Source organism: Talpa europaea (genome assembly GCF_964194135.1).
Source record: "Talpa europaea genome assembly, chromosome: 6".
Taxonomy (NCBI): domain Eukaryota; kingdom Metazoa; phylum Chordata; class Mammalia; order Eulipotyphla; family Talpidae; genus Talpa; species Talpa europaea.
The window spans coordinates 138,689,316-138,748,995 of NC_140072.1; the positions used below are offsets into that span (position 1 = coordinate 138,689,316).

General features: G+C 60.4%; 2 protein-coding genes across 4 annotated transcripts; both read left to right on the forward strand.

Moving 5' to 3' along the window:
- Positions 1-23,655: 23,655 nt before the first annotated feature.
- On the forward strand, positions 23,656-39,691 carry CDC16 (cell division cycle 16; the record flags this gene model as incomplete). Of its 3 annotated transcripts, none has more annotated exons than XM_084235505.1 (18): positions 23,656-23,703; positions 24,213-24,267; positions 24,359-24,456; positions 25,249-25,287; positions 25,563-25,703; positions 27,310-27,469; positions 28,230-28,321; positions 29,085-29,218; positions 29,965-30,044; positions 30,967-31,016; positions 31,750-31,823; positions 32,966-33,091; positions 33,759-33,911; positions 34,927-34,990; positions 36,149-36,210; positions 36,985-37,120; positions 37,196-37,286; positions 39,304-39,691. In XM_084235505.1, 18 exons carry the CDS (start codon positions 23,656-23,658, stop codon positions 39,561-39,563), a joined length of 1,863 nt encoding a protein of 620 aa, XP_084091631.1. In that variant the 3' UTR covers positions 39,564-39,691. The 3 variants fall into 3 exon arrangements, with proteins under 3 accessions (XP_084091631.1, XP_084091632.1, XP_084091633.1); XM_084235506.1 differs by having other exon boundaries at positions 24,213-24,264; XM_084235507.1 differs by lacking the exon at positions 33,759-33,911 and having other exon boundaries at positions 24,213-24,264.
- A 3,923-nt stretch (positions 39,692-43,614) lies between these two features.
- Positions 43,615-54,905, forward strand: UPF3A (UPF3A regulator of nonsense mediated mRNA decay; the record flags this gene model as incomplete). The annotated part of the gene is made up of 10 exons (XM_084235508.1): positions 43,615-43,821; positions 44,328-44,434; positions 46,067-46,173; positions 48,327-48,425; positions 48,506-48,616; positions 50,442-50,497; positions 50,568-50,726; positions 52,097-52,248; positions 53,129-53,405; positions 54,520-54,905. 10 exons carry the CDS (start codon positions 43,615-43,617, stop codon positions 54,604-54,606), a joined length of 1,362 nt encoding a protein of 453 aa, XP_084091634.1. The 3' UTR covers positions 54,607-54,905.
- Positions 54,906-59,680: the final 4,775 nt, after the last annotated feature.

Below are 59,680 nucleotides of genomic sequence, written 5' to 3' on the forward strand. Positions count from 1 at the left end.
CCGGACACCGTTCCCGGCCCCGCACCCCGGGACCGGCGGCAGGAGACGCCGGAGAAGCCGCCTGGAGGGACGGGGACGGCAAGGCCCAGCTCTGCCGCCCACCGGCCCGCGGCCCCGGGTCGCTCGCGGCCCCGCACCTGCAGGGCCTCCTGACCGGACGGCCCTGTCCGGGGCCCGGCACGCCGGCCCGCGCAGGACGCTCCACCCGACACGAGCCCAGGCCCCCGCGCCCGGCTCCGCAGGGACCTCGCTCCACGCAGGCGGCCGGGCCAGCCCAGGGCAGCGCCGGGGAGGCCAGTGGTGCGGGGGCGGCCAGGAGGCCCTGCGGGCCGGGCCGCAGTGCTGGGGAGGGTGGGAGAAGCAGGAAAGCCCGGGACTGGGGAGTCAGGAGGCCGGTGCTGAGGGCAAAGCAACGAGAAGAACCGGATTCAAGAGGAGTGCTCCCGGGGCGGCTTCTCCTCCGCAGCCAGAGCCGGAGAGGAGGGCGCGCGGCCGGCTCCTGAGACTCGCCTCCAGGAAAGCGCCGTCCCAGCCCCCAGGCCCGGTCCAGCCTTGCCCCACGGGACTAAGGACAGCCCCACCTTCCGTGTGTCCCCCACAGCTCCCCATTCCCAGGGCGAGATGCCCCTTTGTCGCTGCTGGGAGCTGGGAGCCAGGAACTGTGCGTGGGACAGAGAGGAGACAGCTTGCCCCATGACCAGCCACAGTTCTTGCCGATCCCAAACCACAACACCCAACAGTCTCTGGGGTATTAGTTGTTGGGCGCCATGGAGGGCAGGCGCAGCCTGCTCTGAGCCCCTCTCCGAGGCTAAGACCCGTGTCCATCCTGCTGGGAAAGAGACGGAGCTCTGGCGCAAGGGCGGCCGCCTGCACCCCCAAGATGCAGCCTGGGCTCCCCCAGAGCTCGGGTGCCCTCCTGGGCTGGCTCATCCGGGAGCAGGGTGCCTGGGTGTCAAGGGCTCCCGCTGGACGCTGAGAAAGCTTCCTCCTGCCGCAGCAACTGCGAGTCCTGTGCCACGTGGGGCAGCTGCCCGCGGCCATTGGCGCACCAGGGAGAAGCAATTCCATGTCAAGCCGTGAGGCAGGACCCTGAGGGCAAGCCCTGGACTCACACCTCACCCCTGCGACAGAGTGAAGGGAGGGCCCGAATGCCCAGCGGGCCTGCTGGTGGCCCTGCGCCCGTCTGACCTGCTCGCATGACGGTCATTTCCACCTGGGTCAGCCAGGTGCTTCCTGAAGACGTCCCTGAGATGGGCACTGAACGGACTCTGCAGCAGGAGGAAGGTGTGTCCCCAGACCCTGTCAGGTCACTCCAGGCCAATGCGGGGAGAAGGCCAACCCTCCGCATCCAGCTGGGACGGGCTGCCCAGACCCCCAGGTGCCCCCTGGTCCTCTCAGGGACACAACGAGCCACCCCCAGCAAAGGCCCCTGGCCGGACCACACACAGGCCGAGGCTGGGCCCAGACCCCGGGCGGGATAAGTGCCACTGTCCAGGAGCTTCGGAGGTGGCGTGTCCTCGTCTGTCCACCTCGTCTGTCCACCACTGGCCCCTCGGTCTCACCTCTGCCATCCCCTCTGTGGTGTGGGCCGTGGAGGCTGCAGCCTTAGGCAGGCCATCCATGGGCCACATGCCAGAGTGCGTGCCAGGCTCCTGACCACGGGCACCTCCCTGGCTTCATGCCTGGTCCCCCCATCCCCCAGGAGCCCCCATCTGTGAGTGGGGTGAGGCTTACTCAGCATCCCCGGGGCCTCCCTCGCCCCCAGGAAGAGCCGCAGTGGGGCCCAGCGAGGGCTGCAGCCCCCCTCCCCCCCGCCTCCTCTCAGGGGGAGGCTAAAGTCCCTGGGGGATGTGCCTGTACGCAGGGGGCAGGGCCTGTGGACCAACGTGGCACACCTCTGGCCGCACACGCACACGCATGTGCACATACACGGACACACACGCGGGGCTGGCGGGTGCTCGCCCTGGGCCGTGCCCGTCCTCCGGGACAGGGAATGGGCACTGTGGGTCTCATGCACCCTGCCCAGGCCCGTGGGCCACAGACACTGCCGGGAAGAGCCGGGCCTCTGCTGCCCACGGTCTCTGCCTGGCTCTGCTCTGCGCCTGTGCCCCTGGGACACCTGCCATGGGCCTGTTACAGTGGGGCCCCCCGCTGCCTCCCCCAAATGTGACAAACACATGCCTGTGTGCAGCCACACTTTGGTTTTTGTTTTTGTTTTTTTTTCAAAGATGTATTTATTTATGCACACAAGAACTGGGGGGTAAACCAGAGGTGCAGGGGGTGAGAGGATTCATCAGAGACAGAGTGGGGAGCAGAACAGGCAGATGTACTGAAACACGCTGCTGAGGGAGCAGCGGGGAGACAGGAGGGGTCTGCTGCACCGTGTGGGCTGCTCCTGGCGGGGCAGGGATAGAACCCGTGCCACGGAGGCTGGCGATGGCTTGAGAGCACTGCCTTTAACCCCCGCCCCGCCAGCACAATGTGCCCCCGTTCGTGGGCAGCGAGGCTGACCCTCCACCTGCCCACAGGCGCCCCAGCGGCCGCCAGCCCCACCCAGTGCAGAGCGCAGGCCCTGCTACGCCGCCGAGACCCGGAGGAAGCAGCAGCTGCGTGGGCGTTTCCACCACTGGGAGCCACGTCAGGCGCATGAGTGCGTTCTGCTTGCCTCACACGGGCTCCTCCAAACCGTGCTGGGCCCTCCGCGGACAGGAAGGACGAGGCGCGGGGATGCCTGGGTGTGGTCCCCACTGGCTGCCAAGGACTGGCCGTTTCTGCTGTGGTCCCTGAAGGGACTCCCTGAGCCCGGCTTCCCACCCCGCCCGTGGCCACTTCCTCTGCCCTTGGCCAGGCTTCCTGCCAGGGGATTGACACTCCAGCCCTCGGCGCTTCCTGCAGCCTGGCATCTCCGCAGCGGGCGCCCAGCCCCCCCAGCCTTCAGGTCTACCAGACAAGCAGTTGAGAAAGAGACGAAAAGGAAACTTGTCAGACTCAAGGGAGCGTCCCCAGCCGCCCAGGCCGGCCCCCAGCTGCCCTCTGCCGCTCGCAGGGAGGAAAAGGGAAGCGAGAGGCCGCCAGGAAGCGCCTGTTTCCTCACTGGGCCTGAGAGGAGCTGCCGCAGGCCTCCAGGCCCTCCGGAGACCAGCAGGAACCTGCCCCATGGCTGCTGGTTCCGAGGCGCACTGGGGTGCAGCAGCTGGCAGCTCTGCCTGAGGGCCTGGTCCTGTGTGCCCCGCTGGGCCGGCCTCTGGGACACAGCATAGAGGCCGGCCCAGAGGCCAGCCCAGCGGGGCTCTCGCGTACTCCTATGGTCAAGGGCTTCCATGCCTGGACTTTAAGCTCCAGGCCACGTTCCCGCCTCGCAGGCCCAGCCCTGCACGTGCCCCAGCTTGAAGCCCGGCCTCCACCGTACTGGCCGGCTCCGGGCTCTGCAAGGCCGCGTAGCAGTGGGAGGGAGGGCGGCCCGGGGCCACGGGCTCACTATGGTGGTGAGGCGGGAGGAGACAGAGGCCCGTGCAGACAGAGGCCCACGGGCGCCCGGGTCAGACCAGGCGGGGGTGGTTGAGACTGTGTGGCCAGCAGGGCTGCTTCTCCAGCGGAGTTCCCAGCAGGGAGCCCCCTGCCAGAGGTGCTGTGCCCCGCCCCCGAGGGCTCCCCACTCGGAGCCTACTGCCCAGCCCCACAGGGGGAGGGCATGGGAGCCATGGAAGCCCAGGCCGTCCCGGCACTGCACTGGTCGTGCGGCCTGGTGGAGGGGGTGGGCCCGGCACCCAAGCTGCAGGAGGCTTCTGTCTATCCACAGGGCCCCGGGGTCACGGATGCACCCTGCGCCAGGCCCAGGGGACCGAGGCCCTCCCCAGATAGTCCCCGACCCCTGGCAGCTGCCTCCTCCCCAAAAAGCCAGCCAAGCCAAGACGCCAACCCCTGCCAGCAGGCGCAGGGCGTCTCTGCAGCCCCAGTGAGCTGCCCAGGGCCAGCGGCCAGGGGTGTCAGAACTCTCCCGAGTCTCAGACCAGAGCAGCCCTCGGCTGGCCCTGCAGGTGACTGACCTCAAGGAGGCACCGCACCAGGGGCATGGACTAGCAGGGCGGGCACTGACCCAACCCTGACAAGGGGTCTTTTCTGACTGGGCATTCGAGAGGGGGCCAGTCACATGGACACTGAACCTTTTGAGAGCATCACCTGTGCAGGCCCCGGGGTGAGGTCGGGCACTTAGAATCTTGACTCATTGCTCTGAAGCTGATAAACTATCTTCGTGTCTAACATCCTTAGAGAGTGGATCCTGCCTCCGGGGTGTATGCACTAGACAGTTTTGGTTTCAACCATTAGCACTTTAACAGGGTCTCTCCATAGACCCTGTAACAAGCAACTTGACTCGGGGTGTACGAGGACGCGCCCCTGGTTCTGGGGCCGGCGACTCCCCCAGCAGCTTGCGGGGGACATGGACGGCGTGGGGTGGTCAGCCATGCCCCGGCCTCTGCTGGCTCATCCCAGGACAGTGGGGCTTGTCCAGCCATGGCCATAGGGTTCCCTACAGCAAGAACAGCAGACCCCAAAATTCACACTCTCTCAGTCTGTGCCGTCAAACCAACTTGCCGCTCTTGGTGAGCCTGAGCGGCTGCGAGGGCCCTGCCACGTGGCCTGGCTGCCCGCCCGTCTCTTCCGGCAAAGCCTTCTTGTTTCTGAGCTGATGGCACTGGCTTTGGGTCACTTGCTGCTGTAGCAGCCCCGGTGGCTACGGGGAGGGCAGGGCAGGCCCGGGGCTGGCCTGGCTGGGGCGTGGATGTGTGGGCGTCTGTCCCTGGCAGCCTCCGACCCTAAACCCCCCGCACGTGGTGCTCGGCGGCCGGCCTCCTCCCCACTGGCTTCCTCAGGGGCTGTGTCCTCCCCGTGGGCTTTGGTTACTTTCATCTGCGGGAGGAGAGGGCAGGGGATGCCTTCCCTACCACTGCCGTTCCCGTGGGAGTCCGGGGGCTCCGGCTTGCTCAGGACCAGCTCCTTGCTGAGACCCCTTCACTCCCTGGGGTGGGCAAACACCCTGGCTCCCTCCTGCCCGGGACACCCCTCTTCCGCCAGCCTGGCCTGGCTCATGAGTCACAGCTTCCCTCTGCCCGGGGAGTCGCCGCTGCTTTCTCTCGACATTACTCACCCTCCTTTTTTCTCTGAAGCTCAGACATGTGGCTCTCGGCTGCTGTCCACGCCTCTTATCTCTCCTGCGGACCCCCCCCTCGCTGCCATTCCAGACACCGGTCTGCCTGGCCTGTCTGCTCTGAGGACGTTGCACTCTGCCCACACGAGTTGCCCGCCCGCTGAGGGCCGTGTCTGTTCTCAGCAGGCAGGCGGCTGGAACCGTGCACCCGGGGTGTGGGCTGTGCCATGCAGGCCAACAATCTGGCCAGAGCCTGGCACCCCCTGCGCCCAAACCTACACCCCACCCAAGCTGAACAAGGAGGCTCAGACTCCAGGGCAGAGGCGCAGCTGCCCGCCCAGGCCTTTGAGGAAGAGTCCTGTGGGGCCTACGTGGGGCCTGCTGCTGCAGGAGGGCCGGAGCCGCGGCGTCCAGCCTGGGCTCCAGAACTGCCCCACCCACGGGCCCACCTGTGAGGCAGAGCAGTGGCCAGTAGGTGCCAGACCTTACTTGCAGCCGTAACTCCCTGCAGGAAGTGGAGTAGCCCCAACCTGCTCCAGGCCATGGACAAGACTCGCTCCTCAGCGTTCCTGACATCGAGACTCCTTCTTGTCCTGGGAGAAACAGGCGCTAAAACCTCATCACCTGGGCAGCTGCGGCTGGAGTCTGTGGGCGAGCGCGGGGGGCGGGGGTCAGATGGTGGTGGCCGCCACATGGGCTGGTAAGCAGCAGGAAGAACCCCAAAGGGACAGTTCAGCTCCTCACCGAATGCACCGAATGCACTTAATGCAGCTTGGAAAAGCTGAACAAGATCCAGAGTAGTAGAAGGAAGAAAATAATGTAAGCAAAAGCAAAAATAAACGAAATAAGTCTAAAAAAGACCATACAAAGGATCAATGAAACTAAGAGTTATTTTTGTGAGAAGATAAACAAAATCAATACACGTTTAGTTAGACTAACAAAGAAAAACAGAGGATGTTAATAAACTTTATTAGAAAAGATAAACATCATATGCTGATACCAGCAGACACAGAAAGAGCATCTGAAATGCTGCGTCACTCTTCAGTGACAAGCCCTGTGGCCAGACGGGACAGGGCCCAGGCCACAGCGCAGGGCGCAGGCGGACAGGCGGGGCCTCCTCCGCGGGTGGGGCAAGGGCCAGGGCCCGTGCCCTCCTGGTAGCGCGGTGCTCGCTCCAGGTCTCAGCCTAGAGCAACAGCGGCTGCAGGGAGGAGGAGTCCAGGCCGGGAGAGGGGAGACCGCTGCTCGCAAACGCTGGTGCCATGCGCGGCTGGGCGGCTGCAGAGACACTGCCCAAGGAGCTCTGGAAACAGGATCCCTGTAGACGGCAGTTCACACCATCAGCCTCCAAACCCCGCTGCACTTTTTTGTGCACACCACACCACACCCAGCCCCAGATCGTCTGCCCAAATGTCTGCTGTGCTGAGGGAGGCCGCCTCGGCCACCTCACCTGACCTCCTGGCCAGGAGCTGCCCAGCAGACAGGAGAGCCTCCCCTGGGCCCCCAGGGGAAGCCTGTGCTGGAGCAATGGGGGTTCTGGGGGCCCGGGTGGTGAGAGCAGGAGACCAGGGACAGGCCCAGCCCACAGCTGCTGTGGCCCAGGGACGCCTCGGGCTGTGGGCCTGCCAGGAGGCCGGCCTGGCCCGTCCCCCAGGAGCTGCCGGCTGCCCAAGGCCAGCCCGGCCCCAAGCATCACTCTCCTCCAGTTTCGTTTTCCTTCTGAGTTGGAGGAGAGGCTATAACTTGTTTTTCAATTGCATTTTCTCTCCTTGGAGGGAAGGATATGTTGCCAAAAATACTCATGAACTGCTTCCTTGTTTTTGTGATGAAGAAAGGGGTTTATTTATTTCCCAGTTGCATCGCATTCAAATGCAGTGAGGAACAGCGGGTCGAGAGCGGGCAGCTCCCCAGCTCTTGGAGCCCCCGCAGCACAGGCCCAGCCCACTGGTGGGGGCCCGGGAGGCCCAGACTTCCGGGCTCTGATGGCCGCAGCCACCCCAGTCTGACCACAGCCAGACCATCATAGTGGGCTCGCGCCTCCCGAGGGCAGGCCTTGCTCAGCCCAGGGACTGGCCTGCCACCTGCACCGCCCCAGACAGGGGCTGCCCTCTGGCAGAGCTCTCCAGCAGAGGCAGTGGAGCCTGGGGCGCAGCAGGACAAGCCCCGCTCTGGCCCTTCCTACGTTGCGCTGGGCCTGCCCTGGAGTGGGGAGTTCCTGGCACGCTGGCCGGCCCTGGGTCACTGCACTCAGGCTTCTCTGGAAAACCAGGCTGGAGATGCCAGTCTGCGCCCATATGCCAGCGAGGAAGGGGGCAGCACCCCAAATCCCCCACACCCTGCCTCCTGCCCAGAATTCTCTGGGGCAGGTCAGGGGTGCTAAGGGGCCTGCTGGCTGCATATGCGGGGGTCAGGCCCCAGGAGGACTGCCTGGGCCCACCCAGCAGACAACTCAGCCCGCATGACCGAAAATGCCAGCCCCAGCACTGCCTGCCCAGGGTGACGGAGAGTGTCTGCGCACTGAGGAGGTGCTACTGGGGCTTCCTGCTTGGATGGGTGCAGAAGTGGCTGGGGGCTTCTCTGCATCGGCCACACTTGCATGATGAAGTCCACATCCTTCCCACCTGTACCTGTGCTCAGACAGCTGGGGAGGTGTCAGCTCCACTGACCTCATGCGCCCCAGGGCCTTGCTGAGCTGTAGGTGACCTCATAACACAGCAGGAGGCTGGGCCCCAAGCTGCTGCGGGTATGCCCCAGGGCTGGGCAGAGGGGCTGGGGGGCAGATGTGGAGGCGGGGGCAAGTGTTGAAAAAAAGGTTTTTTTTTTTGTTTTTTTAAAGGTTTATTTATGGATACAAGAGCTGGGGCACAGGCCAGAGATGCGGTGGGTGAGAGGACCCACCGGAGACAGAGCGGAGAACAGAACAGGCAGACTGACCGAAAGACACTGCTGAGGGGAGCAGCGGGCGAGGCAGGAGAGGTCTGCTGCACCATGTGGGATGCTCCCTGGCCGGCCAGGGATTGAACCCGTGCTGCAGAGGCTGCATATAGCTTCATAATGCGGTGCTTAACCCCTTGCACCTCCAGGGGAGGCCCGAAAAAAAGTTTTTTTAAAAAGATTTATTTATTTATGCACACAAGAACTGGGGTGCAGGCCAGAGGTGCGGGGGTGGGAGGACTCCCCAGAGACAGAGCAGGGAGCAGAACAGGCAGATCCACTGAGATCCACTGCTGAGGGGAGCAGCGGGGAGACAGGAGGGGTCTGCCGCGCCCTGTGGGCATCGAACCCGCGCTGCAGAGGCCGCGGACAGCGCCACAGCGCTGCGCCCACGCGCCTGCGCCGCCGGGGCGGCCCCGCCCCAATCGTTTGAACTGCGCAAGGGCGGGCGAGGAGAGCCGTCTGCAAGGAGCAGGAGGCGGGTCTGAGGAGACCCGCCCGGGGCAGCCCCCACCAGGCCCGCCGCGGGGCAGCGCCCGCCCCCAGGAGGACCCGCCCCCGGGCCGGCGGCGCCCGCGCCATGGCGACCGTCGCGGGAGCCGCAAACACGCCGCAGCGGCCAGCGCCGGAGATGCGGGGAGCCCCCCGGCCGACGCCCCCCCGGGCCCCCGCGGGCCTGCGGCGCGCCTGGGAGGACGCCTACCGCGCGCACCGGCGGAGGGTAGGCCGCGCCCGCGCCCCTCCCGCCCACCCAGAGGCCCCCGGCGCGGAGACGGGGCGGCCTTCCTGCTCCCCGCCGCCCGTGGGGAGGCCCCTCCGTCCATCCAGGCCGCGGCTGCGGTACCAGCCCGGCCAGCCCCACCAGGGCCCTGCCCGCCGCTCCGCCCCCCACCTGGACCAGGGCCTTTGCTCCCTGCACCCCACCCTGCTGGGGGCTCACTCTCACCCCTGGACCTCGGCCCCAGGTGGCCCCTCCAACCCTCTGGGCGGCGCATCCCTCGCCCTCTGGCCGGAGTTCCCTCCCTTGTCAGGGCGCAGCGCACTGCCCCCCCTTCTCAGGCCACGGTGCCCGGGGCCTGCGCCAGCGGCCATAGGCAGGCAGGTGTGGCCGACTGGACCAGGGCCCGCTGCCCCTTTGAGGGACAGGCAGGCGCAGGCAGGCCCCACAGGGTGTGGGGTCACTTGTGGCCTGGGGCCAAGGCTGCCCTGCCTGGGCAGGCGCACACACCAGGCTCCATCTCCGAGGCCTCCAGGTGCAGCCCCATCATGGAGTCGAGGGCGGCTGCGGGCTCTGGCGTCCTTGGCCAGGGCCGTGTGTCTCTGCGGCCTGCTGGGACCCCACAGGCTGGTCTCGCCCCCAACCCAGAGAGGCATCTCGCCTGGCAGCGGGTGAGGGAGGCGGCTGGGGCCTGCGGGGCTTGGGTGGCGTGGGCTGGGGAGCAGCCTCCCAGGCGAGGACACTGGGATGATGCCTGGAGTCCCGCAGGGTTTGTGGGGAGGGGCGGGGCGGGAGGGGCGGCGAGGCCAGCAGAGAATGGAGCCCGACCTGGTGACAACTCAGAGGTAAAAGTGCAGTCGGCACCACCTGCTGTTCCTTCCTGTGCCTGCGCCCCTGCAGTGGGCGGGAGAAGGGGTGAGGCTGGAGGGAGACCCGGGAGGGGTGAGGCTGGAGGGAGACCCGGGAGCATCGTCTTGCGGGCCGCCCCTCTGCCCCGCGAGCCTTCAGAGATCGCGGTTTGGACGCATGTATTTAAGAACGAGCTCTCCAGGTGACGGGTTTGTCACACGTACTAGCTCTTGGTCCCCGATTCCTGCCCGCAGCCCCCCAGCCCGGAGGGCCCTCGCGTCCCTGGCGGCAGCAGTGGGCGCGTCTTCCTTCAGGATGCGTCTCCCTCAGGGGCCTCAAAAGGCTGCAGATCCAGGGGCGTGAAGTGGGTGACTGAGCCCCGCGAGCCCCTTTCCAGCAGGACGGCTGGCGCTGAGGCGGGGACTTGGGGCGCCTGCGTGAGGGCTGGCTGGGGGGGGGGGCGGGCGAGCCGCTCGCCTGGCTGCCGGCCGGCCCCTCGCCGCCCTCTGCCGTGGGCTGGCTGCCCAGTGAGACCGAGAGCGGCTCTCTTCGCCCCATTCCCGGGTGACCTCGAGCCCCGCGGCACGGGCCACCCCGATGCAGAGCCCGAGCAGGAGGGCGCTGCGGGGAGCCCCCGCGCTGTCCCGGGCCCGGGCGGTGCCGCGTCGTGCTGTCCCGTCCTGAGGCAGGTAGCGGCCCGCGGGCGACTTTCCCGCGCCTGCTGCCTCCGCTTTCCTGGCCGCGCGCTTCGCTGCACGCTCGTGGCCAGGTGGACGCCTCGGGACGCCATGGGACGCCACGGGACGCCTCGGGACGCCTCGGGATGCCACGGGACGCCTCGGGACGCCACGGGACGCCTCGGGACGCCACGGGACGCCTCGGGACGCCACGGGACGCCTCGGGACGCCTCGGGACGCCACGGGACGCCTCGGGACGCCACGGGACGCCTCGGGATGCCACGGGACGCCTCGGGACGCCTCGGGACGCCACGGGACGCCTCGGGACGCCTCGGGACGCCACGGGACGCCTCGGGACGCCACGGGACGCCTCGGGACGCCACGGGACGCCTCGGGACGCCTCGGGACGCCACGGGACGCCACGGGACGCCTCGGGACGCCTCGGGACGCCACGGGACGCCTCGGGACGCCACGGGACGCCTCGGGACGCCACGGGACGCCTCGGGACGCCTCGGGATGCCACGGGACGCCACGGGACGCCTCGGGACGCCACAGACTGACCCGCGCGGGTCGGCGGGTGGCCGAGCCCGAGAGCGCGGAGCCGCTTATATAACCACGGGGGGCGGGGCGAGGCCCGTGCATGCAAATGAGGGCTGCAGACGTGAGTTCTGATTGGCGGGAAGGTCGTCAGGCGCGTGGTCCCGCTGCGGCTCTGGCCTCTCTGCAGTGGACCCGCTGCGGCGCCCCCACCTGCCGGCACCTGGACCCGCTGCGGCGCCCCACCTGCCTGGACCCGCTGCGGCGCCCCACCTGCCTGGACCCGCTGCGGCGCCCCCACCTGCCGGCACCTGGACCCGCTGCGGCGCCCCACCTGCCGGCACCGGGACCCGCTGCGGCGCCCCCACCTGCCGGCACCTGGACCCGCTGCGGCGCCCCCACCTGCCGGCACCGGGACCCGCTGCAGCACAGCCTTCTGGCTCCGCTGTCACCTGGCTCAAGCCAGTGTGTTCAGAGACCTTGGTCAGAGTCAGAATCAGCCGCGTGACTCCAGCCCTGGCGTCTCCAGCTTTTACCTGCGGCAGAGCCAACTCCTAGTCAGCTGCGCTGGCGCCTCAAATCAAACATGCCCAGGGCAGAGTCCCCGCCGTCCCATGCCCTGGCACCTGCCTGCTCCCTGGTGTCACGGGCAGCAGAAGTCCACCGCCCGTGGCCGCTCCCACCCTGCAACAGACCGGCAGCCCAGGGAGACAAGACCCGGCAGAACCCTCTGGCAGGCTGCCCCTCGGGCCTCCTGTGCGTGGCACACCCCTGCCGGTGGCCAGGCCCCGCTGGGACAGCCAGCGTGTCTTGTCTCTTCCTCACCTGTGGCTGGGGTCCCCACAACTGCCCTTCTGTCCAGTCTCTGTCCTCCAGGGTTCCTCTGCCGCAGGACCGAGTGCCATTCCTGGGGGCGTCACCTGAACCCCCTCTCTGTCGCTGTCTCGGCCCACGGGCTCGCTGCTTCGGCTAGTGGTGCCCAGCCTGCAGGCCTGGCCCCAAATGAGGGGCTCCCAGGCCACCGCACAGGGGCTCTGCCGCGGGGCTTCCCGAAGCCGTCACTTCGGCTGATCAGCCTAACAGGCCTGCAAGCGGGGCTGCCGGCCGCGGAGCCTTCCTGCCGAAACAGGCCTGGGCCAGCCTCACCACCACCTGCAATGCCGGCATGTGGATGTGTCCCTATAGGCACACGATTAAATGCAAACATGCTCCCTTGCTTCTGAGAGGACACTGCTGCAGCCCCTGTCCAAGGGGCTCTGTCCTGGAAGCATGGCTGTGGCCTGCACGTCAGCTGCCCACAGCAACCCTGGGGCCTGGCATCGGTCACCCGCTGAGCCCACCGGGGTCACACTGCCTCTCTGTGATGCAGGTCCAGGACGCCCAGCCACTGGTGGACACCTGTGCCCCATGGACGCCCAGCCATCTCCATCTGAAACTCAAGAAACTGAAGGTGACCGCCCACCCAACCCCCGGTTTTGTCACAGTGAGTGGGAAAATGGCAGCTGAAAAACAGGAGGAGGGAGGCGGGCTCAGAGGGAAGGACGTGCTGGGGGTTCCCGGCCTGCAGGACTCACGGGGAGTGGGAGGGCAGCCCCAGGCTGCACCCCTCCAGGCAGACTGGGGCATGGTGCTTCAGAATACTTGTTTCTGGAAGCTGAAGCTGCCTCTGCTGTTGGCGGGGGCCGGTGCCTGCTCACTTGGAGCTCAGTCTCTGGTCTTGAGAGCGGCCGCCGGCCAGCCCACTGACTGCCTAGCACAAGAGGAGTTTCCTCTGGCTTAAACTTTCTTCCTCTGAACAGCGTCGAAAGCCTTTCTTAAACTGTGGCGAGTTCCTCATTCTCATCACAGCTGAAGGCGCGTCCCCAGAGGCTGCCATGTCGACCCCAGTGCTGGGGCGCCCCCCACCGCACCCACTGCAGACCAGGAGCTGCTCTGGGTGCCCGGGTGGTCAGGGCAGGAGCTGCCCTGGGTGGCGGTGCCGGGACTGGCCACAGCCACTCAGGAGCTTTTGTCTGCCCACAGCTGGAGCAGGACCGGCTCTCAGCCATCGACAGGGACAACCGCCTGCTGCTGCAGAGGGTGTCCAGCATCATGAGGCACAGGGGACAGGCCACAGCAGGACCCACAGCATGCCCCACGGTGGCAGGCCCGCAGTCCCCGGCCCGAGCAGCCGTCTCTTTTCTCTCCCGCCAGAGAGCCAGGTGCCAAAGAAATGCCCTTTCCTCTGTGACGCAGGGACCAAGGTTTTAGTGGAGACTCGTCTCCAGCAAACCAGCCCTGAAGCCCATGGCCATGAGCCCACCGTGTGCCCGCTGCTGCAGCCTTCCTTGTTTGCCCTCCAAGCAGCCCTGTGAGGGAGGGTGCTGAGCTCAGCTTGCAGAGAGAAGCAGAGGCACGGGTGGCTGCAGGCCTGGGCGTGATCTCAGCTGGAAAGCCAGGGGCCAGGCGCCGAGGCAGAGAAGGCATTTGTTTCTCCACCTGCCGACCCTGGCCCAGCCCAGAGGGACGCCAGGTGGCCATGCAGTTGCTGTTCCTGCCACCTGGAGCCTGGGCCCAGGCGAGCGGCCACCCTGCGGCTGAGACCGCACCCTCCCACCACTGCCAGAAACTGCCCCTCTATGTCACTGTCCCTCCCTTTTAAGCACAAAGGTCAGTGGTGACTTTGGTGGACAGTGAGTGAGGTTCCTGTCTTTGCAGAAGTTCTCAGTTCTTTGAAACGTTCACCTTGTACCTGTCTCCAAGGTGCTGGGAGAGGGTCCGGATCTCACAACAAAGCCCCCAGCCATCCGCAGCGCATGGGGTACGCAGGGGTGGCACAGGCCCTGGGAGAAGCCGCAGCCAGAGGTGCATCCTCCTCAGAGAGGCTCCAGGCTGGGGCCACCGGTGCCCAGCTGCCATTGAAACCGGGAGCCACTGGCCAATCTCCACTCTCCCGGGCTCGTTCGCGTTGGATCTGGACTCACTTTCTGCATACAGGCCTCGCTCTCACCCACAATGACCCCTCCCATGCCACCTGCCCCGGCCCTGGGGGCCAGAAGACCAGCTGGGAGGCCTGGAGTCTCTGGAAAGGAAAACCCCACGTGCTCCAGGAGGAGAATTCCTGCATCCCTCTCCCTCCATCCCTGCCGGTGCACGCCCTGGGCGTCAGCGAGGAAGGGAGAAGAGACGGTGGCACTGGAGACACTGGTGTGGCCCAGAGGTGCCCACAGAGGGACAGGGGACCCCCCCCCACGGAGGGTGCGGGCTGGAGGCGCGGCGCTGCCCGCCGGTCTTGCTACTGGCCTGTCCCCCAGCCGGCGGTGGGTCCTGTGCACCTGAGCGAGTATGGACTCAGGACAACACACTGGACTTGGGCCAGACCTGCAGACTGGAGCTGCCCCTGCCCGGCGCCGTCCCAGGGGAGTGGCCGGGCGGCCCCTCCCACCAGCGCCTGGATCCGGGCAGAGCCGCTGAGAAGCTACGACCCCAGAGCAGTGCTGGACACTGGGAGTCAGGCAGAGAAGACTGCGTCGGGCCCTCACAAAGACCATGTCCTTCGGAGAAGGCCGCCTTGGCCTCACTCCCAAGTCCAAACCCCGAGACTTCGGTGGGCGGAGTGGGCGCCCTGAGTCCCCCTGGGCGCAAGGGGACGGTGTCCAACCAACCTGTCCGCGTGCTCAGAGGAGTGACCTTGCTTCTGAAAAATCATGAGAGAGCCAGAAAAAAACCCCGAACTATTAGAATTGATACACGAACTCAACAAATTAATCTGGGGGTACCAGATTAATATGTGAAAGTCAATTGTATTTCTGTGTCCTTGAGATGAAGTGCATGAAATGTACTGAAACCATCTGAAAATGAAATTGAGAAAATGATCCTGTTCGCAGTATCACCAAAAAGATGAAATAATTGGAAATAAAGTTAATAAAATAAGTACAAATCTTATCTTCAGAAAACTACAAAAATTATTGAAAGAAATTAAAGATCTAAATAAATGGAAAACCCCGTGTGTGTGGACCAGAAGGCGACACTAAGCGGTCACGAGAGCCACCTGTGTGCTCGGTGCGTTCCCATCAGATCCCAGCTGCATCTTCGTAAAAATTAACATATTGATTCTAAAAGTCACCTGGAATTGCAAGGAGCATCAAGGAGTCAAAACAATCCTGAAAAGAGCAAAGGAGGCCCATGTGCTGTTTCAGAACGACTGCCCGCGTGGTGACGAGGCCGCCTGATGAAGACGGGGAGGCGACGTGTGTGGGAGCTGCGAGACACGCTGTGTGGCTGCTCTGCCTCAGCGAGGAGGCGGCCGGTCACGGGGGAGAACAGCGAGTCACAGGAGAGGCTGGAGCAGGGGTCCCGACAGCGGCTCCGACACACTCTATACTCACATGCTAAAGTGCCAAGTTGGCTCTTATCCACACCAGATACGGAAATTAACTCAAAATGTATCAAAGCTCTAAATACAAGAACTGAAATTGTAGAACTCGTAGAAAACATAGAGACGAGTCTCCTTGACTTCATATTTGGGGTCACACATGACACCAGAGCATGAACAGCAAGAGAGAAATAAACGAGTCGGACTTGACCAAAAGTAAAGACTTTTTGGTTCAAAGAACAAGTCAAAGAAGAAAAAGATCCCACAAACTAGGAGGAAATATCTGCAATCTTGTATCTGAGGAGAGACTGAATCTAGGCCATCTGAAGAACCATACAGCCCAATGATAAACGCACCAATACCGTAACCTAAAGGTGGGCAAAGGATCAGAGTAAATATTTCTCCAGGGAAGATGTAAAAAAGGGCGATGAACACGTGGGGAAGAGAGCTCAACATTAGTCATCAGGGGATGCAGGCAAAACCGCAGCGGGAGCCCCCGCCGACCCCACAGGGATGATATTTGTGGGGCCACCGGGGGCCAGCGCCAACAGTTCCTGAAATAGAGTGGCCCCATGATTCAGCGATCCCACGCGGAGATGTGGCACCAGCAACTGAAGCACGTCCACAGGGACAGGAGCAGGCGTGTTCACAACAGCCTCCGGTGACACCACAGATGCCCGTCAGCTGGAGAGACAGACGTGAGCGTTGCGGGTGGAGCGCAGGGGCTGACTCCGGCTGGGGCCTGGCTGCGCCCACGGGAGGCCGCACTGTGCGGGTCGGGCACAGGAGAGGCTCAGCAGGGGTGCCGGAGCTGGGCGGGCGTCAGAGGTCACTCAGGCTGGGTGTGCAGGGTGACGAGTTGACGGTTCAAGGGTAGGCGGTGGTTTGTGTTTTTGTTTTTTTGAGGGAAGTGAAAATGTCCTCAAGTGGCCCATGCCGACGGCTGCACATGTTCTCGACACCCGCGCAGCGGGTCAGGAGGGGAGGGGCGCTCCAGCCTAGAATAACAGACTTGACAATGCTAAATAGGGCTGCGTGCTGGGAAGGTGGTGGAGGAGGAAGCACCAAGAATCTGTCTTCCCATCTGGACAACAGTAACGCCAGAAGCAGCTGTAGCAAGTAACTGTTGGGGACTCTGGAGTCTATTAAATTCTTACAATTGCAGGGAAAGGCTCCGACAGCAGACGGCGGCTAATTTTGGTCAATCTCAGCTCTTCAGGCGCTGGCGGCTGCCCATCGGCCACCCGGCCCAGAGCAGGCAGCTGTGCTCCTGGGGCCTCTCTGGGAACGTGGGGAAACCAAACCAGGGATTGGGGGAAAAGACAGAATTTACAGGCAAACTATAAATCAGAGACATCCATGGGGCGGGGGGGGGGATTGAAACGGGGTGGGAAGAGCACTCGGCCCACTCGTGGCTGACTGGACTGGGCGGTGGGGATTTTACGGGGCTACATGTGAGGGGAGGAGTCAAACATTGTACAAAAATGAACAGCGATGTGTAACATAGATACGTATAAATAAATACATTAAATAAAAAAAGAATTCTTATCGGTGTATAATGCATAAGAATGTGCTTTTGTGACAGCAAAGGCAGAGCTTTAAAGGAGCAGTTTTTGTTTGAGATTCAAGTTGTGCCGGTATCAATTCAATGTGGAGTGCTATAAATTTAGGGTGTTAAATGCAGTGTCCATGGTGACTACAAAGAATATAGCTATAGAATATACACAAAAAGAAACAAAGTAATTTAAATGTTTCACTACAAAAAATTGAGTAAACACAAAAGAAGGAAGTAATGCAGGAAGGGAGAGACCAAAAATATAAACATGGAAGGAAAATAAATAGTGAAAGGACAGAGGCCTAATCAAGTGCTGGAAATGGGCAGAATGGATAAAAACGGGTGCACAGCTCTGTAGAGACGCACTCTCGAGCCCAACGTACAGAGAGCTGGAAAGTTAAAGGCAGAAGATGCTGCTCCTGCTAACAGCAGCCGCACAACAGCAGGGGGGGACTATTGTGATGACAAGTAAAGTGTGTTTTATTTTTATTTTTAAAGATTTTTTTTTTATTTATACACACAAGAACTGGGGTGCAGGCTGGGGGGGGTTTGAGAGGACTCCCCGGAGACAGAGTGGGGAGCAGAACAGGTGGATTCACTGAAACACTGCTGAGGGGAGCAGCGGGCGAGTCAGGAGAGGTCTGCTGCGCCATGTGTGTCACTCCCTGGCCGGGGATCGCACTCAGGACGCAGTGGCTGGCCATAGCCTGACAGTGCTGAGACTTAACCCCTGCACCACTAGGGAGGCCCAGTAAGGGTATTTTATTTTAATTTTTAAATTTTTTTTTAAAGATTTATTTATTTATATGCACTGGGTACAGTCAGAAGTGCGGGAGGGCGAGAGGAGCCAGAGCGGAGAGTAAAACAGGCAAAGTGATGAAGGACACTGCTGAGGGGAGCAGCGGGTGGCAGGAGAGGTCTGCGCGCCATGCGGGACCCTCCTCCGGTGGCCGGGGATCAAACTGGTGCTGCAGAGGCTGTGGGCAGCTTCGCAACCCAGCGCTTAACTGCCACGCCACCAGAGAGGCCCCCAGTAAGGGTATTTTAAATCAAAAAGTCTATAACAGAAAAAGAACCTTGTATATAAATAAAAGGCTTAATACAGCAAGAAGTTATAAAAATTATAAACATTTGTAACCTAATGACAGGATCAAAATATATGAAGCAAAAACCAGTGGGACTGACGGGAGACGTAGTTCTGTAATTATATTTGGAGACTTTAGTGCTTTGCTCTATAATGAATAGATCAGACAAAAAACAAGTAAGGAAGTGGGGCACTTACCAATGTTTACCTTTTTCTACTATGGCTGTCACAGGTGTCTTGCACTAATAATTTCATCCAGGGTTACTGTTTTGAGTAGGTACATTGGGGATGCTTTCCTTCACGATGTCTGGTTCTGTGCCATACATAGGAAGGACTGGAGCTAACACTGTCAAAATATTCTCCCATACTTTCTCCTAATCTTTTATAATTTTCTCAATTAACTCTAAGTCTTCAAATTTAATTTGATAAAGAATTTAATTATAATATAGAATTTAATAAATATGGAATTTTTGTGCTGTGCCTAAAGGCAGAGGCCAAAATTCTTTTTTTAACAAATTTATTGTAAGTTAAATAATTGATTTGTAATATCAGGATTCTTCATATTCTTCATAGCTCACCCAACATGCTCTCAGCAGCCTCTCCCTCGTAGGGCACAGCCGCTTCCCAGACCCTACCTGCAGCACTAGCTGGGCAGGGCTGGGAGGGGAGGTGGGAGGGGTCCTGTCCTGTCTGGGGAGGCGGCCTGAGCCCCAGGAGCCTGCGACCGTCCCCCGCATTCGCCTCTGCTGCCTCGCTCCAGCTACACCTGTCGGACTTGCTTCTGCATGTCATTCCATTTTTAATATTTTTATGTCTGTTTTTATTTCAGGTTTGTGTAATTCTGTTTTTTGATCTCATCCACGATCTTCCCCCAAGGCTTTCCGTCTGTGCTCATCCACTTTGCTGTTCTGTCTGCTCGTTTCTGTTCTGTTTTTGAATAATTTGTTTTGTTTGCTTCTCCCCACATATGTTATTTTCTTTAGCAAATGTCAAGAAAATGCTTGGACCCACATTTCACATCCACCAGTCACTTGTTTCCTTGACTCTTGCAAGCGCCAGCACATGACAGGAAACAGATAAGCCCAATGTGAAGGGAGCTCGCAGAGCCAACCAAAGGCAGGGACAGAGCCTGGGGCCCCGGCTGGTGCTGTTTGGAGAGGCCCCGGCCTCACCAGCTCATTCTCAGGGTGGACCTTAGTCCTGCCGCCCAGAAAGTACTTTGGTGCGTTCTAGAAAGAGTTCAACAGCAAAGTTGAAGTGATAAAAGATTACCTAATTATTAGGGCCTCCCCGGTGGCGCAGCGGTTGAGCGCTGGGTTGCGAAGCTGTCCGCGGCCTCTGCGGCACCGGTTCGATCCCCGGCTGCTCCCCGGCTGCTCCCCGGCCACCGGAGGAGGGTCCCACATGGCGCGCAGACCTCTCCTGCCGCCCGCTGCTCCCCTCAGCAGTGTACTTCGGTCCTTCTGCCTGCTCTGCTCCCCGCTCTGGCTCTGGTGAATCCTCTCACCCTCCCGCGCTTCTGACTGTACCCAGTGCATGTATAAACAAAACAAACAAACAAATAAATAAATAAAACATGCCTCTATAAAAAAAAAGTTAAAAAAAAATTACCTAATTATTAGAAGACCTGCAAGGACAATAAGCCCATTCAAAGGTGAACAATATCACTGGGCAAACGGAAGGCAAAACCTCCCCCAGAGGCCACCCCCTGCCCGCTGACCCCAGAACAGGGGAGTGTGGAGGGACACAGGCCGGAGTGTCAGATGGTAGATGCACAGAGGTGGGCTGCTCCCAGGAACGTAACCATTTGACTCCCCCCAAATTGAAATTGTAGCCCCCAGAAACCACTGACTTCCTGGCAGCGTGATGCAGAACAACCAAATGCCACTGCAGAGGAGGAGGATGTGGCCGCGGCCGGTCTTTGGCCTCACGAGCTGTGCTGTGGTGAGCCTTGAGCTGCAGCCACAGACAAGGCAGAGGGCGCGTGCGTGTGGTTCAGTGGTCGGGAGTGTCCCCTGGCTGCCATGGTCTGGGGGTGCTGGGGATTGGGGGTGTTGGGGCTGGTCTGGCTGGGGGCTGGGGTGCTGGAAGGTCCTGGGAGCTGGGGGGGGTGCATCAAAGCTGTAACAAGGGTGCTACTTTGGGGGCCAGGATGATGAAAGTCGTCCAAAATTGGATTTGATGGTGGCTGAGCAACTTGGGATATACTGAGAACCGCTGAAATATACTGTATTTATTTATTAAAGATTTATTTATTTATGTATATAAGAGCTGGCTGCAGGCCAGAGGTGGGGGTGGTGGTGAGAGGACTCACCAGAGACAAGAGTGGGGAGCAGAATAGGCAGATTGACAGAAATCCACTGCTGAGGGGAGCAGCAGGCGAGACAGGAGAGGTCTGCTGTGCCATGTGGGTAGCTCCCTGGCCGGGGATGGAACCCGTGCATCAGTAGCTGCGGACAGCCTCATAGAGCAGATGCTTAACTCCTTGTGCCACCAGGGAGGCCCTGAAATGTACACTTTAAACGCATAAATTTTAGGAAAAACTTGCATCAATAAAGCTATTGTTTTTGGTGGACTGTATGACTAATTCTAAGTTGAATTATCAGTGAGTTGCGATACCTGCTCTCCATGCGTGCTGGCCCACTGACAGCTGCCCGCGCTGGCCCGAGGGAAGCGCTTCCAATATGTATTTTTAATGCGGCAGGAACTGAACCCGAAATGCAGCCAGGGCAAGTCCGAGCCTGCCCCCGGAAATGGAGCAAGTGGGAAAGGTGGGAGGCCTTGGGACACAAACCATCGACAGGACAAGTCTGGTGGAAGCCGGCAGGGGCGCCGGAGGGCCGTGGGCAGGGGCCTGGGGCCCACTCTGCTCCCTGCGGGCTGTTTTGGCGCATCTGCGGCAGAAGCTGACCACGAGTAGTGCGCTAGGTGGAGAACTTCCTTCTCTGGCTGTCCTCCGTCGCCCTATTGTGGGCCGCGGTGGATGGTCGCTAACTCCCAGGGGCTTTGTGTAACTCACCCTAAAAATCTGTGATTGGTACTTGACAAATACTAAGCAAATCCGATGAAAACTCCTCAGTGTGATGAACCTGCAGCCTGACTGCACAAGGCAGACCCAAGTCCTGAGTGGATGCAGGGGTCCGGGAGGAGGAGCCCAGGCGGGAGGGAGCAGCTGTGCCCTGGGGCGCGCACAGGACCCTGCATCAGCCCCCACGACCTGGGCCCTAGGGGAGGCTGGACAGGATGGGGTGACCCCATTCGGGCGCTGGACCCCCTGGCTCTGGGAGCCACCCCGTGGTCATAAGCACTGCCCGGGCCCCTTAGAACCGCTCCCCTGGCCGCCCACACCCCCTTCTGAGCAAGCCCCACCACGTGCATGGGGATGATGTCATGAAGGATGACGTCAGAAGGATGACGAAGACCCCAGAGCCACTGGGCCCTCTTCACCAGGAACAGTGGCTGCGGTGAGACAGCAGGGGCCAGGCCGGGCTGGAGGCTGCTGGGGTGCCGCGGACCAGGGGGAGGTGCAGCACTGGGGCGTGGCTGTAGCCTGATAGGCCACGGGGCAAGTCCCACAAACCACAGGTCATAGCCCCGCAGAAGCCTTGGTTTTAGCAACAGACTTTTATTACCAAATGTTATTTATTGGAAGAGATCAGTTGCTGAACAAGAGCATTTTGGTCTTGTCCTTAAGGAGCCCCCGTCCTTGGGTCTCCAAACAGCCTTCCATGGTGCTGGTGTCCACAGGTGGGGGCTGTGCCCTCATGCCCACTCCCTGACCCTGCACGGACATGGCAGTTCAGGAGGCGCAGAGGGACGCGCTATGCTGGCTGCTGAGCAGGTGTTTGGTGCAGTCCTTGGGAGCATGGGCGGGAGCTGCCCGAGGAGCGAGGGGGCACATGAGGGCACATGGGGGCACAGCGTATCAGCCCTGAAATGTGGATAGAGGTTAACTCCAAATTTATGGGGTTGTCTTTGCAAAATAACAACAAAAGTGTTTGCACATCGTTGGCTTCTTCACAGCTGGTTTTGTCCCTTTTTTTTTAAAAAAAGTTTGATTTTTAAAAGATTTATTTTGTTTATACAAGAGCCGGGGTACAGGCCAGATGCGCGGGAGGGTGAAGGGATTCACCAGAGACAGAGCAGGAAGCAGAACAGGCAGACTGACGAAATCCACTGCTGAGGGGAGTAGTGGACAAGTCAGGAGAGGTCTGCTGCGCCATGTGGGTAGTTCCCTGGCCAGGGATTGAACTTGTGCTGCAGAGGCTGCAGATTGTTTCATAGTGAAGTGCTTAACCCCTTGCGCCACCAGGGAGGCCCAGTTCCATATAGTTTGTTCTTTTTTAAGAGTTACTTATTTTTATGCAAGAGCTGGGGCACAGGCCAGAGGTGCGGGGGTGAGAGGACTCCCCAGAGACGGAGCCGGATCATCCACTGCTGAGGGGGCAGCGGGGAGACAGGAGCGGTCTGCCGCGCCCTGTGGGACTCTCCCTGGCGGGCCGGGACCGAACCCGCGCTGCGGAGGCTGCGGACAGCTCCTCTGCGCTGCGCTCAACCCGCTGCGCCACCGGGGAGGCCCGATTCCATGTAGTTTTGAAGAAAAATACTGAGTGACATTTGCCAAAGCAGGTAAGGGAGCTTCCATTCTGGGGTGGAGCCGTCGCTATGGAAACCGGGGTCACTGTGACAGGCACTGGCGGGGGGCGGGGACCGGGGTCCCGCAGCCAGGGAACCGACGGGCCGGGGGTGGAGCGTCCCGGTAAGGCGGGCTCTGCCCGGCGCCCTCTCCCCGCGCGGGCTGAGGGCGGCCGGCCGGGCGCTGCTGCCCGTGGGGGGCCAGGCCGGCGGCCGCCCGGGGTCGGGTTCCGGGACCGCGGGAGGCGCCGGGGCGGCCGCCGGGCCTGGGCACGGCCGCAGCGGGGCCCGGCCGGTCCCCCCGCCCCCCACGCGCCCGCCCCGGGCGCCCCCTCCCTCTCCCCGGCCCCCCGCGCCGCTGGCCGCGACGGCAGCTGCCTCCCCGCGGGGGGACGAGCTTCCCGCGTGTTGCCAGAGGAGAACCCGTGTCCCGGCAGGTGGGGGGCTGCGGCCCCCGCCCCCCGCGGGCCCCGGCCCCCCGCCCCCCCCGCGGGCCCCGCCCCCCCGCCCCCCCCGCGGGCCCCCGCCCCCCCCGACCACCCGCGGGCCCCGGCCCCCCCCGCCCCCCCCGCGGGCCCCCGCCCCCCCCGCCCCCCCGCGGGCCCCGGCCCCCCGACCCCCCGCGGGCCCCGGCCCCCCCGCCCCCCCCGCGGGCCCCGGCCCCCCCGCCCCCCCCGCGGGCCCCGGCCCCCCGACCACACGCGGGCCCCGGCCCCCCGCCCCCCCCGCGGGCCCCGGCCCCCCGCCCCCCCCGCGGGCCCCGGCCCCCCCGCCCCCCCCGCGGGCCCCGGCCCCCCGCCCCCCCCGCGGGCCCCGGGCCCCCCGCCCCCCGCGGGCCCCGGCCCCCTCCCCGCGTGATTTAAAGGGGCGTCTGAACGGCCACCGCCCGAGCGTCCTCCCCCCGCAGGAGAGAAGCCCGGGCTCGCTCGGAACCCCGAGGCGCGCGAACCCCGAGCGGCGGCCCCGGGCTGTGCGGGCGGCGGGGACGCGCACGCGCGGGCGCCTCGTCACGCGAGTCCGGCAGAAAGGGCCTCCGGGCCCGCGCCCCGCCCGCCCGGAGGCGGAACCAACGGCGCGCCCCGCGTGCGGGGCCGGGGACGACGCGGCGGACTTCCGGGGCGGGGCCGCGGGGCGGAAGCGCGCGGGGCGGCGGGAGCGGAGCGGCCATGAACCTGGAGCGGCTGCGGAGGCGCGTCCGCCAGTACCTGGACCAGGTGGGCGCGGGGCGCGGCCCGGGCCGGGGGGCGCGGCGGCCGGAACCGTCCGGCGCGTTTCGTGCGACTGCCTGGCCGCCGAGGTGGCCGCGGGGACGGACGGGCCTGTGGGCCCCGGCGGTGCCGGGGGGCGGCGGCGGCGCTGGCTCGGGCGGGCGGGGTCCGGCGGGGCGGCCCGGGGGCGCGTGGGCCCGCGCTGGGCGCCGCCGGGTGCCGCCTGCCCCGGCCCTGGGATGCGGCGGGGCCGAGGCCGCCCGGCCCTCCCGGCGCTTGCACAGCGCCTCCGGCCGCCCGCAGGCTTCCTGCCGCCGCGGCGGGGACCGGGAAGGCCCGAGAGCCGCTGCTGGCGAGCAGAGGTGCCGCCATCGCGAGGAGCAGACTCGGGCGGGGTGTGACAGGTGCAGCGGGAGAGGGGGGCCGCGTGCCTCCCTCGGCAGCTGTGGGCGTCTGTCTGAATCTGCTCGAGCAACGCGCAGTAACCGCTTTTGCGTTTTGTTCTTTGATTGCAGCAGCAGTATCACAGCGCTCTGTTCTGGGCAGATAAAGTGGCTTCGCTCTCTCATGGCAAGTGACAAGTTCTCCCTTTTTCATGATTTCTCTGTCGTTAAATTCTGTGTCCCACCCCGGGCTCTGACACGGCTGTTGCTCCCCGCAGAGGAACCCCAGGACATCTACTGGCTGGCCCAGTGCCTGTACCTGACAGCGCAGTACCACAGAGCCGCGCACGCACTCCGCTCACGAAAACTGGACAAAGTAAGTGATTTTGGGAACTTTAAAGAGTTTTCACAGCTTTTTAAAACATTGTTAGAGTAGTATTTATGTGTATGTTTTTTATGTCAAAACTATTTAAAAGAACTCAGCTGCTTTTATGGGATGGAAAGAAAATGCTTGCTCTAATCTGAATCATTTTGTGTCTCCTGCCCCCAAGAGGCAGTTGCTAAGTTTTGGTAGTTCTGTTTTCCTAGCTGCCCTGCGGTGCTGCGCGCTCCCCTCCCTCTCATCACCGCTCCTATGCACCAGGCCTTCGCTGTTTGGTTGCTGGAACAGCTGCTCTTCTTCCGCATTCTCTCTCCCACCCACACCTGCCCAGCTGAACTTTCCCATGACCCAAGTGGTCCTCCCGGACCCAGGTCCACGTCCATCACTCGCACTTGGGCAGCACCTCTCCTCTCCCAAGGGCCAGGCCAGATGGCGAGCGGGCTCCCAGAGTCCCCAGTGGCTTCCCTCTGGTCCAGCCCCTCCTGCACCCCCACCCCCCACCCCGGGCGCTGCTGCACATCCTCTGGTCCTCAGTATGCCCGCCCCTCCTCTTGCTCACGAGAGACCTTGTGCTGGGCATGTCTCCTCCTCTACCCTCTTGCGGGCATGTCTTTACTCCTCCCGCAGTAGGTTCGTGAGGAACATGGGTTAATAAAGTGAATTTTTTTCCTATACTAGAGTCAGAGGGATTACAAGAATAGCTTTCTTTGTTATATGTTTATAGTTGTCTTCCAGAGTAAAAATGTGTTTTTTCTTGACCGCTTTTTTCATTAATTTCTCTCCTAGTTGTATGAAGCCTGCCGCTACCTCGCAGCTAGATGCCACGTAAGTGCACACCCGGCCCCCTGTTATCTGCTGAGCTGTTAACAGATCCCTCGTGTTTGTGAGGGTCTGATGCTGAAGCTCACAGACTAGCAGTGTGTGTTGTGGGGGCGTGCTTATCTCTGCTGTGCTGTGGGGTAGTGGCCCCATGCATAACCCTGGCATGTGTGGAGGGCCCTGCCTTGGCGGCCTGAGAGGAGAGTGGTGCTTGTTGCCCTCTGAGTCGCTCCAGCGCCTCGAGCTGGAAGCCTTGCTCATGGGCCTCTGCTTCTGTGCAGTACGCCGCCAAGGAGCACCAGCAGGCCCTCGACATCCTGGACATGGAGGAACCAATCAACAAGAGGCTGTTTGAAAAATACTTGAAGGATGACAGTGGTTTGAAAGACCCCTGCACCGACTGGGAGATGTCGCCGTCCTCAGTGAGTCGCGTGGCCAGGAGCCGCACGAGCCTTGGGGGTCGGAGGGGCGGGCAGCTGGGAGCCGGCCTGTGTGTTCCGCCATGAAATCCAAAAGGCAGTGATGGCCGCCCTCGGAGACGAGCTGCTGGGATCTCCCACTTGGCTTGTGCCAATCCACTTGTCCCTGTCCCCGTTCTTATTGTTTGGGGCTGTTCCCTGGCAGGGAGGGCCAGGTGCTCCCTGTGGACTCCCATAGTCGGGGTCCCAGTCGGGGCAGTTTTTTTTTTTTTCTCAAAGATTTATTTATTTATGCAACAAGAGTTGGAGTACAGGCCAGAGATTGGGGGGGCGGTGGGTGAGAGTATTCACCAGAGACAGAGTGGGGAACAGAACAGGCAGATCTGCAGAAATGCACTGCTGAGGGGAGCAGCGGGCGGCAGGAGAGGTCTGCGTGCCATGTGGGACCCTCCTGCGGTGGCCGGGGAGCAGCCGGGAATCGAACCGGCTCTGCAGAGGCTGCCGGCAGCTTCGCAACCCAGCGCTCAACTGCTGCGCCACCGTGGAGGCCCTCTTGTTGCTTCGTGAAGAAACCCTACCTTTTAGCTGCCACCGCCAGTCCCCCATCGTCCCAGTTGTTCCCTGGAGCATGTTGATGAAGGCACGCGATCACTCTACATTTTGTCTCCTAAAGAGGGAATGTGATGCATTAGGTTCCTTCTATCTCTGTTTTTGGCTCGTCTGTTAATTTACATGTTAAATTAACCTCTCACCTCTCACTTTCCCCTGAGAAGTGAGTCTGTGAGGAGCTTGGTCTCACTCTTGAGTTTGGGCCTCTGTCTACTTACCTATCCGCTGAGAGATGCGTGTCTTATAATGCTCTATAATCCATGCAGGTGCTTTTTTTAATAGTTCTTAGGGTACGGCGTAGGTCTAAGATTCTCTCATAATGTCCTTTGATATTTAAAAGATTGCAGTTTTGCCATGAATGCCCTTCATTTGATTTACCAGCTGTTGCTGTCTCTGTATCATCTGTTAATTGGGCTCAGAGTCCAACTGGAACCTCTCCCCTCCTGTCAGAGCTAGCAGTGCCCCCAGGGAGGCTCACCTCAGTGGGCTGCACTGGCTGAGGGCGGGCACTGAAGGCAGGAGAGGTCAAATCACTTGTCCAGTGTCACCCCGTATGTCAGAACTGGGGTTTGAATTTAGGTTTGTCCAGTTCTAGAAAGCCCTGCCACTAAGTACTGTGCTGCATTGTCACCAGTTTTCTGACATTTATTGAGATCCTCTTTGTTGGGATTTTTTGACTAGATCTACCTGTCAAAAGTGTAAAGTCCAATTTGATATACGTATGTTCTGAGTCTCAAAGTCATGACCCTACTCGGGGCAGAGCCAGGACAAAGGCAGTGCACATACTGGAGACAGATTTGCTGCAGCAATGAGAGCCCAGGGGAGGGACCTCGGTGCTCTCCTACTTTTTGCTCATGCTCAATTTACTCTGTGTCACGTGGTGTGGACGGACAGCAGCACAGAGAGACAGAGCCTTCAGCCTTTGGCGTTAGGTGAATTTTGATTAGACGCTAAGTTGAAATGTTGAGTTAGTGTGTGACTCATTGTATTTTTCCAACAGATAAAGAGTTCTATTTGTCTTTTACGAGGGAAAATCTACGATGCCCTGGATAACCGAGCCCTCGCTGCCTGCAGCTATAAGGAGGCTCTGAAGCTTGATGTGTGCTGTTTTGAGGCATTTGATCTTTTGACGTCACACCACATGTTGACAGCCCAAGAAGGTTTGGAATCTCAGGTGTTTTTGTGTCTAGCACAATTAATTTTGTCTCATCTGCAAAATCATGAGCAGGCTTGTACAGATGATTGGCTTCCTCAATGCCTCAAGCCTGGCTCTTGGCGCAGACACGGCCTTGTGTCTCGGGCTTCCTGCACCAGAAGAACCTTGGGGCTTGTGGTGTGGTGAGGCCATCTTGGTGAAAAGTGATCTGAGGTCATATAAGCGAGAACATCACTGATTCCGTGATTCTCAACCCGGCTGTACTTCTAACCCTGAGGAGCGTGGACCATGCCCTCGCGCAGCCCCAGTGCCTCTGCCTGGGCCTCCCGATAGTGACATGGAGGTGGCAGGGGAGAAAGAGGGAGTGGGGATGCTGGGTTGGGGTTGGGGTCAGCCCAGTGCAGCAGTTCTCACCAGGGCGAGTTGGCCCCTGGGAGCCATTTTCAGTAGTCACTGCCTGGGGATGAGAGGGCGTTGCTATTGGCATCGAGTGGCCAGAGGTCCTGCTGGGTAGCCTGTGGACACGGCACCTCAGGATGGGTCAGTGGTGGGATGCGGCCCGAGTCGGGGGGTCCAGGAGGCATCCCAGCACAGCCTGCGCTGGGTCTCGTGCTGGGCCTGGTGTCTCCTCCGGTACACGCAGCTCATGTTTTCTCTTCTGAGTTGGTTTACTTAGAACTGAGACCTGTAGAACAATGTTTCTTATTGCTGACTTTCTCCTTTTAAATATCGTGAGGACATTCTTTTTTCCTCAACATTTTAAGAAAAAGAACTGCTGGATTCGCTACCTCTTAGCAAGCTCTGTACTGAAGAACAGGAATTGCTACGTTTCCTTTTTGAGAACAAATTAAAAAAGGTAAGTAAAGACACAATGTTAGTATTTGCTTCCTATAAGTAAATCTGTCAGTTCTTTCCTTAAATTTGGCCTCTATTCCTTTTTTTTAAACATTTATTTATGCATACAAGAACTGGGTTGTAGGCCAGACTTATGGCGGGGGTGAGAGGATTCACCAGAGACAGAGTGGGGAGTGGAACAGGTAGACACTGCTGAGGGGAGCAGCGGGCGAGACAGGAGAGGTCTGCTGCGCCCTGTGGGTCACCTCCCTGGCTGGGGCGCGAACTTGTGCTGCAGTGGCTGCGGATTGCTTCATAGTGTTGTGCATAACCCCTGTGCCGCTAGGGAAGCCCTGGTCTTTATTCTTTCACTAGTTAATTTTTAAAAAATAGTTACATGGCACTATTGCAAGAGTAGATCTAGAATATTTAAAATATATGGGGTGCTTCCTAAAATCGCTTCTAAAAATATGTCTTCCTCCTAGGGACTCCTTACACTAAAGATTGAGCTATCAGATAGATGGAGTGGTGTTTCGTGAAAGTGAGGACTTTTCTTATGCTTCCTGAACTTGTGCTTTGTAAATACTTTCTACCATGAAATTCTATGATAAAATTGAGGATGGAATTAACTTACTGAGAGGAGTGCTGATGCTAGTCGAAGTTAAACGTTCCCCAGAGGCTCACTCGTTTCCCTATGTAAACCCCTGTGGCACTTGGGCCCTGCCAGGTCCGCGTGTGAGCTGGAGCGGCGGCCGCATCTGCCCTCACCTTTCTCTGTGTTTCAGTATAATAAGCCTAGCGAGACTGTCACGCCCGAGTCTGCCGATGGCCTGCAGGACAATCTGGATGTGGTGGTGTCCCTGGCTGAAAGACACTACTACAACTGTGACTTCAAGATGTGCTACAAGCTCACTTCTGTGTAAGTGGGACTGCCCAGCTTTGTGCCAGGGCGGGGCCTGAGGGTTTGGGGTGAATTTCAAACTGGTCCTGGAAGTTGCCTTTTCCATTTGCAGTTTGCCACACAGGTGCTGTCTTGAGCGGGCACCTCAAAGATGGGGTGCGTGATGGGGGGCGTCACAGCAGCTCCAGTGCTGGGTCCACACCTGGCCCCCCAGCGAGCCCCACCCCCGCTTTCCTGGGTGGGATCAAACTGCGGGCCGAGCCGTGTGACACATACGCTGCCTTTTGAGTTTTTGGGGTTGTTTGAAATCCTTAAATTCACAAAAAGATGAATTGGCAAGTAACTTGTGATGTATCTAATATCTTACACGGTTTTTGATTCTCCTGGGTAATTGGACTACTTGTTTTGTCTGGTACAAGTTCTGTTGGCTTAAAGTAAATGTGTGGATGTGCAGAGCCCCCCGCTCCTTACCGCTGCTTCCCTTAGTAGTGTATTTCAATAGGTCTGCCTTTTCTGTTCTCAAGAAAAAAAATGTGATAGAGTTTATTCTTATTCTTTCCCCCAAAACCAAATTTCTCCTTTGTGTGTAACCGAATCCTTGCCTTACCTGAACCAACCAGAAGGTAATGGAATTGGGGAGGTGAAAATGCGTCCAGGTCCGGGTCGCGGGTCAGCTGTTGTGGTGCCTGGTGCCCCGAGCGTGGTGGGCGTGGCACGCAGTGTTGTGTCCTGTCTGTGCACTAACGTGTTGCTTTGACTTCCAGAGTGATGGAAAAAGATCCTTTTCATGCAAATTGTCTACCTGTGCATATAGGGACACTGGTGGAGCTGAATAAGGCAAACGGTAAGTTTTTGTAATTAAAACAACCTCTAAGACAGGTGTTTTGTCACTCTTGGATCTGGCCTTACAAACCCTGGACACTGGAGGTCACAGTTAGTAAATGATGGGGTGTTCCAGTAAGAGGAGCAGCCTTGAGGAGACGCTGTGGGCCCAGGCCCGTACCCCCACGCCCCCGCTGTCGGTGGTTGGGGATAGTGGCCTCCGAGTGTTGGGCGGCTGTTCTGTTTGTCTTTTTTTTTTTTTTTTTTCCCTGTAAAATTCCTAATGAAACGGATGCAGCAGAGTGGGTGGCTGTATAAATGTGGTGGGCAGGCTCGCTTGTGTTGTCTGTATTTCGGCATTTCACATGCAGGTAGCTGTCCTGGACTGTTGGCCTTAAGTCTTAGGAGTGGGATGGGACCTCTGTCGAGCGGGCAGAAAGCAGACCCCGTGGGGTGGCAGATGCCTCCTGTGGACTGCTGAGCTAGCCTCCCTCGCAGGGCTGGGCGTGATCTCGGCGCGACATGATTGAGTCGCCTGCACAGGCTTGAGCTTGGCCAGGTTGGCGCATGGGGCCGAGGGGGACTAAGGTGGCCCTTGGTAGCCATGGGGCGGCTGCAGATCTGTGGGGTGGGAGGCGCCTGGCTCTCCATGAGCAGTGTGCTGGTGCGTGCTCACCCCGAGGGTCTCTAGCTACTTGAGCACCTGTGCTTCCAGGGCTGGGCCAGGCTCAGGTAGGGCTGGGAGAGGCTCCAGTGAAGCCACTGACCAGCATGTCTGCCCGTTTTTGCCGCTTTCATTAGCTGAAGGGATTTTGTGTCTAGAAAGAATGAAATCGTTTTGCTGTGAGGACGAAACCTGTGGGTTGTGAAATGTCAAACCGGTGAAAGTCCATCTTCAGATTAATTCGATGTAAATAATTTTTTTATTCTTTTCTCCATTGTAGAACTCTTCTACCTTTCCCATAAATTGGTGGATTTATACCCCAGTAACCCCGTAAGTACCATGTGTTTTTTATCTTAAGGTGTTTCTCATATCTGTAGTGTAACAAAACGCTTCCCAGTATCCAGACAGCAGCTGATGCTCAGCGTCCGGCAGGCGGCACTTGGCTTCCAGGCACATCTGCTCAGGGGCAGAGTCGACTTTCTGGTCCGCCAGGGTTTTCTGCTTGATTCAGTAACTTTGTTTTTCTTTCTGGCTGTCGAAGTTACATGTGCTTACTGGAAAAGCCCTTAGCGTTCAGGAAGCAGAATGCACTGAGATCCCTGCTCTGTGCTCACATGGGGCACCAGCCATCACGTGGCCTGTGAGGTGCTCCCTGGGCTCCGTGTGGGCTGATGCCAGGCTTGCCCCAGCCCAGACTGCAGCCAGACCTGAGACCTGGGGGGATGGTGCAGTCCAGGGCTGTGTCCCCGGAGACTGACGTCAAGAGTCAGGCCGCGCCACAGGCGGGAGCCCCCCAGCTCGGGGTGGTGTCTGTGCAGGGCCAAGCTGCCCAGGGCTGGCCATGGGGTGGGAGCCGGGCTTGGCCACCTTTTGCAAGGTGTCGAGGAGGTGCAGTGGAGAGTCTTCTTTCTCACCTGAGGACCCTGCGCAGAGGCCCTTACTTGGGACCCCTGGCTCGGGGTGGACCGTGAGCCGGACCCGTGTCTGTCCCAGCTGTGGCTGGCCGTTAGTTGTGTCCGCATTGGTGAATGTCTCGGGTCACGGTGACTTTTGAACTTTGCAGGTGTCCTGGTTTGCAGTGGGGTGCTATTATCTCATGGTTGGCCATAAAAACGAACACGCCAGAAGGTACCTCAGGTAGGAGCTCATGCTCTTCTTCCCACAACAGCCTGCTGGTGCCGGCGGGCCGCGGCTCCTTGGCAGAGTCCAGCCTGGTCCTTGCAAGGTGTCACGAGGAAGTCAGCTGTGGGTATGGGCCACGTTGTCAGAGAACCACTTTTTAGTTTCTGCTCATAACTAGGCATAAATGGGAAGCAGCAGAGTGTGATGTAGTCGTTAGGGAGAAACGCTCTCAGCCCCTGTGCTTTCGGAACTTCTTTTGTTCATGGTTGTGAAATCACGGAAGCCTCACGTGCCTCAGAGCCTCACAGAGGCACTGAAGGTGACTATGAAAGCGGATTCTCGGCAGTGCGGCCTGCAAGTGCGAGGATGTGCTGTTTCTAGGGTCAGGAGCTCCAGAGCCCCGCAGCCCCCGCTCGCAGTCTGGAGCAGCCTAGCCAGCACGGGGACATGTGGGTCGCTGAGCAATCAACGTGTACTGTGCCCGTGACTCTCCGGGCAAGCAGAATGGACGGTGGAGCTAGGGGACGAGCATGCCCTCTGGAGACAGGCCTCCTGCTGGTCCAGATCAGGTGCTGCTGCTGCCCTGTGGCGAGTCCTAAGGGAGCACCCCTCTCTGACTGCCCTGTGGGGTAATATGGACTGGGATGATGTGGTGCTGGCGCATGGTGAGAAGACTCGAGCCCGTAGATAAGAGGACACTGGGAAGTGAAGGTCTCGCACTTCACCTCCTGTCCTGGGCGCAGGAGCGCACGCTCCTGTCCCTGGCTCCCCGGCAGTTCCGGTGACAGACGCTCGTGCGCATGTCAGCTGCAGGCCCTGGGGCTGAGGGCTGAGTACCAGACCGAGGCGGCCGCCCTCTGGCCGCTGCCTCACATCCCCAGGCTGGGTTGTGGGGCTCCTGGGTCAGAGGAGCCTGTAGACCCTGGACAGATGGCTGGTCGAGTTCGGCTAGTACCTAACTGTTGTGGGTGTTTCTTGCAGCTTCTAAGATTTTTACTTGGATTGCTAAACCTTCTTTTATTTGAAGTGAGTTGACACAGACATTAATGTCGCGCTTCAGCTGTTGACAGTCTGTTCACTGAATTTCCTGGAGGCCGTCAGCCTGCGCGACAGTTGCATAACCACATCAGTGTGTGCTGAGTGGACTCTCTTTCTAGCAAAGCCACGACGCTGGAGAAGACATATGGGCCCGCCTGGATCGCCTACGGACACTCGTTCGCGGTCGAGAGTGAGCATGACCAGGCCATGGCCGCCTACTTCACAGCAGCCCAGCTGATGAAAGGGTGAGTGGCCCCAGGATGGGAGGCATGGGGGATCCAGGGGCTTGGGGGGACGGTGGGGAGCCTGGGGGGTGGAGTTTTGGGGGCCCTTACTCTGCCATCTTGGACATGTCAGGTAGGTGCCTTCGGAGGGCTCTTCCTGGCCCTCTAGAAAGGCCATTGGTCACGGCTCCAGCCAGAGCCCCCTACGGTCAGCTGGTCATTATCCATGTTCCGAGGCTCCCCTTGGAGAAAGTCCTCTTACCGCGTGTGCTTTAACTTTTGCTCTGGCTGTGAGCAGTGGCGATGGGCGAGCTCCATGGACAGCTGTCCAGAGGGTGCGAAAACAGCAGGCCCAGCCTGAGCCCGCCCCCTGGTGCAGCCGGGCTGGGGGGTAGGGTCCATGCGTGCCTCAGCTGACGAGCGGAAGCAGCTTCCTCCTGGGGATGGACCTGGAGCCCCGCAGACAGGAGGGGCTGGCAGTGTGGCTGGGCCGGGCCGTGGGTCGGGGGTGGTGGGTGATGGACCTGCCCTGCAGCGAGAAGGCTTTGATTTTTTACTGTGAAATCGTGAAAAACAAAGGGAGACGTTTGTTTGGGCTACGATATTTTACAGATGGGAATTCAGGTCAGTCATTTCTGCTGAATCGTGAGGGTTTTGGTGTTGAACGGGATGCCTCCTGCCCCTCCAGGTGCCACCTGCCCATGCTCTACATCGGCCTGGAGTATGGTCTGACCAACAACTCCAAGCTGGCTGAGCGCTTCTTTGGCCAGGCGCTGAGCGTGGCTCCCGAGGACCCCTTCGTCATGCATGAAGTCGGCGTGGTCGCCTTCCAGAACGGAGAGTGAGTGCAGCCCCGTGAGCCATGGCCTCCGACCCTGTGGGGCTGCTCGTCCCGGCGACGGGGCCTGGGGGGGTTAGGGGGGCACGGAGGCAGACGGTGGAAAAGTCAGCTCCAAGGTTTGTCTTGGACTTGGCGCCAGTTTGTGCTGCTGGGGCCTTGTCACGCCCATGGGACCTGGTGGGCTCGCCGGGGAGTGACCCACCACGTTGTGGGGCAGGAGGGCTTTCCTTGGTCACCAGCTCAGCTGACAATGAGATGAGAGCGGCCTAGTGTGACACTCCTGGCCAGCTGGGGTGCCTGGCTGTGGCCTTGCGAGTTACAGGAAGGAATTTGGTGTCACACTCTCAGAAAAGGACCCATGGCTCTTTGCGCTAGTGACACACAAACTTAAAGCAGCAAATCCGCACTGCTGTGGTGTTGGTGCTGAGTGTGTCTCCTGAAACCATTGTCCTGGGGTTTAGCAAAAATGCACCAGGACTACTTGCCCACTGGCCTGCGGCCCCAGCCAGTGCCCATCGTGCTCCCCTGTGCTCGAGGTTGGGGGGCGATACCTCCCATCTGTGTCGGCCACGTGTTTGCATTTTGGTGCTTTTTATTGGCAACTGGCCCAGTGCTGTGCCTGCCCTGGCTCCTGAGCACAGTTCCTGGGTGCTGGGAGGACCCTGGGGGGAGGGGGGGCTGTGCCCAGAGGGGAGTTGAGGCGGAAGCAAGAGGGAGTGAGCAGGGTCAGTGGCCATCAGCACCGAGGCCAGCAGGGCAGGGCCCGAGCCCCAGCTTCCCTTGGGGCAGCTTTGCAGACACAGATGATCAGAATCATGTGTAGCTCCCGGAGCCCAGGCTTTGCCCGATGCCATCTGCCACGACGTCGGTGATTGGCCTGGCTTAGACTTGAAGCTTAATACACGAGCCAGAGAGCTGCCCATCTGGGGTTAGTGCTGGCAGATGTTTGGCTTTCGCTTAAGATGGCTTGCTTGCTGATTTTGAATAACCTGCGCTATTTTCTCTTCTGTTTTAGATGGAAAACAGCAGAAAAATGGTTTCTTGATGCTTTGGAAAAAATTAAAGCGATTGGGAACGAGGTAGCCGTTGTGGCGTCTGCACCCCAGGCGCGCTGAGGGCGGGCAGGGACGGCCGCCCCACGGGCTGCTGTTGGAGCTTGTTGGTGTCAGTGTTGGTGTCACGAGACCCGCTTCTGGCGCCCAGGGCGAGGGTAGCTGTGCCAGAGGGGCCGGTGCAGGCTTTGCGCGTCGTAGCAGGCATTGGTTTTGACGGGCTTGGGAAGATCTTCTCAGGTGGGGTGTGACGTTCCTTGCTGACCCAGCGGTCTCCTTTCCTGGAATTTGAAAAAGCCTCATCTTTGATTCAGGGACTGGAATTTGTGGGGTGCTGCACCTGCTCCTGCAGGCACGGGGCGAGGTCCTTGAAGCGGATGCCCAGTCTCCTCGCCCTGAGCGCAGTGCAGACTGGACTCCCTTTGGGTGCTGCCGAGGCTCTTTCCGGGGTGTGTACCCCAGGGCGGGCACCACAGTGGCCTCCTAGAGTTCAGCTTCTGTGACTTCCATGTGAGGGGCTCGCGCGACCCTGCGTCCTGCCGGTCACACCTGTCCTGCCCCTCCCTCGCGCGGTCACACTCCAGACGGCCCGCAGCCCATGCGCTGTTACCTGCAGTGCCTTGTGGCGACACGCATGGCTTCCATGCTCCCCCGTGGGTGTGTGTCTGCCGGGGCACAGCTCCCTGGCCAGGCCCCTCGCGGTTGTTGTGTGGGGTGCAGTGGAGAGGGTGGGACCTTCTGCCGCTTGGCCCTGGGGGCTGCCGCCATCATGTGCTGGTTGCCAGAGGGCCCTAGAGCTGCCAGGTGGACGGCTCCATGCCAGTGTCCCCTCAGGCTGCCCATGCAGGCTGAGCTAATGGGGCTCTGAGTCGCAGAGACTGAAGATGTCGGGAGATCAGGGCGTGGAAGGTGGGCGCAGCAAGGGTGGAGCCGAGGGGCCCGAGTAGACCTGGGCATGGGCAGTGGGGGGTGCTGGGAGGCTGTGACCAAGCCCCAGGGCACGTGGGTGAGTACGTGGCAGTGGGGGTGGTGGTGCAAGCGTCCACGTGCTCGGCACAGGGTGGGGTCTGCCGGACCCCCCCAGTCTAGTTCCAGAGAAGGACGGAAAATGCCTGGCCTGGGGGCTGCGGGGCCAGGGTGGCGCCGGGTGGGGCTGTGAACGCCACAGCCTTGTTGCTGTTCCAGGTGACAGTGGACAAGTGGGAGCCGCTGCTGAACAATCTGGGGCATGTCTGCAGGAAGCTGAGGTGAGCAGCACGGCCTCGCCAGGGGGGTTGTTGGGGGGCTCGCGGCTCAGGCAGGACACAGATGGTGTCGATGCTCTCATCCCTGGTCTGGCTTCGCATGTGCCTGCCTGACGTGAGGACTGGAGCTGATCTTGTAGGACTTTAGTGTTGGAGCTTACCTCACTGCAATCTGGAAGCGTGCGCTAGCTGCAGCCCCGCCTGTGTGCTCACGGGCAGGTGGGGTGGTGCGCTGGCGTGGCAGGGGCAGCCGGCTCTGGCTGAGTGAACCTGGGGATCTCTGATTGCTCCGTCACAGGGAGTGGGACAGGTTTTCTGCCCAGATCCAGTGTCACGAGAGCCTTTTATCTCCCATGAAAGAAAGACAAGTGTCCAGAGGTCTTGGGGAAATGCTGCTGCTACAGTCACTACTGTGGGCCTTAAAGAAAACTGCTTGCTCTGGCCTCCCAGGGTGCGGTGTTTCCCTGCACAGAGAAGGCCTTGCTGGGCTGGGGTCGGGGTGCTGAGGTGGGGCCCAGGGGTGGGGTGCTGGCCAGGGGCAGGGCAGGTTCTGGTCCCAGGGCCCTGCAGAGATGGCCGGTGCACAGTGACCATGCGCCTGCTTGGGGGTCAGCACTGGGGCAGGGGTGTGTGGCTTGGTGTTGAGACACCCAGACCTGGCATCGAGGCTGTTAGGGTCGAGACAGCCCCGACGGCCGGCGGCGTCTGGTGGGAAGCCGTGCCTGTGCTGTGCTGCGCTGCATCCTCCCCTCACGCGCCCTCCCACCCGTCTCCCAGGAAGTACGCGGAGGCCCTGGACTACCACCGCCAGGCGCTGGTGCTCATCCCTCAGAATGCTTCTACCTACTCTGCCATCGGCTACATCCACAGCCTCACGGGCAACTTCGAGGAGGCCGTGGACTGCTTCCACACGGTGCGTCCCGGCCACCTTCCCTGGCAGGGTCTTGGTGCCCCACAGGGGCTTCTTCTTACGCCACCTTTCTGACAGGCGCTGGGTCTGAGGCGAGACGACACCTTCTCCGTCACGATGCTCGGCCACTGCATCGAGATGTACATCGGCGACTCCGAAGCCTACATCGGTAAGATGGTGGCTCCCGTCCGCGCCCTCCTCGCGGCTCAGTGTGCCTTAGTCTGCGTTCAGCTTCCTCACATAGGTTTCCAGGTCGACCTTTCTGACCTCCCTGGCCCGTGAGCGCTGGGGGCGCAGCCGGCACTGGCAGCCTGTGAAGGCTGGCTGGTGGGGACCCCGCGCTCTGGGTGGGGCGGCCAGGCCCCAGGTGAGGGCGAGGAGCTAGGTCTGGGCAGGGGGCAGCAGACGTTTTGTAACTGGCTGTAAAACCATTAGGGATGCACGGTCCCTTTTCAAGCAAGTCAGGAATTTCTGTTCATCAGAAGCCATGCTAGGAGGTTGCAAGACCAGGAGCAGTCATGGTGCAGACTGCCGAGGGCTTGTGTCTCGAACACAAAAGTCCTGCGCGTTGAAAAGACTCTGTCAGAACTGAGTTAGAGATGGGCAGGACACTTGAGCAGGAGCTGCGCAGTGCTGGGGGCTGCTCGTGGGGAGCGAGTCCCTGAGCCAGTGCTTGCCTGGCCTGGCGTGGCCGGGGATGGCACCCATAGGCCAGGGGCGGCCTCTGTCACGCCCTTATGGCTTGCGCAGCAGAGCCCCAGTCAGGAGCACCAGAGTCTCTCCCGAGGGGCAAGCCTGGGACCCGGCGGCCAAGCCTGGTCTGGCGTGGTCTGGGCTCAGGTGTGCGCTCCTCAGGGGCTCGCCCCAGGTTTCTTCATGGTGTGGACCATAAAGGGCAAAAGCAGCTGCAGGACCGTGAGGCTGCAAATCTCGGGTGTCTAAGTCGGTGGCTGAGCTGGGCGCAGGCGGCCTGGCCCCTGGGGGGCGTGGGTGGCAGGCAGTCTGCTGGGGTCTGGTCCCAGCAGAAGCACCAGCCCCCAGGTGGTTTGCGAGCAGCCGGGGTCACAGCAGGGCGCCAGCATGTAGTGCCAGGCAGGTCTGATTAGTTCCACTCACAGGAAGGTCAGTGATAACACCGCTGGGCCGATGGGGACATGGACCGCAGTCCTTTCTGCCTGGAGAGGCTGCAGGTTCAGGCTGGGACACGCTGGCACCCAAGACCCGGGCCTGGCCTCGGCCTGTTGGCTGAGGCTCTTGGCCGCCCCTCGAGTAGCACGGCCTCACCGTGATGCCTTGCAGGCGTCGGGCCTCTGTTGCTGGGGACTGCACAGGTGAGGGTTATCCAGGTGTGCACACCTGGCAGCTGTGTGTCTGGCTCTGTGTCACCAAACTGGAAAACAGGCTGGGTCGTGGGTGGGGACGTCTGTGCTGCCACACGCAGCCTGCAGCTTCGGGCAGCTCCAGGCCTCGGTTTCCTGGCTGCTGAAGAGTAGATGTCCTAACTGCAAGATCCTGTAAAGCTGGGTTCGTTCATCCTGGAGGCCGCATCCGGGGAGACGGGTGTCTGGTCCGTCTGGGGGGAGATTGGGGTCCTCCAGCTTGCTGGCAGCTCTTAAACTTGAACCCGATTCGTCTGTTGTAAGCACCTCTTACCCGTTACTCTTGGCGTGTGTGGAACGTGAGCTGGGTGCCCGGGGATGTGGCTGCCTGCCGTCCACCCCAACTGGGCTCGCAGCCGCACATCACAACACAGTGCGTCCGTCAGCACTGTGGATGCCCAGGCAGCCCGGACACACGTGGGCTTTCCTGTCGCTGCTGCCTAAACGGTGCAGTGTGTTCACCGGGTGGAGGGTGTGCTCAGGTGTGCAGGAGGTGTGGGGGCTGTGCGAGGGCTGTGCTGCCTCACCGAGGGGCTGTGGGCTGTGGGCTCTGGGGTCCTGGGACCGGTACCTGCGGCCCCCAAGGATGACGGCAGGCCTGGCCGCCACTGGCTCCCTCAGCATCTGCGGGGCCTCAGCTGCGCCAGCCTCTGATGCCTTCCCGCAGCCTCTGATGCAACAATTTGAAAGGGAGGAGAGGGGGCCTGGGCATGTTTCCTTGGACGGTGTTGGCTTCACTGCTGGGGGCTGTGGGGTGGCAGTGGGCACGGCAGGTAAATGATGGCCTTTCTTGGTGTTTCTTTTTAGGAGCAGACATTAAAGACAGATTAAAATGTTATGACTTTGATGTGCATACAATGAAGACACTAAAAAACATTATTTCACCTCCGTGGGATTTCAGGGAATTTGAAGTAGAAAAACAGGCTGCAGAGGAAACGGGGCTTACACCACTGGAACCCTCAAGGAAGACTCCAGACTCCAGGCCTTCCTTGGAGGAAACCTTTGAAATTGAAATGAACGAAAGTGACATGATGCTAGAGACATGCGTGTCTGACCACAGCCCCTGAGCCGGCGGCCCTGGCGGTGCCGCCCGCCTGCCTGCGTCCTGGCCCAGCTGCGCCCAGATGGCCCTGGCGGGTGGGGGCCAAGCGTCCGGCGTGCCCTGCCCAGGAGCCCTTCGCGCCCAGAGTAGTGTGCGCAGTGGAATAAAGGAGGTGAACCGTCCGGCATGCGGGGTCCTTTTTTCTTTTTCAGTCAACTCTTTTGGACCAGTTGTAGCTTTACGGAAAGGCTGCAAATATAGTCCAGGCTCTGCATCCACCACCTGGCCCACCTGTGCCGCGGACATGGACATGTCCCGTCCCTGGAGCCTCTGCCCACAGAGGAGGTCGTGGCCTGCGTCCCTGTGTGCCACCTCCCGGCCGCCTGCACTGTGGGCACCTTGCTGCCCCAGAGCCTCTGGCCACCCTGCTGGCCTCTGGCGGCCGAACGCCACGCCGTCCTGGCTGGCCTTCCGCTCTGCCGCCTTGGCCGTCGTCTCCCTTAGCTGCTCTGGGCTGTCGCGCATCTCTCCGCTGCAGGGGGCTGACCAGTGTTCTGCAGAATGTCCCTCTGTTGGAGTTTGGTGAATTTCCCACTGCTGGCGCGGGGCAGGGAAGGAGCACCGTTCCCATCCGTCCTGGTGGGTCTCAGTGGCGAGGTGCCACTTCCTCCCTGTGCTGCGTCCTGCACAGGCAGGACGCTGTGTCCTGCGCCCTCCATGACACTCGCTTGTGCAAGCCCGGCCTCTGGGGCGGCTGCCAGCTTGAGAGGATTCCCTGGCGGAGCCTGTCCCCACCCGTGGTCCAGTCGCGGTGGGTGCGGCTTAGAGGCCTGGCGTGGCATGAGCGCCTGTGTGGCTGTTCGGCCACAGGACCGCAGCCCTGGGGGCGCCTAAAGCTGGGCTCCTGTTCCTCGTGTCATGTCTCCACCCCCTGTTTGGTTTTCTCTTCACTGTAAAAAATGCACAAGTGTGGGCTTATGTGGTAATACTGGACTGTGGTGGTGACGGACGCAACCAGCTCGGGTCGGGTGCTGGGTGGCCCTGCCACGGCAAAAACCCTTTCTTGAAGTGTTTGGTAACATTTACCAGTGAAGCCACGTGATCTGGGCTGTTTTCATCAGGAGGTTTTTGATTATTAATCCAAATTCATTATTTCTCCCCAGTTTTGGTGTTTCTATGTTTCTGGGAATTTGTCCATTTCATCTAGATTATTCTGTTGTGTACAGTTGTTATGCTACACGTTACAATTCTCTTTATTTCTGTAAATTCAATAACTTAAATTTCCCCTCTTCTATTTTGTGATTTTAGTAATTTGAGGTTTTTTTCCCCATAGTTTCAGCTGGCTTAAGTTTTGTCAGTACTCGGGATCTTTTCAAAGAATCTACTTTAGATTTTGTTCATTTTTTTTTTTTTTTTAGAGGCATGTTATTTATTTGTTTGTTTGTTTTTTGTTTATACATGCACTGGATACAGTCAGAAGCGCGGGAGAGTGAGAGAATTCACCAGAGCCAGAGCAGGGAGCAGAGCAAGCAGAAGGACCGAAGGACACTGCTGAGGGGAGCTGAGGGGAGCAGCGGGCGGCAGGAGAGGTCTGCCCGCCATGTGGGACCCTCCTCAGGTGGCCGGGGAGCAGCCGGGGATCGAACCGGCGCCGCAGAGGCTGCAGGCCGCTTCGCAACCCAGCGCTCAACCGCTGCGCCACCAGGGAGGCCCTGATTTTTTTTTTTTTTCTAGTTTCTATTTCATCATCTTTGTTACCTTCTGCTTTGGGTTTCGTTCTTTCCCCAGTTCCTTTAGGTGTGCAGTTAGACTGTTTGATTCAGTTTTTTTTTTTTTTTTAAAGATTTATTCATACAAGAGCTGGGGTACAGGCCAGAGATGGGGGGGGGGGTAAGAGGACTCACCAGAGACAGTGGGGGAACAGAACAGGCAGACTGACCGAAGCACACTGCTGAGGGGAGCAGCAGGCGAGACAGGAGAGGTCTGCTGCACCGTGTGGGATTCTCGCTGGCCAGCTGGGATCGAACCCGCGCTGCAATCGCTTTATAGTGGGTGCTTAACTCCTTAATCAGGAGGCCCCGATTCAGTCTTCTAATATGGGCATTTACAGCTGTAAGTTTCCCTCTGGGCTCTCTGCTGCACCTTCACATGCTCTGTTTCCACTAACATTTATAATTTTGAATATTCATATCTTTTTTAACTCTTACAGGAATGAGAAAGAGGCGTTACGAGCCTAAAGTCTATTAGTAGTGGATTTGATATTACCTATGCAGTTACCTGTAACATTATTCTTTATTTCTTCATATGACTTTGTTGTTGTTTTTGAAAGATTTATTTATTTTTACGTAGAAGAGCTGGGGCGCAGGCCAGAGGTGTGGGTGGTGAGAGGATTCACCAGACAGAGAGGGAAGCAGAACAGGTGGATCCACTGAAACAAACTGCTGAGGGGAGCAGCGGGGAGACAGGAGCTTTGTTTCATATAGTGCGTTGTGAGTTTTTCAGTAGCTTTTTCTGTCTCTTCACAGATATCCCCTATGCCTATTTTTATGCCTCCCCTCTTTAGCTGGAGCTAAAAGATAATTGAACCTAAAACAATCATTTTAAAAATAAGTAAGGGCCTCCCTGGTGGCACAAGGGGTTAAGATGCAACCTATGAAGCTGTCCACAGCCACTGCAGCGCGAGTTCAATCCCCGGCCAGGGAGCTACCCACAGGGCGCAGCAGACCTCTCCTGTCTCCAGGCTGCTCCCCTCAGCAGTGTGTCTCAGTCATCCTCCTGTTCTGCTCCCTGCTCTGTTTTTGGTGAATCCTCTAACCCTCCCACCCCTTGCACCTCTGGCCTAGACCCCAGTTCTTGTGTGCATAAATAAAGAAATCTTTAAAAAATAAGTAAAACTAAAGGTATCCTGTGAAAGCCTTTTTCACATTTTGCCACCAGGAAATATGTCACACCACATAGTTTCTTATCCTGTGCCAGGACTTGTTAGATGTCTGGATAAGCACTCCCTGGAAGCGCTGTCCCCGCTGACAGTGCCCAGGGCGCGCCCGCTGCATTTGACGAAGCAGCTCTTCAGACAGCGGCGGCTGGACTCCAGTGTCCTGCGGCGGGCGCCGGGCGAGGCCGTGTTCAGTGCCTGCTGCTAGTGTTTCTCTGTTACTGCCCATGCTCTACTATCTTGCTGCCTGGTTTCCTAGAAAGGCGTCCTGTCAGCGCAAAACAGGAGAGCTCCTGCCACCAGCCTTGCGAAGCCACTGTCCTGGGTAGGCCTGGCCGGGGCCAGCACGGCCCCCATGGTGGAGTGAGGGGCAAGGCTGCTGGGCGTCCCTGGAGCTGGGCGGCAGCCGCAGTGTGGACAGCTTGGCTTTCTCCGGGATGTGCTTTTTTTTTTTAAACTTTTTAAAAAAAAGATTTATACAAGAACGGGGTACAGGCCAGAGGCATGGGAGGGTGGGAGGACTCCCCAGAGAGAGGGGGGGGGCAAAACAGGCGGATCCACTGAAACACACTGCTGAGGGGCAGCGCGGGACAGGAGAGGTCTGCCGCGCCCCGTGGGTAGCTCCCTGGTCGGGGTTCGAACCCGCGCTGCGGAGGCCGCGACACCTTCAACCCGCTGCGCCCCGGGAGGCCCCGGATGTGTTTTTCATGCAAAAACAAAAGCTATTTTACAGGAGTCCCGTTCACTGCGTCTTGAAACGGGCTTTTCTGCAAACACCTCGATGCGAAGACAGTACAGGGCGACTCAGCGCGCGCACCCGGTTCTCTCGCGGGCCCCAGAGGCGGTTTCCCGGGCGGACGAGGCGGGTCTCGAGAGGCCCCTGGCCCTGCGCGGCGGGCCCGGGTGGGGTCCGGGTGGGGTCCGGGGCGCGCGGGGCCGAGGGCGGGCGGGGGGTCAGGGGTGCGCGGGCCCGGGGTGGGGGGGTCGGGCCTCGCGTGCGGGCCGGGGCCGGGGCGGCGGCGGCGGGGGCGCGCGGGGCGGGGGGGACGGGGCTCGCGGGGGACGGGGCTCGCGGGGGGCGGGGCCCAGTTCTCGCGAGGTTTCGCCCCGGGGCGGCGCGGGGCTCCGCGGCGGCTGCGGGATGCGCTCGGACAAGGAGGGGGTCGCGGGCCCCGGGGCGGCGGCTGCTGCGCGGGGGCCGAACGGGAGGGAGAAGCTGGCGGCTGCGGAAGCCCAGTTGCGCCGGGAGTCGCCCCGGCGAGAGCCCGACGCGCCGCGGGCCCCGTCCCCCGGCCGCGGGAGCGGCGCGGACAAGCCTCGCGAGGAGAAGAGGACGGTTCTGAGCAAGGTGGGGGTGGGGCGGGCGGGCGGGGCGGGGCCAACCTCGCGGGGGCGGGGCGGGGCCAACCTCGCGAGACCAGTGAGCCTGCGTCGCGGGGCCGAGGGGCGGGGCGGGGCCGAGGGGCCGGGCGGGGCGGGGCGGGGTCAGCCTCGCGAGACCAGTGAGCCTGCGTCGCGGGGCCGAGGGGCGGGGCCGAGGGGCGGGGTCAGCCTCGCGAGACCAGTGAGCCTGCGTGGCGGGGCCGAGGGCGGGGCCGAGGGCGGGGCCGAGGGCGGGGCCGGGGGCGGGCCGGGCCGAGGGCGGGGCGGGCCGGGCGGGCGCCGCTTCAGCACCGCGGACAGCGCCGGGAGCCCGCGAGGCCCCCCCCCCCGCCCCGTGCCGGCGCGCGGAGGCCGGAGCGTGACCCGCGGACGCTCGCCGGGGGCGGCGCGGAGCTCGCCGGCCGGGGCCGCGGGGAGCGCGGCGCGGGGCAGGAGCCCCCGGCCCGAGCACAGCGCCCTGCGCCTCCCCAGGTGGTCATCCGGCGCCTGCCGCCCAGCCTGACCCGGGCGCAGCTGGAGGCGCAGCTCCGCCCGCTGCCCGCGCACGACTACTTCGAGTTCTTCGCCGCCGACCTCAGGTGCGAGCGCCGCCGCCCCGCGAAGGGCGGCCCTGGGTGCCCGTTGCCAGCGGCGGGTCGCGCAGGGCCTGTGAGCGGCCTCGAAACACGCCGGGTCCGCGCCGCGGTCTCGCAAAAGAAGAACCTGCCGGCGCCCCGTCGCCTTGTTTTTGTGCTCTGGATCTCAACAGCGCCTGTTCACGGGCGCTTTCAAGTAAATGTTATTGAGACGTAACAGGGGCGAGTCAGCCGGAGATGCGCCGCTGAGAGCGCGCGAGGAGCGCCCGCCGGCCCTGTTGGCCTCGCCGCGCGCTGCCCGCCCCGGTGGGGCTCTGGGGCCCAGGAGCCAAGCTCCTGCTTCCCCGCGGACAGGAGTCTGTGGGAAGTCCCCATCCTGCCGCCAGCGCGTGGCTTGGCCCAGTTTCTGCCCAGTGAACACTGTCTGTGGCAGGAGAGACTTACTGGCTGCTGCTGACCTGCACATTCCCTCTCAGCCCACCCTGTTCTCACTTGCTGTGTAAATAGGTCCCCTTGCTCTCCCGTGCCTGCTTTTGGTGCGCAGGTGACAGCCCTCCTTCTGGGTCAGCCCTGGCTCCTCGGGGTTGTGGGTTTCCTGACCGGGTGAATTTTCACAGGTGAGCACACCAGGTAGTAACTGATAAACAGAAGCCCCTTGTACTCCCTTCTACAACTGAGGGGGCACCACCCTGCTGAGTCACATTCTTTCACAGCTGGGTGATAAGATGCCTCTGGCAACAATTTGCAACTTCCAAACCTCCCTTTCATTAACAGAGAGCAGGCCTCAGGCTGTAACTTCAGGTGACAGTGCAGCTGGAGTGTGGTGATGATCAGTGTTTTTATTATCTTCATTATTATTCATTATTATCTTTTTTATCATCTGTATTGTGAGTTCTCATTTATGGTGGCCAATAGGCTTTTTTTCTTCTGAATAAACATGTAAGTAAATAAAAGTCCATTAAAAGAAAAATATCACAGTAAACAAAAAATAAAATGGGAAAAGCAACATAAAGATGATTTTCAAATGACTAAAATGTAGGGAAATTGGTACAGTTGAAGGAGAACGGGCACAGAACCCTGAATGACTTGGATTGAAACTAATCACACCCCTTGCAGGTACCCCCTGTAGATACCTCTGAGCCTCGGTGTCCCATCTGTGACATAGGATTGAAGGCCCCTGCCCGTGGCAGAAGCTGGTAGCTGTGGATGGGGGAGAAAGGTTTAGCCCTGTGTGACCGCGTATGGCCTGTAGGACTCTTGAATACCTAGGACTAGTGGACCTTCCTTCTGTTAGTGAGTCAGAGCTGATGGCATTCCAGTCATGGTGCATGGTTAGGAATGACCTTGAATAAATTTGCCTTTGATTTTCCACCTTCAAGGACCAGACTGTGAGCAATAGAGAAACTGACTTAAAGTGTCTCTCCTGTTATTAAAAATGTCTCAGTTAAATGTTATATTCTTTTGTTCATTTTTGTTTTTTTCCGAGAATACTCAGATTGTTGTAATTACGGTAGAGATGAATCATAAAGGTTTTATATGAAATAGTTTATTGTACCTAGAAAAATTTTAAAGAGCCAAAATTAAAGAAGTGTTGTATTTTGTACTAAGATTTTTCACTGTTATCTCTTATTTCAGTCTTTATCCTCATCTCTACTCAAGAGCATACATCAATTTTAGGAATCCTGATGACATCCTTCTTTTTAGAGATCGTTTTGATGGATACATCTTCATTGACAGCAAAGGTTGGGTCATTGACTTTTAAACTCTTTATTACTACCTGTGAGTCTATCAGAGACCTTTTGCTGGGATATTTGTGAGTTTCAGTTATGAGGTCCTGCGATACTAATCTAAAATAAGATCATACATCTTGGTTGTTACTGTGCTTGTGTGCTTACGTTAAAAATAAAATTGTAAATCAAACAATTCTAACTGTTCTGTGTAATGGGACAATATTTATGTTATTAAAGGGTGACGTTTGTCATGTAAGTCAGTTTTCTAGATAAGTGAACATTAAATTTTTTATGTCCCAAAACTCAGTATTTTACTCATGTTTGATAGAAATTTTCTAAAATATATTATTCACTTTCACCTGTGTTGTCCTAAAGAGAACATTCTGCTGAAAAAAACATTTACAAGCACTTTATTTTTTTAAAGATTTATTTATTTATGCATACAAAAAGTGGGGTGCAGGCCAGAGGTGGGGGGTGAAAGGATTCACCAGAGACAGAGTGGGGAGCAGAACAGGCGGATCCACTAAAATCTACTGCTGAGGGGAGCAGTGGGTGAGTCAGGAGAGAGTCTACTGTGCCATGTGGGTCACTTCCTGGCCAGGGATGGAACTGGTGCTGTAGTGGCTGCAGACAGCTTCATAGTCTGAGACTTAACCCTCTTTACTACCAGGGAGGCCTATTTACAAGCACTTTTTAAATGGTTCCAACTTTCCGTACTACTTTCTGGGTGCCGCTTTCAGTGTTTTTTTCTTTCCCTCCTGTCCTGTCAGACTTTCAGATGCTGTGCTGGCCACTGTCAGGCCAGTGTCCTTCTGACCTCACACTGTTGTCACCCCGCCCCTGTGTCGCTACTGCTAGGTGCTTTCTCCTTGAGCGTGAGTGAAGCCAAGATTGTCCTGTGAATAAAATTAAGTTTAATGCCTGAACAATTTGACATGTGTTGAATGTTGTTTTTTTCAGTATTTCATTCGAGTGCATTTTTTTCTTTACTTTTCAAAAATGGGTGTAAATTCACCATTACCCTGTCGTGGGTGCACAGCTCAGCAGCCTTCACTGCATTCCCGAGAACCCTTGTGGTCCTGCGGCAGTGACGCTGCTGGCTGAAGCGCAGGCCCCTCCTCCCCCGCCCTGTGGGCTCTGTCTTTCTAGGCTGGCTCAGTCTCTGAGCTCAACCTGTTTTCAGGTTTCACCCGTGGTGTAATATGTGTCAAAATTTCCTTCCTTTTCAAAGGTGAAAAATATCCGCCCGTGTTTACCACAGTTTGCATGTCCCCCGAAGCCCCTGACTAGCCTAAACGCAGCCACAGGGCCAGTGGTGGACCCATGCGTGTGGTGGGGGTGTGTGCCCGGGGGGCCACGTGCCAGGGTGGGGCGCCACAGGAGATGGCGCTCTGTGAAGGCTTTCTCTGTGTGTGTTTTTTCCACACGCAACAATAAATTTCTAGTAATTTTCTTTCTAGACTTTCCCACTTTACAGGAGTATTTCGTACAGCCTCTGAAGCCCCCTCTTTTAGCCAAATGTCTCTTCTAAGCAAAGTGAGTTCCTTGAACTCAAGCCAGATTAATAACTGAGCTAACCCGTGAGGGTCAGTTCCTACCGGTTTTAGTAGGAAGTTGACAATTCACTCAGAAACCCTTTTTTTTTTTTAATTTGTTTTTTTTTTTTTTTTAGATTTGTTTTATTTATACAGGAGCTGGGGTACAGGCCAGAGTCGCGGGAGGGTGAGAGGATCCACCAGAGACAGAGCGGGGAACAGAACAGGCAGACTGACTGAAATACACTGCTGAGGGGAGCAGCGGGCATGACAGGAGAGGTCTGCTGTGCCCTCTCAGAAAATGCTATTTTAAGAATGCTTTTAATGCTTTTAAGAGTATTGTGTGATGAGCTCTTTGGTTGGGGGAGATCAGGTTCAGGGAGGTCTAAGTCACACACAGGAAATTCGGTGTTTAAGGTGTGGGCTTTGATGACTGTACCTGTGTTTGGCCACGGGGCTGTTCTAGTTAACGAGCAGTTTCTCCTCCTTGGCTTGACTCTGGGGTCCGAGCTGCTGAGGTCGCGGTGGCTGGAGGTCACCTTCCCTCTGGGCGGCTGCGGTGCTGTGTGAGCCTCCAAAATGCAGGCGTCTTTGTTTCAGAATGGGTTTGGGATTTTTGTGTCCTTTCAGGCCTGGAGTACCCTGCGGTGGTTGAGTTCGCTCCGTTCCAGAAGGTTGCCAGGAAGAAGCCGAAGAAGAAGGATGCCAGGACAGGGAGCATTGAGGACGGTGGGTCAGGGTGGCCGGATGCAGCGGCCCAGATCTCCTCGCCCGCGGGCGGGGCTTACACTTGTCCTCTTGACTGACAGATCCAGAGTATAAGAAGTTTCTAGAAACTTACTGTGTGGAGGAAGAGAAAACCAGCGCCAATCCCGAAACCCTCCTGGGAGACATCGAGGCAAAGACGAGGGACCTTATTGGTGTGTTTGGCTCATTTCTCCGCTGCGCCCTGCTGGGCTACAGTGTGGCTCATTTCCATGTTATAAAAAGCTGTGATGCTTGGCACTCTGGCAGGTGTGGCGGGCGTGGCAGGCACTCTGACGGGAGGAGGGTGGTGGCTGTGACTCTGCTGTCTCGGCCATGGCTCTGGCTCTGTACCTGTGCCCAGGGACGTCACTGGTGGCACAGCCAAAGCGGCTCCTTTGCCTTGCACGAGTCCGTCTTGCTGCCGTTCAAGCAAACGCCTGGGCCCAGCAGAGGCGCGGCCATCCCTGGAGGCCACAGCCCATAGTAGCCGTGAGGAGGCTCAATGGCCCGGGAGGCCTGTTTTTGCCCTGCTCGGGGTGAGCACACTGCCCACCGCCCCCCACCCTGGCGGGTCCTGACTGTCCACAGAGGCTTGGCGGACAGGCCTAGGATGCGCCCAGCCCAGGACGCGCGCGCTGCCCCTGCAGCCAAGCACAGGCATGTCCTGCGTTCAGCGCAGCGAGGGGCTCGGCCAGTACCTGTTGAATGAATAAGAAAAGTTGCCGTCACTGAAACGTCCACTGACAGTGTCCGTCAGCCTCCTCCAGGGCCCAACAGCGCAGGGCTGCAGGGGCTGCCTGCCCACCCTCCTCCGTCCCTCCCAGCTCCCTGTGGGTCGCACGGACGGCTAAAGGAGCCTTGTCCGCCATCTGTGAGGGGCTAGACGCTTTGCCATCTGCAGAGCACTTTCTTGCCCTTCACATTGGCCTTCGGGGTGACGAGGCTGGGGTTGCGCAGATGAGAGGAGCACTGTGGCCTCACACCAGCCCGCCCCCAGCCCGTCCCTCAGGCATGGCGCTCTTCCTGGGTGGAGCTGTGTCCAGCCCAGGCGATGCCGCTCCCCTGGCACTTAACTGCGCCCGTATGTGGGCAGGCCCCGTCTCGGGCAGACCCCGCAGGAGCCACCAGGAGGGCGAGTCTGCCAGGATGGGCGTGCTCGGCTCTGGCCACCCCAGCATGTACTGATATGCAGGGTGTCTCTGGGCACAGGCCCCTGGAAGACCAAGCCACTTCCACCTCCGCTGGCCGCCGCCAGCAGCATGTCCGCGGAGAGGCCCTGGGGTAAGCAGGTCTGTACCCACCTGGACAGGGCGCAGGGCCAAGGACCCAGCATTCGCCCACAGTGGCTGGCGCTGTCCACAGCGGCCTTGGGATGCTCGCTGAGCTGGAGCCGGAGCCTGAGCATGTGGGCGTCCAGTTTGTGAGCATCACAGCAGTGGCAAGTGTCCCCTTGGCCTCTCCCACTGTGGCAAGAGCAGAGGTCCCAGAACACGAGTTGAGCCGGAGTGGACGTGCAGGCACGCGGTGCATGACCCCAGACATCTGCCGGAAATTGAAGCTGTTCATCCGCTGGAGAGTCGTGTTACACTTGCTTAGGAGATTGCTTTTGTGTCACTTTGTGAGTTGTAGCGAGACTCCCTGAGTGTGTGGAGTTGAGCACCTACTGTGTGCGCCTGCCCACATCCCACTGCCTGACGCTGCTCTGGGGAGTGAAAATCCTCCAGACCGGTGTGCGCTCACGCTGATTTTATTTATTTATTTATTTATTTATTTTTTGCGGGACCCTCGCCGGCGGCCGGGGAATGAGCCGGCGCTGCAGAGGCTGCGGACAGCCTCACAGCCCAGCGCTCAACTGCTGCGCCACCAGGGGAGGCCCCACGCCGATTTTAAAGTTCACTGTTCTCTGCAAAATATGTTAAATGCTAAACTGAAAACAAGAATTTAAAGTGAAAAAAGTTTATCTTAGAGCAGAGTGCCCCTTTGTGACTTCTGTTGCAGCTAGAAGAACCACACCTCTTTTGGAGTACATCAAGAGCAGAAGACTGGAGAAACAGGTAGGTCTGCCCCCTCCCTGCCCCCCCCCCACAGCACAGACTTGTCACACGCTCCCCCCCCCCCCCACAGAGGATGCGGGAGGAGAAGCGAGAAGAACGGAGGAGGAGGGACTTGGAGAAGAAACGCTTACGGGAAGAAGAAAAAAGAAGAAGAAGAGAGGAGGACAGGTGTAAGAGGAGAGAGGCGGACAGACGCAAGAAAGCTGCTGAGAAGCATGTGCGGATCAAGGTGAGGCCGGGGACGCGTCTTGTCCCCATGAGCAGCCCTGGGCCCTGGCCCTTTCCAAGGCCCTTCCAGACGGTCTGGTCTGCGTGGCCGCAGCTCCTTCCTTGGGCCTGTGGCGGCAGTTGCGGACTGTGTCCCCGGCCTTGGGGCTCCTTGGGGTGCTGCGTGGGCAGCCTGTGGGGGCTGGGGAGCAGCTGCCTGGGTGTGGCGGGAGCCTCCTCCTGAGGAGGTTGGGTTCCGACTACGTCCTCCCCCGAGGCGGACGTTGCTGATGAACAAATACGCGTTTGCAAATTTGCAAGGCCAGGTCAGGCGCTGGGCAGAGTGGTGACCGGGAGACCACTTGGCTTTGAGCCCTGCCGGCTCTCTGGTCCTTGTTGACAGACTCGCAGACGTCCCTCCTGCCTTTCTCTGGGGTGCTGGGGAGGGAGCAAGCAGAAGAGGCCTGGCCTCTGGGGGCCCCTGATGACTGATTCATCTGCCTCACAGCTTCGCAGGCTTCTGCTCGGTCCCTACACACGGAGCTTCTCCCCGGGGTCTTGGCCTGTCTCAGTGGAGACGCATGTGACCCGGCGGGGTGCCTCATGCACGGGCGCATCAGAAAGGGCGGGGGCAGGGCTGGAGGTTGGGCTCAGGCCCCGTGGGGGATTTGATCATTCCTGCCTGCCCAGCGGGGCTTCAGTGAAAGCCCCTGAAGTGTGGGGTTCTGCCTGCCTCCACCTCTGCCCCGCCCCTCCTCACCCCAACCCACGCTTTGTCTTGTACAGAGGCTGTTTCGGGGTTACCCTGGGTCCCGCGTATGCACAGGGGTGCACGTGTCAATACACTTGTTTGTTTTCTGCTTATGTGTCTTTCATTACGGGGGTGATAACCTAGAGGCAAGGGCGTCTTTCCTCTCGATGGAGACTCCCCCGCTAAGGAGAGGATCCTGTCCTCGGGCTCAGTGGCCGACGCTGGCTTTCATGGCCACAGTGTTGCGGCGCTGGATGTCCCTGCGTCAGCTCCTGTCTCTGCTGTTAGACATTAGGCACGACCCGAGTGTGTGTGTGTTTTGTTTTTTTTATTTATTTGTGCATACAAGAGCTGGGGTGCGGGCCAGAGGTGGGGGGATGAGAGGGCTCACCAGAGACAGAGTGGGGAGCAGAACAGGTGGATCCACTGAAACCCACTGCTGGGGGCAGCAGCGGGGAGACAAGAGAGGTCTGCTGCGCCGTGTGGGTAGCTCCCTGGCTGGGGATGGAACTCGTCCTGCAGTGACTGTCGATAGCTTGATAGTGCTGAGACTTAACCCTTGTGCCGCCAGGGAGGCCTTCCCGTGTGTTTTTAATTGTCTATTAAACAACTTGCTTTTTACTGACACGATCATTTCTCAGCTTCTTAAGAAACCAGAGATGGGAGAGGAACTAGCCCCTGAGAAAGCCAAAAGCAGAGGAGAGGAAGCTGATGCTGGGGAGGGGAGGCGGGAGCCCCCGGAAGGCCATGCCCCGCCGTGTCCCGAGGGCCCCCCACAGGAGCTGCCGCAGAGGTGAGCACCCCAAGGGCCTGTCCCCTGGGCCTGCGCCGTGTCCCTGCCAGCCGGGGGCCTCTTCTCGTAGGCTGTACCCCCCACGCCCTCCCTGCATTCCGGCTTCGCCCACCTCCGGCGTCTTCTCCAGTTTCCCGCGGAGCATGGAGCTGAGGGCTGGAAGGGCGTCTGTGGGTAGAGACAGAGCTGCAGGTACAGGTTGCCCGGTCCTGCCTGGGCTGTGGCCAGCGTGGGCTCTGCTGTGTGACTGCCCTCCCCGGCCCTGGGCCACAGGCCAGCCCCTTCTGCTCAGGGGCCAGAGAGCAGGACCTGGCGGGGGCTGCCCCGTGCTCCCTCCAGCCCCAGCCGCCCCACCTCCCAGCCAGCCCTCGTCCTGGGGCGGGAGCGGGTCAAGTTTGGGGGAGGCTCTGGAACAACCGGCCCCACGCTTCGCCTCCTTCCTGCACGGGGCGGCGGGAAGTGGTTTCGTCCTTTTCCAGTCACTGGTCTGTGCGCAGGTGGATTCCTGCAGGGCCTCCCGGCAGCCTCTGCCCTCTGTGGGGAGAGACTTCGGCCTTTGTCCCAGGGGGAGGACTTAGGGCACCCAGAGAGCTCAGCAGTGTCCGTCTCGTGCTCACCCAGGCTCTGGGCCTCCTGTTCCCTCCCTGGCAGCCGTCTCGGACCCGGGACTCTTGCTGTGCTGGGTGGAGACCAGGGCACTGCCCCCCCCCCACCCCCCGGTCTGGTTTACTGTGTCGTCAGCAGGCGCGGTGGGCGTGGAGGCGGCAGGGCAGGCCCCGGTGACCAGCAGGGCCAGGCGCAGACCCCCCTCCTCCCTGGGGGCAGCTGTGGGGCGGCCGCCTGGCCGGGCGCCGTGTCGCTGATGCCGTGTTGGGTCCAGGCCACAGGATGACGGCGGCCAGGAGCCGGTGAATGTGGGGAGGGGACTTCGGGAAGAGGACCCCGAGGCCCCGCACGGCCGCCCAGGCGAGGGCAGGGGAGCCAGCGCACGCCGCGAGCCCGGCCGGTCCTGGAGGAGGAGCGAGGACAGCCTGAAGTGGGGGCGAGGGCCGAAGGGGAGCCAGGAGCACGCAGCCCCTGCGGAGGCCGCCCAGAGGCCTGGGAGGGAGAAGGACGAGGATGGCCCGGCCCCCAGGAAGGAGCATGTGGGGGACAAGGTGAGGCTCCCAGACTAGCTGGCTGCATGCACCCCAAGTCCTGGACGCAGAGGGACAGGCCTTAGAGGCCCTTGCTGCCCCGTTGCATGCTGCCGGGTGTGGGGCCCCTTTCCTCGGAGTCCGGTTGCTTGCACCAGGACATGGGGGTGCTGTGGCCTGAGCTGGCGCATGACGTCCACTGTGAGTGAGGGTGCCGGAGCCCCCCTCCCCGCCAGGAGCCCCTCCCTGCTATGTCCCCCTCCCCACTGGGGCCCTCCCGTGCCTGCTGTCACCTCGGCGTGATGAGTGGACACACTCGGGGGCCTCTGGGGCGGCTCTCCCCCCCCCAGCCCACCCCACCTGCGCTTGTGGGGCAGCGATGGGGTTTCCAAGTGTGTCCGTGAGGGCAAGGCCGGGCTGGGCCTGAGCCCTCGCGGTCGCTGCAACTGTAACTGGCCCGAGGCGCTGAGGGTGGCCGAGGCAGCTCCCAGGGTGCCGGCTTCCCAGGGCCTGGGGGCTCCTGAGTCAGGGTGTGACTCTCCAGGGGTGCTTTGAGTCCTGCGAGTTGGGGGGCAGCGCTGTGGGGCCTGGCAGAGGCAGCCTGTGACCCCACATTGGCCAGTCCTTGCTGCCTGGCTGACCAAAGGCAGGGGACGGTGATCCAGCCTGGGGGGTGGGGTGGCCCAGTAGGGTCGGGGGTGGGCAGCAGGAGGCATCCTTGCTGGCCGAGGCATGTCCTGGGCAGACTTTTCCCAAGGCGGGGCCCTCCCATGGGATTCCAGTCTCCTCCCTGAGCCCTGTGGCCACCCCCCACCCCTGCCCTACCCCTTGTGGCTGGACCAGGTGATGGGTGGGGGTTTCCTGTGAGGGCGAGTCCAGGAACTGTCCGCTCAGAAGCGCAGCAGCTGTGTGGCCCGTGCTGCAGGCTGGGCAGAGTGTCCTCTGGCCCTGAGGTTGCCGGCCTTCGGGGTTTCCCCTCTTCCTCTTCATGGCTTTTCTCCATGGCAAGCTGGTTGCCGAGACGGTGCGGGGGGCGTGTCTAGCTTTCAGCTGCAAGACTGAGCATCCCTGAGGCGCGTAGGACCGCGGCTGCGGCAGGTGGCCCCCCTCTGCATTGTGGCCCTGTGTCCCGCAGGACCGGCCAGCCGGGCAGCTGCGCCAGCCGGGACCGTGCGGCCGAGCCTGCGAGGAGGGCGGAGGGGCTGAGGTGGAGAGCGAGTGAGGCTGGCAGAGCAGCCCCAGGAGGACGCCCCTCCAGGGTCCCACTGTCGTGGACAGCGCCTCTCCCAAGTGTGGCTTTCCCAGAGCAGAGACAAGACCCTTCCCTGACAGCAGAGAGCCAAGGGGGCCGCTGTGTGTGTGAATTCCTGCCCCAACCCGGCCCCTGCTGGCCCCTCTGCGCCCACCCGCGCCCTGACTCCGTGAGCTCCCTTGAGGGGGGCGTGTGGCCGGCCCAGCCGCGGGGCTACAAGGCCAATGGGTGGCTCCTCCTGCCCCTACAGGCCCCCCCCCCCGTGTCCTCTCTGAGTGACATTTTCAGTGAAAAGTTGTTGGGGCACCGGCTGTGACGCGTTCACTGCATAAGGATGCCGGTGCGGGTTTGAGGCTCGGCTCGGATGCTTTCCATGTAGAACTTGGTGCAATAAAACCGCTTTTGAAAGTTCAGCTCTCATGGTCTGGGCGCATCGCCAGTGTCAGCCGCGTGCGCTGGATGTGGGCGCGTGTGTCCCTGGTCACGGGCCGGGTGGCCACGCGGGGCCCTTCTGCTAGCAGGGCCAGGCCCACCTCGGAGAAGCTGAAATAGACAAAAAAGTAATCATGCCCCGAAGGGCCCCCGAGGCACCTCCCCAGGACCCCAAGAACGTGCTGGCCCGAGACACCGCCCCTGTGCCCAAGGCCTCTGCGTGCCGGTTGGCCGGCCCACCTGCCTCCCGCTGGCGCATCCGAAGCTGCTCTCCCGTTGAAGTATTTTATCACCAGTTGCAGAAACAAAGCCCTATTCATGGTGTGTCTAAGATGGCAAACACTGAAGAGAGAAGGGCCTACCAGGGCGCCGTGCTGCCGTCGGCCCTCAGGGTCAGTGCCCGCCCCACCATGGCCGCGCGCCCAGTCCCTCGAGGAGTCCCGTGGAGTCACGCTGGGCAGCAGCTGGCCTGGCTGCTCCGTCTTCCCGGTGGGAGAGGACTACGGAGCCGGGAGCCCAGGTCTGACCTGCTCGGCCCCCCAGAACCTCACTCCCCGCCTCTGCTGAGTGGCACCAGCCGCGTTCTCCCGTGACCCCTTCCGCCCAGGCAGGCCGAAGCGCTCTGGGGCCAGCCGGGCCCCCTCTTTGCTCCCGGTGAGGGGGTGCTGCGCAGGGACCTGGGTGGAGGTGTCGTGAATGTCTTCACATCACGCCGAGCAAGGTTTTTTCATTTTCACTTGTATCTTTGAGTTATTCCGGAGAGAGGTCGCCATCCGTGCTGGAAGCAGACTTGCCTGTTCCATGCTTCACGAGCATTGGCAAGAAATCAGAGAATTCATTGGGTGATTGGATCTGTTACAGATTAATAGCAAAAAAAAAGAAAAAATAAAAATTTAATCTCAGAACAACATTCAGGGTCAAGGGCTTTTCCAAACAGAAGTGCCTTGTGGCCGGCCAGGCGAGTGCTGCCCGCGGGGGACTGGCGGGGGGGGGGGGGTGCCGGGGGTTGGGGGTGAGTGGGACGGAGTGGAAGTGAGTGGGGAGGGGGCAGGGGAAGGGGGGGTGGGGGGACAGCGGGGGGCGGGGGCATCGACATTGCCGGGCAGCACCGAGCTCCTTTGCCTTCGTGACCGGGTGCTAAAGCCCGGAAACACCAGCCCGTGCCCGTGAGCTGCTGTCGGCCGCCCTGTGGACAGTTAGCAGGATCGTCACGGTGTCCCTGTCGTCCGGCATCAGGAGCATGTTGATCTTGTGGCCTTTGCGACCACGCAGGACAGGGCGGTGCCCACATCCTGGAAGCAGCCAGAGTGGCTCCCCAAGGGCAGACGCCCCGCTGCTCAGAGCCCACACTGCGCTGAGCCCGGGTGGACACACGCTCTCAGAGGACTCGGTGCGCACCAGGCAGGGGCCCTGCCTGGACACCCACCGCTGGCCTTCCTAGGGGTGCTGACAGGTGGGGAGCTGTGACGTTATGACAGGCCTTGCTAGGACTAAACTGCATCCCCCGAGGCCCCTGCTGTGGGCCACGCCTGCTCGTGCACTGACAGTCCCTGGAGATAGGGCCTGACAGGCCCTTTCAGCCCTCTGGCGCCTGCTGCCCTGGGCTGTGCCCGCGCTCTGCCCCGGTCCCACAGGGCTGTGCCTTGTAGACTGGCAACTGCTGCCCGTGCTGGTCCTACATGTTGCTTCGTGGCCAGGGGATACAAGAAAACTTACAACCAAATATGGACAAACGCCCACAGTGGTGAGTGACGTGAGGGACTTCTTGGCTGGCTCCCATGCGGCAGTGGCCACTTGGCCTCAGGAGCTGGGGATGCCTCCTTCTAGGTCTGGCAGTTGCTGCGCTGGTGTGACCTCTGGCCATTGGGGCCTTACATGCTGACGCCTTGCCATGGGGCTCTGTGGCCCCTGGCCAGGCTCACGGGTGGCCCTCAGGCCACGCTGGCAGCAACTTAGCCCGTTCCTTACATCAGTAAAAAATGTTTTATTGGCCCAGTCAAATGCTTCCCAGTATATGAGGTTAAGAACTTCTACATCATTCCCTTTCTGTTTGAAATTCTGTGAGTTTACCAGTGAAAAAAACTAAGAGCTGACCTTTTGGCATTTTTACAGGTTTTCATAGCTGCCCATTGTTGTCCAAACCAAGGAAGCACAAGAGCTGTAGGGTTTTGTTGCCAGACAAATGAACTGTTTAGTCAAATGTTCCAGACACGGGTTCAAAGAATACCCCAATACTCCCTTCCAGGACAGTCTGTGGCCACCCTCCATATGCGGAGGGGGAGGACAAGAGACAGCCTATTGGTGATAGCAGACTCGGCCAGTCTCCACGCCAAGCATGGGCCGTCAGAGCCAGGGGCTTGCTGGGTGGAACAGCAGGGCCTGGCCTGTGTGGGGTTGTGCTCTGAAGACACTGGCTTGCTCGTTCCTCAGGCGTCCTCTGAGTCCTTGTGCGGCATCACCTTTCAGGATACTGTGGTAGCAGCCCCCGACTCCATAGGTCACACCGACTCTCCTCCACATTAAAGGAATTGAAACCCCCAAAAGGTCCCAGGTCTTCCTCAGACCCTCCAAGGTATAAGTGGTAGAACCAGATCCTGTAATCAGGAATTCTTAACTGGAAATCCATGGGGACTGCCTCCCAGAGCCAGGGGCACGGGGCCAGTGAGCAGGGCCACATTGTGGGGTGGGCTACAGTAGCTCAGTGAGACCCTCAAAGGTAACTTTAAAAAAGACTTTCAGGGCCTCCCCTGGTGGCACAGCGGTTGAGCGCTTTGTTGCGAAGCTGTCCGCAGCCTCTGCAGTGCCAGTTTGATCCCCAGCCGCTGGTGAAGTTCCCACATGGCGCGCAGACCTCTCCTGCTGCGCCCGCTGCTCCCCTCAGCAGTGTATTTCGTCAGTCTGCCTGTTCTGTTCCCTGTCTGGCTCTGGTGAATTCTCTCACCCTCCTGTGCTTCTGACTGTACCCTGGTTCTTGTATAAATAAAATTAAATAAAGTCTTTCATACTGTACACTCTGGTTAGCCCAGCACTAAATTGTTTTCACACCATAAACACAAAATAGAGCAATTTGGGGCCTCCCTGGTGGCACAAGGGGTTCAGCACAGAGCTGTGAACTTCTCCGCAGCCTCTGCAGCACGACTTCGATCCCCCGCTGGCCAGGGAGCTACCCGCAGGGCGCAGCAGACCCCTCCTGTCTCCCCGCTGCTCCCCTCAGCAGTGGATTTCAGTAGATCTGCCTGTTCTGCTCCCCACTCTGTCTCTGGGGAGTCCTCTCACCCCTGCACCTCAGACCTGCACCCCAGCTCTTGCGCGCATACATAAATCTTAAAAAAAAAAAGAAATAGAGCAAATCGACGGATGTTCTAGGCAAGATCTGCGCCTGCAGGGGCCTCCTTGCGCGCTCGCACCGGCCCGCGTCTGCGCCGGGCCCCCAGCTGCGGGCAAGGCGGTGGGGTGGGAGATAGTGGGGGGCTGCTGGGCCTCTTCAGGGGGGTGGGAGCTAGTGGGGGGCTGCTGGGCCTCTTCAGGCAGCCGGCGCCGCCCAGGTCTGGCCGCCCATGTTGAGGCGCTTGGGCCCGCGGACCGCGCGGCCGCCCCGCCCCGCGTCTGGAGCGCCTGCACCCCGCGACCCCCGGCGTCTCCTGCGGAGTCTCCACTGACGCGAGACACGGCCCGAGGCTCGGAGTCGGGGGGGCCGCGCCGTGATCGCGGGGTGCTGCTCGCAGGTCGCTAACCAGACGAGGTAAGAAGAACCCGGCGGAGCGCGCGTCCGGACGCGTGCTGCTGCCCAGGGGTGGGGCCAAGCCCCGGCCCCAGGGGGCCCGCGCCTGCCCGCCGGCGCCGCCAGCCTTGCGAGAGCCGCTGTCTCCCGGCGGGGCGCCCCGCGGCGGGCGGCCGGACCCGCGGACGCGAGCCCTGGACGCTTGGGCTTCCCTCCCGGCCCCGCCCCCGGGCCAGCCGGCCCCGCCCCGGGCCCGCCCCCTCCACGCCCCTCCGGCCCCGCCCCACTGGGCCAGCCTGCCCGCCCCGCCGCTGGCCCCGCCTACTCCAGCCCAGGCCCCGCCCCACTGGACAAGCCTGCCCCGCCCCGCCGCCGGCCCCGCCCCACTGGACCAGCCTGCCCTTCCCACGGCCCCGGCCCCGCCTACTCCAGCGAGGCCCCGCCCCACCGGACCAGCCGGTCCCGCCCACTACCCCGCCCCCTCCGGCCACGCCCCACTGGGCCAGACGTGCCAGCCCCGCCACCGCCAGCCCCGCCTCCGCAGGCCCCTACCCCAGGCCCGGCCCCGCCCACTCCGGCCCCCGGCCCCGCCCCACTGGCCCCACTCCGCTGGCCGCCCCGCCCAGTTGGTCCTGCCCCACTCGCCCAGCCCCGCCGGCCCCGCCCCGCCTCCGCCGCACCCACCCCGGCCCTTTGGCCCCGCCTCCGCTGACCCGCCCCGCCCCGCTGCCCCCGCCGGCCCCACCTCCTCCGGGCCGGCCCTAGCCGCTGGCCCCTGGCCCCGCCCCTCCATGCCCGTCCCGCTCCCGGCCCGCCCCTCCCCGCCTGCCTCACCCTTCCCTCGCCAGTGCCGGCCCCGCCCCTCGGCCCCGGTCAGCCCCGCCCTCCCCA